Raw genomic sequence first — 72,089 nt, 5'->3', positions numbered from 1 at the left:
CCATAACTCCTAGTGGCTCTGCTTCCCTGATTACACCTGGACGAGCACATTTGTAGACTTAACATCCTCACAGGTATAACTTGCATGCAAAGGCAAAATAGCCCTCCTGCTATCCCAGTGTGGAATGGAGACTCTAAAGACAGCCCAGATGAGGTAGAACAAATGGAATCCAGGCTCCAGAGCCATGGGTTTCTGGAATAAAATCCCAGTTCTGCCTACTCATAGCTACCTTGGCCAAGTTGATAGCTTTTGTCCAGCCTTCATTTTCTCCTCTGTTATTTCTCTTGCTCTGCAACACCCAGCTATACCACAAAGCAAACACAGAATGAACTTGGACTGCTCCCCTTCTCCCCACTCTCACCTTCATGAATCTCCACATTGGCCACAAACTTCACATCCAAGGGGTGGCAGCTGGAGAAGGGAGAATTACCAAAGCGTAACCAACAAGGGAGGAGCAAGGAAGGAGGGCAGAGGGAGCTTCTGCAGGAAGAGGCTGTCCTCACATGGCCTCCCCAGGCTGCCTAGCCAGGAAGCTTTCAAGGATGGATTTCAGAGCAGGGTGTCACTTTTCAAGATGTCCATCTCTGTGCTGGTCCACAGCCCAAGCCCGACCTGCCCTGCTCCTTCAGCTCTGCTGAAAGATGAGTAGCCATGTTGGCTCAGATGTCACATCCTCCCCCTAGCCCAAGCCTGTGCTTCAAATCACTGCATCACTTTTTTCAGCCTCAGCGTGAACTGCACCCAGCACTATGCTAAACAGGGACAGAGGCCACATCTGCCTCCTAAGATTTCGTGATGGAAATGAGACCCACGGGTAGCTGACTCAGCCACCTTGTCAAGCCATTGGGCCCCCTGTTCAGGAGCTGGCAGATTGGATTCAGAGCAGATGCTTTGAACCTGGTCCTTCACTGCAGGTGGTGATGAGGAAGCAGCACCTCCATTCATTCTGAGGAGTGGGGGTGGCAGGTGGAGATGAGGAGAAGGTGTCCAAAGGCAGAAAGCCCCCCTGGAGTAGAGTTGGGGAGCCAATATTGGAGTCCCTTGGTCTGTCTAGTAGACAGTCCTTCTATCTGATGACCCAACATCTGCAATGTGGACTCTCCCCATGGGTTCACTGGGCAGGTCATATGCACTCACAGAACCCAGATTGCAAGAGCATACGACCATCTGCCCACAAACCAGGCTTTGTGAGCTCTCTGCCCAGATTCTGTTATTTGGGTTCTGAGACTGATCTGGAGCCGACTCTCACGTAAATCAATATGTGCAATTTTCTTCCAGCCCACTCTGAATCCTAAGAGATCTATACTCCAGAACAACTTGGTATCTGGCAATCTGAGTCTTTGAATCTCTGCTTAGAACTCAGCATCTCAGAGCTTTCTCACCCATATCTATCTTTCATCTGCCTAGCCTGGAGCCAATCAGTCCTCCACTTCAGCCCTGGTGGCCTTCCCAGAGAGGTTCCCAGTTCCAGGCTTGGTCAAGATCAGTGGTTTCCAAAATGTGACTCCCAGACCTATTAATGGCATCAGCATCACCTGGGAATTTGTTAGAAATGCAAAATATTGGGCCAGGCACAGTGGCTCATGTCTGTAATTCCAGCACTTTGGGAGGCTGAGGCGGGTGAATCATAAGGTCAAGAGATGGAGACCATCCTGGCCAACATGGTGAAACCCGTCTCTATTAAAAATACAAAAATTAGCTGGGCATGGTGGTGCACGCCTGTAGTCCCAGCTACTTGGGAGACCGAGGGAGGAGAATCACTTGAACCTGGGAGGCAGAAGTTGCAGTGAGATGAGATCATGCCACTGCACTCCAGCCTGGCGACAGAGCAAGACTCCATCTCAAAAAAAGAAATGCAAAATATTGGCCTCTAGACCCGAGACCTACTGCATCAGAAATTCTTAAGATAGGGCCCAACACTGTGTTTTCCCAAGCTCCCCAGGTTTAAGAACCACAGATCTGGACTCCCTCCCTCCCTCCATGAGAACTGGAATAGGATGGCAGGTGCTGGGGGTGAGAGGGCCAAGCACAGAGAGCCCCAGGAACCTGCACACAGTAGGGCAATGGCTGAAGGGAAGGAGAAGGTCTGCTTGCCCTCTGCTGAGTTACTAGGGAGCCTGGCTTTCCCCAGGCAGCAAAAGTCCAGGTATCTGTCCCTTTATGAGCCTAATCTGTCCCCAGAAGAGCCTGACCATATGTCCCTGCAAACAACATAGCTTGCTCTACCGCAGAGCAGATGTTCCTGAGAGCTGAGCCCTTTTAATAGTCAATGGGCAGCCATAAATCATCAGCTGGAGCCATGCAGAGGCTGCAGGGGAAGTGAGGCCACTTGGCCTGAGCCCCGGCATGAGAACTAGGTGTGAGCTCTGTTTGAGCCAGCACACAGGCATCAACCCAGATGGGGAAGGATGGGCAGGGCTCCTCCCAAGGCCAGCTCAGAGCTCAGACTGCAGCCAACTTTCAAGACCAGACATCCTGAGCTGGGGGCCATGGGAACCAGACAGGATCCCATTCACCTGCTTCTGTGGGCAGTCTGGAAAAAGAGCTCCATGCCCAAATCCTTCCTACCCACCTGCCCTCTTCTCCCCTCACAGTCCACACTGAGGTTCTTCCCCAGGCACAAGGTGGGGACAGAAAATTCGCCCAAAAACTCCAGGTCACTTGGGGAAGCCCAGGAAGCCAGCTGTCTGGAGAAGAACCTTCTCCAATGTCACCCCCTCTGATCTCCCAAGTGCAGCCTTCCCCATTTCCGACCTGGACCAGACACCGGATATCTAGCCATCCTCTGTGTGGAGGTTCTGGCGACGTCCTCTCTAAACTGAGTGTCCACCTGTGACACCCCCTGCTGAGTCTGGAGTTCAGCACAGAGAACTCCACAAACCCCAGAATCCTTTGGGGCCAGTTCTCCGAAGTTTTAGGAAACAAGGTAAGCGTCAGAGAGGGGCTATGGGGTAACCATACCCTGGCCATTTGTCAGAAGGGCAAAGAGGGAAGAAATCAACGAGGACTTGACAGGGAGGGGGAATGTAACTAAAATTTTAAGAGAATTTAAATGCTGGGCCTATTAAATGTATAAAAAGATACCAAAATAAAAGTTTCAGCAGAAGAGCCTACAAAATAAAAGTTGGGACCACTGTGAGCATGAGACCAGTCCCAATGTGCGGACCTCAAACAGGAGTGTTCCAGAATAAACTGCACCACCCTGGAACCTTTGGGCAGATTAGTAACACAGGAAGGTAAGAGTGTTGTGGGGAAGGGTTCAGGATTTCTGTGGAGAGAGCTGTAGATGAGCTGTGATCTCACCACTCTCCCATGTGGGGTTACCTACTTACCCCAAGTCTGGTGAGAAGGGGCTGCCGGGCATTCCTCAGAAGACTGCGCTGTGGCTCTTGCCTGAAGCCAATTGGGAAGACAGGAACCCAGTGCATAAGTCACTCTCAAGAAAATAGAGATGCACGTGGCCTGGTGGAGGTGGCTGCATGGAAATCAGGCAAGGGGCGCGTCGTGTCTCCCAGGGACCGAGATATTAGCCCTGGAGAGAGAGGCACAGTGGGGATGACTTGCAAATGCTGTCAAAGGAGTTTGCCTAAGGAGCTGAGGGGGCCCACCCACAAGAGGACAGGGGTGATACAGGACCACCAAGGACTGTGCAAGGAGCTGCAAGCAGCCACGTACAGGGCCTGAGTCTGTGGACACAAGCAGAGATATGACAGATATTGCCTTGCCATCCACAACATGCTCAGTGGCATTGCATGGTAATTTCCACGTGCTGCCCCTCATGTGCAGTGCACAGGCCAGGGTGCCACGCAAAATGTCAGTGAGGGTGCTTTGTTAACACAGTGTTCCCATTTCCGTTCATCCCCTGATGCTGATGCTTTGCCTTGGATTATTCGTGCTTTTGATTTTAACTGAAGAAACCAGCACTTTGACCATACCCAGAACAAAGTACTCAGAAGGATTAGATGATTTTTTAAAAAAGGAATTAAGATGGCCTGGGCCGGCCGGGCACAGTGGCTCACGCCTGTAATCCCAGCACTTTGGGAGGCCAAGGCAGGTAGATCATGAGGCCAGGAGATCCTGGCTAACACGGTGAAACCCCGTCTCTACTAAAAATACAAAAAATGAGCCGGGTGCGGTGGCGGGCACCTGTAGTCCCAGTTACTCGGGAGACTGAGGCAGAAGAATGGCGTGAACCCGGGAGGCAGAGCTTGCAATGCACCGAGATCATGCCACTGCACTCTAGCCTGGGCGACAAGGCGAAACTCTGTCTCAAAAAAAAAAAAAAAAGATTGCCTGGGCCTAGGTTTCCTTTCCATGGTCCCTGTGCACTAAAAACAGCCTCTGGGTCAAGGGATCTGCAGAAGGGAGCATGCTGGGAATCTCTGAAGAACTCACAGTGCCTGAGAGAAGAGAGTGCCCTGCACACCCAGAGGGCAGAAAGTCACTTGGGACCTTTCCCAATTCCTCTTCTCCTCCCTTCTTCTCATCCCTCCCCCCGCCTCCCTCCCACTGCCAGCTCAGGGCCATCTCACCTAAGGCTCACCTGAACCAAGGGAGGAGAGGAGACTGAACATTAAACCTAGTTCCAAATGTTTATTAATACCTTGCACTGGACATTGCCATTTCTGAACTGAGATGAGGGACTTAAAGTGTTGGCAGGATGTACCTCATGTTTCCTTCTAGGGTGGGCAGGCAATAGTGCACCCACTGAATAATTTTAAAGGGACAATGAGACACAAGAGGTATAAAATTGCATTTTGATCATGCCATGAGTTGTATGCACTCAAAGTTATCTAGTATAGAGGCTGTGGTGATTAATGTTATGTGTCACCATGACTGGGCTAAGGAATACCCAGATAGCTGGTGAAACATTATTTCTGGATGCATCTGTGAGGGTGTTTCTGAAAGAAATTAGCAGTTGAAGCAGTAGACTGGGTAAATAGGATACGCCCTCACCAATGTGGGCAGGTGGCATTCCATTGTAGAACCAAAAAGAACAAAAAGGCCTGAGGAAGGCCAACTTTTCTCTCTCTGTTCTTGAGTTCGGTTATCCCACTTCTCCTGTCTTTGAGCATAATCTCCCCTGGTTCTCAGGCCTTCCAATTCAGACAGAATTGCACACCTGCATCTCTGGGTCTCCAGCTTGCATATATAGACACAAATATAGAAATCGATATCTATAGATATAGCTATAGATAGATAGATAGATGGATAGATAGATAGATAGATAGATAGATAGATAGATAGGATATCTATTTATCTATAGATATAACTATGGCTAGATATATCTGTAATATATTATGGCTATAGCTGTCTATCTATCTATAGATATAGCTGTCTTAGCTATTGTAGCTATATTTGCAGACAGATAGCAATAGATAGATAGATAGATAGATAGATAGATAGATAGATAGATAGATAGATATTTTTCATGGATAGATAGATATATAGGATAGGTATATATATACATAGGATATAGATCTATAGATAGATATATAGGATATGGATAGATAGATATCTCCTATATTTATCTATAGATAGATATCCTATATATATACATCTATCCATGAATAGCTGTATCTGTAGATATCTATGAATAGCAATCTCCTGTGGGTTCTGTTTTTCTGGAGAACCCTGACTAACACAGAGGCTGCGTACTGAGCACTCATTATGTACCAAGCATTTCCACTGAGGTCAATTATTGTTATCCTCACTTCACAGCTGAGGAAGCTGAAAAGGTTAAAAAACCCTCCAGGTGACCCAAAATTACAACTGGAGAGGCTGAGGTTGAACTAGCACGTCTCTAATCCAAAGTCCTTGTTCTTCATCTCCTCAAGTTCAACACAATTCTTTCTGCCCGTAGGTTCATCCCAGAATTCTAGAACACGGGGGTGGGAATCAGGGAGCACTCCCTGATTTGTTCACAAACAGCTAAATTTCCTAGGGACTTATAAAATCTACATGTCATGTCTGCAGCACTAGTACAAGCCCCAGGTGTGGCCCAAGGAGAACAATCGGGCCCTGGACTCCCCCCAGCCCAAGCCGCTTCCCCAGCAGGAGTAGACTTCACAGAGGCAACAGTATGCAAGGGGGCGTCAGCCCCAGCAGCCACAGAGATGTGAAGTAGGAAGGGTTCTCCTTTTCCGTCTTTACCACATGCTTTGCAGTCACGACTGCACTTTAAAGTCAGTATCAGACTGGTGGAGCTGGTCAAGGTCCAAGACAAATGTGTGATGTTTGTTTTTAAACCAGGCCTCCTGAGCTGAAAACCTTGCAAGGGAAACACCTCCTTTTACAGGCATTCAAGGGCACAGCCAGAGAGCTCCACTACATGAAGGAAGATTTTTCTTTTCTAGAAACTTTTCAGAGACTCAGGGATACAAACTAAGTCAAGTACAAGTTTGAGTGGCCTGGTCAAAACAAGTCTAATTTCCTGTGAGGCAGGCAAATAGGACAGACCTCATCCACAGCAAATGACTCGCATTGGTTTGGAGACCGGAAACAGGGTACAGATGGCCCTCAGATCCTGGGCACAACCTGATGCCCTAAGAATCGTGTCCAAGTATCTTCCTGGGACAGTGGCATCCTGACAGGTGCCAAAGATCACAGCAAGGAAGATTCTGGCCAAACCATGTAACTACTTCAATCAACAACCCATCAGTGAGCCAGCGGCCAGCCAGGCCTCCCCCACAGAAAACACAGGGATGAGAATCTTGGACTTTGAATCAGGTGCAGGTTCAGCGCCCAGCCCTGTCCTCACCAATCATGGGACCCTTGGTAACCTTCTTTCCAAGACTCAGTTTCCTGATGTGTAAATTCAGGGAAACAGCAATGCCCCAGAGGCTGATTGTGAGGATGCAATAAGACGACATTGGTAAAGCAGCCTGCACAGTTCCTGGCTATTAAATCTGAATATTAAGTGTTAAATACATGTGTACTTAATAAAGTATAAAAATCATTATGCTGTTTTATGATAGTCTTGGGGAAAAAATTAAATTAAAAAAATTATAAAGCTTCCCTTCCCCCAGGATTCCAAGCCCTAATTTAGATCATTGTGATAACTTTTGTGAAGATTCAAAAGCAGTGCCGAATTTCCACTTTATGGAAGATATAGTAGTCATACTTTTTCCTATGCCTCCCACTAAGTACAACTAAAAGCCCTGTATACTCTACATAAAACAAACATAAGAGAACTCTGAAAGCTGGAGAGAAAAAAGCAGATCAGCTAGGAAATCTTGGGACTCGAGGACAACAGTGGTGAGCAACCTGGGCTTTCTTTTGCCCTCAACTATACCACAGTTGGACCTGAAGAATACAGCCAACAGAAAAGAGGACAGGCAAGCCCCCCACAAAGGCCTGCTCTCTGTAGCCCAAGGAAAGGAGCAGCCTACCAAGACCAAACTCTTTTAGAAAATAACTCCTCTACTCCAGCCAAACATCACAGAAAAAAAACTGTGACCCCACTCACACCCACACCAGCAAAGGCCAGAGGGGAGCTACTCTTCACCATCCTCACCAGGCTGAACTCAGGCACCACCAAGACTCCCCAGAGGGTGCAGTCACAGAAAGCCAAGAAAGAATCTGGGACTTTTATTCTCATTGGATGGTTAGAAGACAACCTCCCTCAGAGTGTAGGTGGAGACCAAAAAGGGACCTAGAATTCGCATGCATGTAGCAATAATGAGACACCCCTCCCCTAGTGTGCAGATTTTATGTCACAGCAGGCAACATGGAAAGCAGCAACAAGGCATTCCTACCCCTCCCAGATAAAAGGTATCAGTGGAGGCCTAGTGAGGAGCTGGAAATCCCACCCCTTCTCAGCCATAATGAGGATCCCTCTGGATTAGTCCATTCTCACATTGCTATGAGGAAATATCTGAGACTGGATAATTTATAAAGGAGAGAGGTTTAATTCACTCACAGTTCCGCATTGCTGGGGAGGTCCCAGGAAACTTACAATCATGGCAGAAGGCAAAGAAGCAGGCACCTTCTTCACAGGGTGGCAGGACAGAGGGTGTGCAAGCAGGGGAAATTCCAGGTGCTTATAAAACCATCAGATCTCATGAGAATCACTCACTATCATGAGAAAAGCTTGGGGGAACCTGCCTCCATGATCCATTTACCTCCATTTGGTTCTGCCTGTGACACGTGAGGATTATGAGGATTACAATTCAAGATGAGATTTTTGGGTGGGGACACAGCCAAACCGTATCTCCCTTTCTCAGGTGTCCTGAGAGGTCAAGTGGGCAGCCGAGGCTTCTGCTTCCACATGGCAATAACTAAGTGCCCTTCTTCTGCTGGAATGGTGTTTAAGAAGTGTATTAGTGGAATAGGAACAGCTCCAGGCTACAGCTTCCAGCGTGAGTGACACAGAAGACGGGTGATTTCTGCATTTCCAACTGAGGTACTGGGTTCATCTCACTGGGGCGTGTCAGACAGTGGGTGCAGCCCACCGAGCGAGAGCCGAAGCAGGGCGAGGCATCACCTCACCTGGGAAGTGCAAGGGGTAAGGGAATTCCCTTTCCTAGCCAAGGGAAACTGTGACACACAGCACCTGGAAAATCGTGTCATTCCCAACCTAATACTGCGCTTTTCCAAGGGTCTTAGCAAATTCAGCATTAACTCAAAAGTCCAAGTCCAAAGTCTTATCTGAGACAAGGCAAGTCCCTTCCACCTATGAGCCTGTAAAATCAAAAACAAATTAGCTAGTTCCAAGATACAAAGGGTGTACAGGCATTGGGTAAATGCTCCCATTCCAAAAGGGAGAAATTGGCCAAAACAAAGGGGCTACAGGCTCCATGCAAGTCCAAAACCCAGTAGGGCAGTCAATAAATCTTTTTTTTTTTTCCAGTCATTAAATCTTGAATCTTGAAGCTCCAAAATAATCTCCTTTGACTCCATGTCTCACATCCAGGCCACACTGACACAAGGGGTGGGCTCCCAAGGACTTGGGCAGCTCTGCACCTCTGGTTCTGTAGGGTACAGCTCCCATGGCTGTTTTCATGGGCTGGCATTGAGTGCCTGAAGCTTTTCCAGGCGCACAGTGCAAGCTGTCAGTGGATCTACCATTCTAGGGTCTGGAAGACAGTGGCCCTTTTCTCACAGCTCCACTATGCAGTGCCCCAGTGGGTACTCTGTGTGGGGGCTCCAACCCTACATTTCCCCTCTGCACTGCCCTAGTAAAGGTTCTTCATGAGGGCTCCAATCCTGCAGCAGACTTCTGCCTAGACATCCAGGCATTTCCATACATCCTCTGAAATCTAGCAGAGGCTCCCAAACCTCAACTCTTGCCTTCTGTGCACCTGCAGGCCCAACACCACATGGAAGCTGCTAAGGCATAGGGCTTGCACCCTCTGAAGCAATGGCCTAAACTGTTCCTTGGCCCCTATTAGCCACAGCTAGAGCTGGAGCAGCTGGGACACAGGATGTCATGACCTGAGGCAGCACACAGCAGTGGAGCCCTGGGCCTGGCCCACAAAACCATGTTTCCCTCTTAGGCCTTCAGGCCTGTGATGAGAGGGGCTGCTGTGGAGGCCTCTGAAATGCCCTGGAGGCATTTTCCTCATTGTCTTGGCTGTTAATATTCAGCTCTTCTTTACTTATACAAATTTCTGTAACCTTGAATTCCTCCCAGAAAAAAATGGGTTTTTCTTTTCCACTACATGGTCAGGCTGCAAATTTTCCAAACTTTTATGCTCTTTTTCCCTTTGAAATGTAAGTTCTCTTTGCTTATGCAAATTAGCATAGGCTTTTAGAAGAATCCAGGCCACATCACGAATGCTTTGCTGCTTAGAAATTTCTACTACCAGATACCCTAATTCATTTCTCTCAAGTTCAAAGTTCCACATATCTCTAGAGCAGGGGCAGAATGCCACCAGTCTCTTTGCTAAAGCATAGAAAGAGTGACTGTTGCTCCAGTTCCCAGTAAGTTCCTCATCTCCACCGAAGACCACCTCAGCCTGGCCTTCATTGTCCATATCACTATCAGCATTTTGGTCAAAACCATTCAACAAGTCTCTAGGAAGTTCCAAACTTTCCCTCATATTCCTGTCTTCTTCTGAGCCCTCCAAACTATTCCAGCTTCTGCCTGTTACCCAGTTCCAAAGTCACCTCCACATTTTCAAGTATCTTTATAGCAATGGCCTACTTCTCTGGTACCAATTTTCTGTATTAGTCCATTCTCACACTGTTATAAAGAACTACCTGAGACTGGATAGTTTATGAAGAAAAGAGGTTTAATTGACTCACAGTTCCACAGGCTATACAAGAGGCATAGCAGGAGAGGCCTCAAGAAACTTACAATTATGGCAGAAGGGTGAAAGAGAAGCAAGCATGTCTTCACATAGTGGCAGAATAGAAAGAAAGTGAAGGTGGAAGTGCTACCCACTTTCAAACAACCAGGTCTCATGAGAACTCACTCACTATTAGAACAGCAAAGGGGAAACAGCCTCCATGAACTAATCGCCTCACATCAGGCCCTTCCCCCAACACTGAGGATTACAATTCTACATGAGATTTGGGTGGGGACACACAGCCAAACCATATCAAGGGAGAAAAGCTGAAATAGAAGATTTAAATAACATTCAGCGTCTCCAAATATAATATTCAAAATGTACAAGTTTCAATTAAAAATCACTCATCCTGCAAGAAATTGGAAAACAAGTTGAATGAAAATGACAATCTGTAGACCAATACCAACATAATAAAGACGTTAGAATTGTCTGACAAAGGTTTTAAAACAGCCATCATAAAAGTACTTTAATGAACAATTCATGAGCAGGCTTCAGACAAATGAAAAAAAAAAGGCAAGTGTAAGTAAAGAAATAGAAAGTTAAAGGAAAGAAATGGAATAAATTTCTATATATTTCTAGAAGATATAGAGCCAAATGGAAGTTTCTAGAAGATAAAGAGCCAAATGGAAATTTTAGAACAGAAAAATACAATAACTCACTTGATGGATTCAACAGCGTAATAGAGGGGACAGAGAAAAGAATCAGTGAACCTTAAGATAGAACAATATAAAATATTCAATATTAACAACAGAGAGAAAATAGACTGAAAAAAATGGACAGGGGCTTAAGGACATGTAGATTTGTAACATACACCAAAAAAAGTCTAACATTCATATCATCAGAGTCCTGAACGGAGAAGAGAAAGAGGGCAGGACTGAAAAAAAACTTGAAGAAATAGTGGCTAAAAACGTTCAAATTTAGCAAAAGACAGCAACATGCAGACTCAAGAACCTGAGGAAACTCAAAAAGGATAAACACAAAGCAATCTACACCAAACACATTAGAAAAATACTTCAGAAAACTAAAACAAAGAAAATAACCCATGAGAGAAAAATTACACTTTTCGTAGAGAAGAAAAACAATTTGAATGATGGTGTATTTCTCACCAGATACCAAGGAGGCCATGAGGAAATGGCATAACATTTTTCAAGTGCTGAAAGAAAAGAATTGTCAAACAAAAATCTATATCCAACAAAAATATCCTTCTGAAATGAGGGGGAAAAGAATACATCTCAGATGAAAACTAACATGCCTTGTCACCAACAGGCCTACTATAAAAGAGTGGCTAAAGGAAGTTCCCCAGGCAGAAAGGAAATGACAAAAGAAGGAATCTTGTAACATCAACATGGAAAAACAATGAAAAGAATAAAAATAGGGGTAAATACAATATATTTCTCCATATATAAATAATGTTTGACAGATGAAGCAAAAATTCTAACACTGTCTGATATGATTCTAAATGTATGTAGACAAAATATTTAATACAAATATAATATAAATGAGGAGGAGCTAACAAATATAAAAGGAGATTTCTACATGCCACTTAGACTGATAAAATGATGACATCATCAGACTCTTATAAGTTATTTATATATTATTATATTATATTATATTATACTGTGTGTATATGCACACAATATAATACCCCAAGTGACCACTAAGAATGCTATATAAAGAATCATATTCAAAATACTGTCGATATATCAAAATGGAATTCTAGACAAAAATGTTTGGGTAACCCACAAGAAGGCAGACAAAAGAAAACAGAGAGACTAAAAACTGAGGGAACAAAACAAAAAATAAAATGGCTGAGTTAAGCCTGAATATATCAATAATTACATTAAATGTAAATGGCCTAAATATACCAATTAAACATGACTCAACTATATGTTGTTTACAATGTACTTCAAGTATAACAATATAGGCAGATTTAAAGTAGAAAAATGAAAAACATGTATCATGCAAACAATAATCAAAGAAAGCATAGCTGGCTATATTGATATCAAATAAAGTCAACTTCAGAGCAAAGAAAATTACCTGAGACAGAGAGGGACATTATATAATAATAAAAGTGTTAATTACCTAATAGACATAGTAGTTCTAAATGTGTATGCAGGCCAGGTGTGGTGGCTCACACCTGTAATCCCAACACTATAGGAGTCTGAGGCTGGAAGACAGCTCAAACTCAGGAATTCAAGACCAGCCTGGGCAACATACCAAGATCTTGTCTCTACGGAAAGTTTAAGAATTAGCTGAGCATGGTGGCACACACCTGTAGTCCCAGCCACCCAAGAGGCTGAGTTGGGAAGACCGCTTGAGCCCAGGAGTTCAAGGCTGCAGTGAGCTATGATTGCACCACTGTACTCCAGGCTGGGCAAAAGAGTGAGACCAGAGTGTCTCTAGAAATAAATAAATGAATAAATGTGCATGCACCAAACAACAGAGCTGCAAAATATATGAAGAAAAAGCTGATAGAACTGAAGGGAGAAATAAACAAATTCACAATTACAGTTGGGGACTTTAACACCCTCTCTCAACAACTAACAGAAAAACTAGACAGAAAGTCAGCAAAAATATAGAAGAATTCAACACCACCATAACCAAATGGTACCTAATTGTCATTTATTTATAAGACGCTCCACCCAACAAAAGCAGAATGTACATTATTTTCAAGTGCTTACAGAATATACTTCAAGATAAATCATATCCTGGGAAAACAAATCTTGACAAATTGTTTTTAATTTAAATCATACAGACTCTATTCTCCACCTACAGTAAAAATCAAACTAGAAACCAATACCAGAAAAATAATAGGAGAATAAACAACTCATTTCTAAATAATCTAGAGGTCAAAAAGGAAGTCTCAGGAAATAGTTTAAAAGACATTGAACTGAATGAGAATGCAACATATCAAAATTTGGGGGACACAAAGCAGTGCTTTGAGGAAAATTTATAGAACTAAATGATACACTAGAAAAAAAAAAGTATTGAATCAATAATCTAAGCTCCCACCTCAAAAAAAGCCTAGTGAAAAAAAGAGCAAAATAAACCCAAAGCAAGTGGAAGGAAGGAAATAATAAAGGGAAGAGCAGAAATTAATGAAAAAAAAGCAAAAAAAGATTAAGAATTAATAAAACCAAAAAAGAGCTTATTTGAAAAGATCAATGAAATTGACAAATCTTTAAGAAGACTGAAAAAGAAAAAGGAAAGAAAATACAAATTAATAATACAAGGAATGAAACACAGGACATCATTAACGGCTCACAGATATCAAGAGAATAATGCAGGAATACTACAATCAACTCTCCTTACATAATTTTTTTTTCTTTTTTTTTGAGATGTAGTCTCGCTCTGTTGCCCAGGCTGGAGTACAATGGCATGATCTTGGCTTACTGCAATCTGTGGCTCCCAGTTTCAAGAGATTCTCCTGCCCCAGTCTCCCAAGTAGCTGGGATTACAGGTGCTCACCACCATGCCTGGCTAATTTTTGTATTTTTAGTAAAGACAGGGTTTTACCAGGTTGGTCAGGCTGGTCTCAAACTCCCAACCTCGTGATCTGCCCGCATCAGCCTCCCAAAGTGCTGGGATTACCGGCATGAGCCCTGCACCCAGCCATAAATTTAACTTAGAAGAAATAAATCAATTTTTTGAAAGACACGAACTTATAACTCACCCAGTATGAAATACGTAATTTGAATAGTCCTACAACTATTAACAAAATTAAATTTGTAACTTTAAAATTCCAAAAAAGAAATCTCCAGGCCCAGATGGTTTCACTAGAGCATTCTACTGAACATGTAAAGAAAAATTAACACCAATTCTATACTATCTCTTACAAACAACATAAAAGTAGAAAACACTTCCCAATTCATTTAAAGAAGTTAGAATTACACTGATACCAAAACCCGGTAAAGATGGTACAGAAAAAAAGAAAACTACACACCAATATTCTTCATGAATATAAATGCCAATATCCTTAACCAAATATAATCAAACAGAATTCAGCCATACATAAAAGAACTAAACACATGACCAAGTAGGGTTTATTCCAGATATGCAAGGCTGATTCAATTCACAGTCAATGTCATCCACCATATTAACAGGCCAAAGAAAAAAGTATTCATAATCATAATATTAGCCAACAAGGAAAAAGCATTTGACAAAATTCAACACTAGAAATATAGGTAATCTTCCTCAATCTGTTAACAAGTATCTACAAAAAGCCTACAGCTAACATTATACTTAATGGTGAAGAATTAATGCTATCTACCCTCCCCTCGTCAAGTTCAGGAACAAGATAAGAATTGCCTACTCTCACTGAGCACTCGATACAGTCCTGAAGGTTCTAGCCAGTGTGAAGGAAAGGAAAAGAAATAAAAGGCATATAGATCCAAATGAAACTGTCTCTATTTGTAGATGACATTATATATGTTGAAAATTCCAACTAACCTATTTTTTCCAAAAAAAAAAAAATTCTAGAATTAATGAATGAGTTCAGCAAGCTTGTGGAACAGAAGACTTTTTTTTTTTTTTTTTTTTTTTGAGACAGGGTCTCACTCTGTCACCCAGGTTGAAGCACAGTGGTGTAATCATGGCTGACTGCAGCCTCAAATTCCCGAGCTCAAGTGATGCTCACACCTCAGCCTCCCAAGCATCTGGGAATACAGGTGCAGACCACCATACCCAGCCAATTTTTAAATTTTTTTGTAGAAACAGAGCCTCATCATCTTGCTCAGGTTGGTCTCTCTCCAACTCCTGGGTTCAAGTAATCCTCCCACCTTGTCCTCCCAAAGTGCTGGGATTACAGGCATTAGCCACTACACCCAGCCAAGACAAATATTTTAAGAGTTAATTATATTTCTATATATGAGCAATGAACATATAGACACTAAAAATAAAAATATAATATTGCTTACAATAGCTAAAAAAGAATTAAATACTTGGGTATAAATTTAACACGTATAGAGCTTCTATGCTAAAATTTACAAAATGCTGATCTAAGAAAACAAATATCTAGATAAATGGCAATAAATACCTTGCTATGGATTAGAAGATTCTCCTCAAATTTATATACAGATTTAACACATTCTTATTAAAATGCTATCAAGGATTTTTGTAGATATAGAGAAAATCATTTTAAAATTTATATGAAAATCCAAAGGACTAAAATAGCTAAAGAAATTTTTTAACAGAAGAATAATTAAGACGAAATCATCTACCCAATTTTAAGACTTATTATGTAGCTTATTATAAGTTAATTATGTAGCATTAACTTATTATGTTAATAAGTACTGTGTGGTATTGGCAGAGGGAAAAATACACAAATCGATGAAACATAACAGAAAATCCCGAAACGAACCTACATAAATATGCCAAACTGATTATTAATAAAAGAGTAAAAGCAATTTATGAAGGATAGATAGCCTTTTCAACAAATGGCACTGGAACTGTTGGATACTCAGAGGTAATAAAATGGACCTCAATCCAAATCTCACATCTTATAAAAAGAAAAAATTCACTCAAAAGGGATCATGGATGTAAACATAAAGCGTAAAACTATAAAACTTCTTTTAAACGAGAAAATCTTTATGATCCAGAACTAGGCAAAGAGTTCCTGGGTGATACCAAAATCACAGTCCCAAAAGGGACAAATGGTAAGTGGGACTTCTTCAAAATCAAAAACTTCTGCTCTGCAGAAAACTCTATCAAGAGGTCTACAGACTAGGAGAAAGTATTTGCACATTTCCAACAAAGGACTAGCCTCTAGAATCTATAAAGAATGCTCAAAACAAAAATAAGTCAACAAGCCAATTAGAGAGTGGGCAAACGGCATGGAGACATTTTATCCAAGAAGATATAAAATAAAAAATAAGCACATGGAAAGATGTTCACATCATTAACCATTAGAGAAATGCAAAGTAAAACCACAAGATATCCCTATGCACGTATCAATACGGCTAAAATGTAAAATAACAACAATACTAACTGCTGGCAAGAATGTGGAGAAACAAGGTCACTCATTGTTGGTAAGAATATAAAATGGTATAACCACTCTGGAGAAGTTCAGCAGTATCTTATAAAACTTAACATGCAACTCCTAAACATTTTTATACAAAAACCTATAAATGAATATTTATTTCACCTTTTTTTTAAATTAAAGCCAAAAACGTGAAACATCCTTCAGTGGGTGAATGGTTTAAAAAATGTGGCACATCTATACTATAGAATACTACTCAGAAATGGAAAGAAACAAACTATTGATACACACAACAATCTAGATGAATCACCAGAGAATTGCGCTGATGGCAAAAGCCAAGCCAACTTCTAATTTCCAGTCCAGCATGTAAGGAGCTTAGAAATCACTATTCTGTCTAACAAGTTTTAAAAGCTGAACAAAAAAACAAAAACAACAACAAAAAACAACAACAAAAAAAAAACCCTGAAAATTCACAACTCTTCTTAGATCCATCAGAGAAGTAAGGTCACAGGGCAAACTACCATCCCCAAAAAGGCAGGTTAACACAGAGAATCACAACTTACCAGAGCAGAAACCCACAATCAGAAACCTTTGTGGAAGGTATTGGAGTAGGAAAACCTAAACTGTAATTAACAAATTGCCAGAGGCTCAGTGTGGGCATGTCTCAGGGTTAAAAACTTCAGGGGCACCCAGTCATGGGGGGAACCATGCACACACACTTTTGTGAGTTTTGCCTCCACGTTCTCACAGTGAATATTAATTTAAAAGTGTGGGCCAGGAGCAGTGGCTCATGCCTGTAATCCCAGCACTTTGACAGGACAAGGGAGGAGAACTGCTTGAGCCCACAGGTTCAAGTCTAGTCTGGGCAACATAGCAAGACCAAATCTCTAAAAAAAATAAATAAATAAAATTAGATGGGCATGGTAGCATGCACCTGTGGTCCCAACTACTTAGGAGGCTGAGGGGAGGATTGCTTAAGCCCAGGAGTTTGAGATCAGCCTAGGCAACATAGTGAGACCCTGTCTGTACTGTGCACCTGCAGTCCCAGTCACTCAGGAGGCTGAGGTGGGAAGATTTCTTGAACCTGGGAAATCAAGGCTGCAGTGAGCCATGATCGTGCCATTGCACTCCAACCTGTGTGACACAGTAAGACCCTGTTTCAAAAAACAAATCAAAAAAATCCCCTTCTGCTTCCAGGAGAGGAAGGGAGAAACGAAACATTTTGAAATTTGTAGCTAAAGCAGGTGGGTAGATATAATACCCAATGGTGGGCAGAGGTCCCAGCCTTGATTAAGGTCACTAGGGGAGCTCTCTGTTCTCCTCAGCAAGGCCTTCCTTCAAAAGCAAACTATTTTATCAGAATCTAAATTATGAATGTTTTTCCTTAGTCTAACTGACCTGGGCAAAGCAAGTACCCAGTTCCAGACACTCCTACCCATCATGTACAACCTAAGGGGGTTGGAAAAAAAAGACTGAGAAGCATTAGTGAAGTTCGTGGTCCAATGTTAATAGACTGAGACCTAATCACAGCACTATAGGACACTCCCCTTGTCCCTCCCACAACTTACCACCACATTACTACAGGCCTCTTTACTGCACTTTCTTTCACCCAGTACCTCATGTCTGACTATCCAGAAAAAATTACAAGGCATACCAAAAGACAATAAAAATAGTTTGAAGAGACAGAGGAAGCATCAGAATAGATTTAGATTATGGCAAGGATGATGGAATTATCAGACCAGGAATATGAAGGGGCTTCCAAAAGCTCATTAAGGCTGGGCATGGTGGATTATGCCTGTAATCCCAGGACTTTGAGAGGCTGAGGTGGGTGGATCACTTGAGCCAGGAGTTTGAGACCAGCCTAGGCAACATGGTGAAACCCTATCTCTACAAAAAAAAAATACAAGAAAATTAGCTGGGCGTGGTGGCATGCACCTGCAGTCCCAGCTACTCAGGGGTGGAGAGCTGAGGTGGGAGAATCAATTGAGCCCAGGGGGCAGAGGTTGCAGTAAGCCAAGATCGTGCCACTGAACTCCAACCTGGGCAACAGAGTGAGACCTCGTTAAAAAAAAAAAAAAAAAAAAAATTCATGAAAAATACATATTAAGAAAAAATCATGAATTAATTTCAAATTTGTCTGCACCAAAATAAATCTGTACTAACTTGTAATAACAAGTCTGAACAGGACCTAGTTTGAGGCACTAAAAAGGATAAGACGTTAGTTTGAAAACAGCCCCTATCACAGCAACACGAATTCTACTAAAATTGAAGCAAGGACAAACATCACATTACAGTGGAGTTTAGGTGAAAACATGATGAAATCATTGAGCCTTTATAAAAAGTTTGTAGGGACAACTCCTCAAATAAATCAGCAGTTTACAAATGGATAACCTGATGAAGAATGAGATTATGTTGAAGATGAAGCCCACAGCAGCAGAGCATTTGCATCATTGGTGAGGAAAAAAATGTATCTTGTTTGTGCCCTAACTGAAGAGGACTGACAATTCAGTACAAATAATAGCCAACACCACAGGCATCTCAATTGATTTAGCCTACACAATTCTGACTGAAAAATTAAGGTTGAGCAAGCGTTCTACTCAACAGGTGACAAAACCATTGCACCCAGATCAGCTGCAGACAAGAGCAGAACTTTCAATGGAATTTTTAAACAAGTGGGATTAAGATCCCAGGGCCAGGCATGGTGGCTCATACCTGTAATCCCAACACTTTGAGAGGCCAAGAAGGGTGGATCACCTGAAGTCAGGAGTTCAAGACCAGCTGGCCAACATGGTGAAACCCCATCGCTACTAAAAATATACAATTAGCTGGGTGTGGTGATGCATGCCTGTAATCCCATCTACTCGGGAGGCTGAGGCAGGAGAATTGCTTGAACCGGGGAGGTGGAGGTGGTAATGAGCCAAGATGGCACCACTGCATTCCAGTCTAGGCAACAAGAGTGAAACTCTGTCTCAAAAACAAACAAACAAAAAGATCCCAAAACATTTCTTCAAACAATTGTAACAGGATGTGTAGCATGGCTTTACCAGTATGATCCTGAAGACAAAACACAATCAAACCAATGGCTACCAAGAGATGGAAATGCTCCAGTCAAAGCAAAAGCAGACCAGTTAAGGGCAAAAGTCATGGCAACCATTTTTGGGGATGCTGAAGGCATTTTTCTTGTTGACTTTCTTTTTGGCCAAAGAACAATAAGATCTGCTTATGATGAGAGTATTTTGAGTTAGGCAAAGCTTTAAGCTGAAAAAGGCACAGGAAAGCTTCAGCAGAGAGTCATTCTCCACCACAGCAAAGCTCCTGCTCATTCCTCTCATCAGACAAGGAAAACTTTGTGAGAGTTTCAGTGGAAAATTATTAGGTACCCATCTTACTGTTCTGAACTTGGTTCCTTCTGACTTCTTTTTGTTTTCTAAACTTAAAAAGTCTTTAGGCCAGGTGCGGTGGCTCATGCCTGTAATCCCAGCACTTTCGGAGGCCGAGGCGGGCGGATCACGAGGTCAGGAGATCGAGACCATCCTGGCTAACACAGTGAAACCCTGTGTCTACTAAAAATACAAAAAAATTAGCCAGACATAGTGACAGACACCTGTAGTCCCAGCTACTCGAGAAGCTGAGGCAGGAGAATCGCATGAACCTGGGAGGCGGCACTTGTAGTGAGCCAAGATCTTGCCACTGCACTCCAGTCCGGGCGACAGACCGAGACTCCGTCTCAACAAAAAACATAAAACAAACAAAAAAAAGCCTTTAAAAGGCACCCATTTTTCTTCAGTTAATGTAAAAAAGACTGCATTGATCTGGTTAAATACTCAAGATGCTCAGTTCTTTAGGGATGGAATAAATGGCTAGTATCATTAGTTACAAAAGTGTCTTGAACTTGATCAATATTGAGAAATAAAGTCTATATTTTTATTTTTGTCTTTTAATTCCATTTTCCACAAACTTTTAAAAGTCTCCTCATACACTAAAGACTCTCATGGATAAAGTAAATAGTATGTCAGAACAGATGGGTAGTACTAGCAGAGAGACAGAAATTCTAAGAAAGAATCAAAAATGCTAAAAATCAAAAATGCCATAACAGAAGGGAAGAATACCTTTGATGAGCTCATTAGTAGACTAGACACAGTGAAGAAAGAATCTCTGAGCTTGAGGATATCTCAATACAAATTTCCAAAACAGAAAAACAAACAGAAAAAAGACTGAAAAGCAAAACACTACAGAATATCCAAGAAGTGTGGGACTACAAAAGGCATAGCATATGTGGGGTAGAACGCCAGAAGGAGAATGAAGAAAGGAAAGAATAGATGAAATATTTGAAGTGATAATGACTTAGAATTACCCCCAAGTTAATGACACCAAAACCCAGGTCTAGGAAGCTCAGAGAATACCATCAGGATAAATGACAAAAACTACGCCTAGCATATCATATCCAAACTGCAGAAAATCAAAGATAAGGACAAAATCTTGAAAGAAACCAGAGAGAAAAACACCTTACCTATGTAGAGAAGCAAAGGTAACTCCTCAGAATAGAATGTACTGAAATATTTAAAGTGTTGAGAGAAAAAAACACAAACAAACACCAACCTAGAATTCTGTACTCTGTGAAATTATCCTTCAATAGTGAAGGAAAAATGTAGACTTTCTCAAACAAACAAAAATTGAAAGAATTTGTTGTCAGTAGACCTCCCCTGCAAAAAAAAAAAAAATGTTTTAAAATTTTTTTCAGAAAGAAGGAAAATTATATAGGTCAGAAACTCAGATTTACATAAAGAAAGGAAAATCATCATAGGACAAATAGGTGAAGGTAAAGTAAAAACTTTCATTTTTCTTATTCTTATTGGTCTTACAGATAACAGTTTGTTCCAAATGATAATAGCAATAATATATTTGATTATGTATGCTTACGTGTGTACATTTTAATATATATTATATGTTACATTTATAATACGTGTTTATTTATAAGTGAAGTGAATGACAGGAATGATACAACAAATAAGAGGAAAGAATTTTTCTTATTACAAGGTACTTGTCTTACCTGTGAAGTAGTATAGTGTTATTTTAAAGTGAACTTGGATTCGTTGTAGATGTATATTACAAACTCTAGGGTCATCACTAAAAAAACATTTAAGCGTAACCTTATGCTAAGAATTGAGAGTAGGTGGAATTATATGAAATGCTCAATTAAAACCACATAAGACAGAGTGGAAGGCAAAAATAGGATCAAAGTACAAGGGCAATAAATAGAAAATAGTTGCAAATAGGGCAGGTATTAACCCAAGTACATCAATAATTACTTAAAACATAAATGGCCTAAATGTACCAATTAAAAGGCAGAGATTGGAGATTGTCAAAGTGGATGAAGAAACAAAACATAACTATATTTTTTGTTGTCTATATAAAGTTGTCTACAAGAGACCTGCTTTAAATATAAAGACATATACATTAAAAGTTAAAGGATTGAGAAAGATGTATCATATTAACACTAATCAAAATAAAGCAAGAGTGGCTATATTAATTTCAAGCAGAGCAGACTTCAGAGTAAGGAAATTCATGGGGGCTAGAGGCACACTACATGATAAAGGGATCAATTCTCCAAGAAGACATAACAATCTTTAATGTGTGTGTATGTAACAACAGAGTATCAAAATACATGAAGCAAAATCTGAGAGACCACAAGAAGAAACAGACAAATCCACCATTATAGTTGGAGACCTCAACACCCTTGTATCAGAAATGGACACATCCAGAAGACAAAATCAGTAAGTCTAAGGCTATAGTTGAACTCAACAGCACCATCAATCAACTGGACATCTATGACATTTATTGACGTCTATGGACTACTTCATTACACAACAGCAAAATACACACTCTTCTCAAACTAAGAAGAGCATTCACCAAGATAGATCAAATTCTGGGCTGTAAACAAAGTTTAACAAATTTAAAAATGAAATCAGACACTGCATGCTTTCAGTCTGCAATGAAATTAAACTAAAAATCAGTAACAAAATGATAGCTGAAAAATCCCAAAATACTTGGAGGTTAAACAACACATTTCTTTGTTGTTGTTGTTGTTGCCCAGGCTGGAGTGCAATGGTACCATCTCAGCTCACTGCAACCTCCACCTCCCAGGTTCAAGTGATTCTCCTGCCTCAGCCTCCCTAGTAGCTGGGATTACAGGTGTGTGCCACCATGTCCAGCTAATTTTTGTATTTATAGTAGAGATGGGGCTTCACCATGTTGGCCAGGCTGGTCTTGAACTCCTGACCTCAGGTGATCCATCCACCTCAGTCTCCCAAAATGCTGGGATTACAGGCTTGAGCCACCGCGCCTAGCCTACAACACACTTCTTATCAAAATTTGTGGAATGCAGTGAAAATAGTGCTTAGATGAAAGTTTATGGCATTGAATGCGTATATTTAAAAAGAAAAAATATAAAAATAAATTATCTAAGATATCACCTTAGGAAACTGGGAAAGGAAGATCAAATTAAATCCAAAGTAAGCAGAAGAAAATAAATAATAAAACATTAGAGTAGAAATATATGGAATTGAAAGCATAAAATCAATTTTTAAAAATCAACAAAACCAAAACCTGGTTTTTTGAAAAGATCAATAAAATAAATAAGCCACTAGTCAGAAAAGAAAAGAGAGAGGACACAAGTTACTAATATAAAAAATGAGAAAGGGAAGAGCACTACAGATAACATGGACATTAAAAGGATAATAAAGAAATGCTATGAACAACTTTATGCCCACAAGTTTGCTAACCTAGATGAAATGGACCAATATCTTTAAAAACTGCAATCTGCCAAAACCTTCACCAGAAGAAATAAACATTTTGAATAGACATATTTATTAAAGGAATTGAATTAATAATAAATATCCTTGCAAAACAGAAAGAACCAGGTCCACCTGGGTTTGCTGTTGAATTCGCCTAAACATTTAAGGAAAAAAAAATATCAGTTCTCTGCAATTTCTTCCAGAAGATAGAAGCAGAGGGAATAATTCATTCCTAATTCATTCTATGAGGCCATCACTACACTAACACACAAAAAAAGAAAAAGGTATTAAAAGAAAAGAAAACTACAGCCCAACATCTCTTATAAACACAAATACAAAAATTCTCAACAAAATACTAGCAAATCAAATCCAACAATGCATAAAAAGAAATATACACCAGGTGGGATTCATCCCAAGTAGGCAAGGGTGTTTCAATATCTGAAACTCAATTAACATAATCTGTCACATTGACAAGATAAAAATGAAAAATCATGTAATCACATCAATAGATGCAGAAAACGCATTTTACAAAATCCAACACTGATTTGTGATAAAGACTCTCAGCAAACTAGAAATAGAGGGGAACTTCCTCAGCTTGATTTTTTTTAAAATGCCAGTGAAAAAACTACAGATAACAACATACTTAATGAGGAGAAACTCGAAACTTTTCCACTAAGATCAGGAACAAGGCAAGTATGTCCCTTCTCCCCACTCCTTTTCAACATTGTACTGGAAGACGTAGCTAATCCAATGAGACAAAAAAAGGAAACAAAATGTACACTGATTAGGAAGGAAGAAATAAAACTTTGTTCGCAGGTAACATGATTGTCTATGTAGAAAATCCAAAAGAGTTGACCAGAAAAACCCACCTAAGTGATTAAGCAAGATTGTAGGATATGAGGTTAATATACAAAAGTCAATCACTTTTCTATATACTAGCAATGAAAAAGAGGAATTTGAAATTTAAAACACAATGCCATTTACATTGGCACCCAAAATAATGAAATACTTAGGTATAAACCTAACAAAATATGTGCAAGAGCCATGTGAAAATAAAGACCTACAAAGTTCTAATGAGGGAAGTCAAAGAAGAACTAAACAGATACAGAGATATTCCACATTCATGGATAGGAAGATCCAATATTGTCAAGACATCAATTCTTCCTAACTTGATCTATAGATCCAGTGCAATCCCAATCAAAACCCCAGCATGTTATTTTGTGAATATCAACAGGCTGATTCTAAAGTTTATATGGAGAAGCAAGAGACCAGCATAGTCAACACAACATTGAAAGAGAATAAAGTCAGAGGACTGACACTACCCAATTCCGAAGCTTGCTATAAAGCTTCAGTAATCAGAATACTGTGATATTGATGGCAAACAGACAAATAAATTAATGAAATGGGACACAGAGCCCAGAAATGGAGCTTCATAAAAATGGTCAACTGATCTTTGACAAAGGAGGACAGGCAGTAGAATGGAGCCAACACATTCCTTTTAACAAATAAAGTTGGAACAACTGGACATCCACATGAAAAGAAAAAGGAATCTAGATACAGACTTTAAACTCTTCACAAAAATTCACTCAAAATGGATCTTAGACTTAAATGTAAAATGCAAAATCACAAAATTCCTAGAATTATATAAAAGAAAATCTAAATGACCTTGGGTATGGTAGCGCCTTTTTAGATATTATATCAAGGGCATGATCCATGAAAGAAATAATTGATAAGCTAGACTTCATTAAAATTCAAAACTGCTCCACAAAATACACCCTTGAGAGAAAGAGAAGAGAAGCCACGGATGGGGAAAAATATCTGCAGAAGATACATCTGATAAAGGACTATCATGTAAAATATGTGAAGAACTCTTAAAACTCAACAATTTAAAAAATGAACAACTCGATTAAAAATGGGTCAAAGACCTGAAAGAACATCTCAGCACCAAAATTATACAGATAGAAAATGAGATATGAAAAGATGCCTCACGTCATATGTCATCAGAGAAATGTAAATTAAAACAACAATGAGATACCACTACACACCTACTAGAAAGACCAAAATTCAGAACGCTGATAACACCAAATGCTGGCAAGCCTCAGTTGGCTCTTCAACCCTGCCTTAAATTATCTGAGGTACTTCAGAGGCCTCCATGAATTTCCTCCATTTTACCCTAAGTTAGCTCAAGACAATTATTGTCCCTTGCAAGTAAAAAAGTACTGCCCCAAATACCAAGACGTGGACTCTGTCAGTTTAGATACCATTAAGTACAGTCATGAGTTGCTTAATGACAAAGATACATTCTGAGAAGTACGTTATTATTCATCATTGTGCAAACATCCTAGAGTGTACTTACACAAACCTACACGCCTAGACTATAGGGTAAAGCCTATTGCTTCTAGGCTATAAACCTGTACAGGATGGTGCTGTGCTGAGTACTGTAGGCAACTGTAACATACCGGTAAGTATTTACATATCTAAACATATCTAAACATGGAAAAAGTACAGTAAAAATACAGTATAAAAGATGTTTTTAATGGTATACCTGCATAGTACACTTCATGGTACACTTACCATGAATGAAGCTTGCAGGACTGGAAGTTACTCTGGGTGAGTCAGTGAGTGAGTAAATGTGAAAGCCGAGAATATTGCTGTATATACTGTAGGCTTTATAAACACTGTACACTTGGACTACACTGGATTTACTTTTAAATTTTTCTTTCTTCAACAAAAAATTTAACTTGGCTTATTATAATGTTTTTACTTTATAAACTTTTTTATTTTTATTAACTTTCCCATTCTGTTGTAATAACACTTAGCTTAAAACACAAAAACATTGTTCAGCTGTACCAAAATGTTTTTCCTTTATATCCTTATTCTATAAGCTATTTGTATTAATTACTTTTTTACTTTTTAAATTTTTTTGTTAAAAATTAAGACAAGAACACACAATAGCCTAGGCCTATACAGGGTCGGGATCATCATTATCACTGTCTTCCACTCCTACAGCTCATCCTGCAGCACGTCTTCAGGGACAGTAACAGGCATGGAGCTGTCGTCTCCTATGACAGCAATGTCTTCTTCTGGATACCTCCTGAAGGACCTGCTTGCCTGACACTGATTTACAGTAAACTCTTTTTTATAAGTAGAAGGAGTACACTCTAACGATAAAAAGTATAGTATAGTAAATTTGTAAGCCAGCAACATAGTCGTTTCTCATGATTACTAATCACTGTTTACTGTACTGTATTGTATGTGCTAGATTTTTACACCACTGGCAGTGCAGTAGGTTTGTTTACACAAACATCATCACAAACACATGAGTAGTGCTTTGCGCTGCAACGTTCAGAGGGCTACGTTACAAGACAATAGGAATTTGTCAGCTCCTTTACAATCTTATGGGACCACCATTGAACATGTGGACTGTCATTCACTGAAAACCTGTTATGCGGTGCAGGACTATAGTTGTCACCTAAAAACAAATATACTCCAGCCTTCGTTTGTCCTAAAGCCTTTGATGGTGGGGGGAGGCAGAAGGGATGAGTAAAACTGTAAAAATGTCCAACTGGGTAAGCAGAGAAAGTCTTCCTCACTCTGTCTTGATTTCATCCTCTGTAAAGCGGAGACAATAGTAAGAATAAAAGAGCTCTATGTCTATCATTCCCTCTCCTAGAATCAGTGTAAATGTCAACCATCTTCACAATCTGTCCTCGTTCCTTATCTTCAAATAACTCCTTCCTCTCCTCAACTTCAATAAATTTTATCTAAGACATTCCCATACTTTTTATCTTGTGTTTTAATTAGATGAGCACTCTGATATTCCCTGTTAAACTGTAAATTCCATAAAGGCAAAAGTGTGTGTTTTATCTTTATTGGTCCGTAGTGCCTAGTATATTACAAATAAAGTAAGAAGTGAGTATTTGTTGAAAGAATAAATCAAGAATAAATTAAGATGAGATATGAGGAAGCCCTTTTAAAAGTATAAAGCATGGATTATAAAGCGTCCACGCACTGCATATATGTAAGGTTTGATTCTCATCACTGATGGTGTGATCTTGGAGTACTTTAACCCCTTTGGGTTTCTCATGAACAAGGCTCTACGGACACGGATGACAGGGAAGGTGCAGTTGCAGTCTATTTGCTTTTGCTTTTAATTTCCCACTCTTAAGCTTAAAGAAATGAAAGTGAAGGGTGGGTACAATAAAACCTCCATGCCCATAAAGATAACAGGGAGAAATTAGAAATTATAAAGGAAATGGGGGAGATAAGTTAACCGAAATCACAGGTGAAACAGTCACTTAGTTGAGCCCTAAATTCAGCACTAAGCTTCCTGGTAGCCAAGGCAAAAAGCAAAACACAATCGTGTTCATAGTTCTTATTGTTAGAAAAAGAGATTATACCAGTTATCAAAAAACACACATCCTACCCCGGAGCTGCCTTCCAGAAGGCATTATGGTGTCACTACTGCAGAAAAGCCAGTGAATGTCCCTTTGGGCAACATCCCCTGCTGCACCATCGCAGAATCAGCGAGGCTTGAAGAGTTTCTCCTTTAGGGGAGCCCTGCTTCTGGCAGAGGGTCCGAGAGGACTTGCAGTAAAGAGCCAGGCCCCAGCCAACACCTGGCACAGAGCAGCTGCAGAAACTGGCCAGTCACATCATTATTTAATGTTGGCTGATTAGATGTAGGAACATGCCTGCCTAAAACAACGACTTTCAATCTGGCATGAAGTGGGGCTGTTCTGCGAAGACTTTGCCATTGGACTGAGGTCTTTCCTAAAACAGATCACGACTCCTGAGGGCAAAGCATAGGCCATGATAAAACGTAACAGCCTAGGTTTACTGTTTACTGTGGCAGAGGGGCATGTGACACATTCACCTAAAAGGTCATCGACTGTCTGCAAGTTAAAAAAGGAGAGCATTACGCAGGGAAGGGGGCATGATGTTGAGGAAACAGCAACAGCAACAGCAGTAAGTGGGATGATGAGTGTCTGGGCCTTGGTTGTTCAATTCTCTCCGTTTTGCATCTTTGAGTGTCATCGTAAAAATGTTTTAAAACATTTCTCCTGCAGGCTTCTGAGGAAAGTGATTTCGGCCCTGTGAAGCATGAGCCAGGGGTTACTGACTGCTCATGGCTGCCAGTGAGACTCCATGAGGCCCCACATGGCTTTCCTGAGTTCACACATAGGCCTCGTCCTCCAGTCCTGGCTGAGGGCACCCGTTGTTCCCATTCCAGTGGCTGGGCTTAGCTCCCTCCATGCCTGCAACAAGAAACCTTGACCCTCAGTGGAGGTGGGAGTTAGAGGGAGGTCAGGGGCTCTGGCCCTCCCTGGAGTTGGGGAGGCAGAATGGGGTGCTGGCCCTAGGGACTGGTGGGTCTGGAATGGGAAGAAGGAAAGAGAAGGAGCAGGAACAGGAGGAAAGGAGGAAACGAGAGGCCTAGGGAAGCCAAGACCTCTCGCCTGCAGACAGGCAAGTCAGCTTTGCAGAGGGAGCTGTGGACGCTGTGGCATGAAGAGGTAGCCCAGCCAGAAGGAGCCTGCAGCTGCAGAGTCTGGGGTGGAGAAGGGGTTTCAGCGTGCTGGAGATGAAGGGTTGTGACCTGGGAGTGAGGGAGTCATGGGGCGGGCCGGGGGTGAACTCTCCCCCAAGATGCTGCCGGCTGCAGAGCCCTGAACTTGAGTATGCTTAATTCCATAGAGACTGGCCCAAGAAAGGGGTATGCCGGGATCAGAGGCTAAAGAGAGAGCGCAGACCTGACCCTGAGCTAGGCAGCCCCTGCCCCGAGGCAGCAGCCGGCTTTGCTCTTTCCTGCCTTGGAAGAAAGCAGAAAGAGAACATGCTTTGATTGTCCTCAAACAAACACTGTGTTGAGTAAAGAGATAAGCCCAGCGTGGGTTGGCTCAGGCGTCCCCAGGCAAGGGAAGTCACACTTCATATTTCCAACATGAAAGTCCCAGATGGGCCGGGCCTCCAACCTGGCAGAAGCTGAGAGGCTGGGGCCTGTGCCCTGCAGGGAGAGGCCCAGCACGCAAGGGGTGATCTGCTGTGACCCGTGACAGCTGCAACTGAGGCCCTTTTCTCTGCCAGCTGGGCCTACAGGTCCAGAGCATATAAGATCCAACCCAGAAAGAGCCAGGTACCCTCCGAAGGGACATTGGTGGCTGATGCTCAAGGAGGTGCCACCTCCCTAGCCAGGGGCATTGGAAAAGTGACCTTGCTGGAAGGAACATTGTCCTCTAAGAAGCTGCCTGAGTAACACAAGACATGAGAGGCAGGAAGGGAAAAGGCTTGGGAAGCACAGGAGGACCTCCTTTCCCATGCCCACATGCCCTGTCTGCTGCTGCCCTCACCTGCACTGCACGCCTGGGTGACAAGGACACCGGGAACTTGGTGCTCTGCACATCCTCCGCAAGCCTGCCAGCCAGGTACTGCTATTACCTCCCTTTGCAGATAAGGAGGCCAAAGCACCAGCAGGAGTGACTGTCAGTGGAGGTCACGCATAGTTCACAGAGCCTGGAACTGGGGTTTGGACCCGGATCCTTGAGCTGATTCTCTGCACCTCAAACTCTCTTCCCAGATGCCCACCACCCCCCGACCACACACCCCTGCAAGTGGGACGCTGCCCTCGAGGCTCTCCCTGCGCTTGTTTTTCCCCCAGTGGTGGGGTCCACCCCAGACCCGGGAGCCCCTCTCTCAGTCCCTACTCCTCGTGGCCCTTCTTGTAACCCTTTCCCCAGACTCCTCCCACCTCCCCACCTCTGGCACAAAGCCTGCAAGTATATATTCCTCTCTCCTCATCTCTCTCACTGAGAAAGTCAATCCCACAAGATATCCCCCAAAGGAAAGAATGAAAAGAAGAAATAAAATAGTCCCTCACGTCTAGCCCAAATATTCTTTTTAATTTTTTGTCAAGTTGGGCTTGCCAAGTCAGTTTCTTTCGATGAAGCAGAGGACTCGGGTGCAGCCACGGCCCACACAGGCTCTGAGGTGCAAGCCGCGAGCAGATGCCATCAGGGTGGACATGCACCATGGACACACAGACAGGGACCTGGCCCAGGCATGAGACCAAGAGTACAGAGCCCAGAACAGGCCAGCACTGTCACTACTCATGTAGTGGCCACAGTGTCACTGACCAAGTGTCAACGTGGGTTACCAGGGACCCACAAAGAAAACTGTATTGCAAGACCCAGGGAAAAGGGACAAGAATCTACAGGTGCCTTTCAAAAATAATCCATGCCACAGGGAAGCAAGTGCCAAAAAGAAGCCAATCTCTTGGGTGGGGACAATAACCTAAGAAGCTGTCACTTGTCTCTGTGGCGAAGCTATAAAGAAGCTCTTGGTCACCAAAAGGGAATAGTGAGGACGAAACCTGTCAGATTCCCACCTGGTGTTGCAGACAACACCCAGCCATGACAGGCATTCCTGCCTGCTTCTAGAGACGTCTAGAATGAGCCAGTCTCTGCATGACTTGATGACACTTCCCTTAAGTCATTCTTCCTATATCTGTAGTTCCTGAGCTGCCTTCCAAATTTAATTTTCCAGGTAGGTTCTATTACAAAAGAGAGGCGAATATAACAACAAAACATTGCTGTGTGTTGAATTCTTACCAATATCTGCTTTACAGACATTTCTTCAATAAGCAGTCGCAACAGCCCTCTGAGTTAGGGTTATTTTATAGACGAAGCTGTATCTGCCTATTGTTAAGTTATTTACAAGTAAATGTTGGTCTAACTACTTTTATTCCTCATTCCTCTCTGCACGTTTCAGTGCAGTGCCTTGCATAAACGGTGGACTCTCAATTATTCGTTCAATTAAATTGATCAAGATCTAACAATACACTCTAGGATTAAGAACACCATACTTCTTAACATAAATTGCATATAAGAGCTTTTTTCCTTTTCTATTACCTTTCCATGGTAATAAAAATAGCTAATATTCATCGGTCTTACTAGGTGCCAAGCACTGTGCCAGTGAATGCATTCCATTCATTTTCTGATCTATCATAAAAATCTTATTATTTTCTCCATTATTAATGCAGAAACAGAGATCTAGAGAAGCTGTTACAAAGCAGCAAAGTCAGGATCTGAGCCTGTGCTCAAATTTAGAGTCAAACAATCTGACTCTAGGTGTGTGCTCTTCATCACTAAGCTAATACCAAAAACAAAGCATAAAACAAAAGAAATTCATACAATAAAGAAATGGAGGGAAATCACCAGAGTTCATTCCCATACCGCCACATCCCTATCACCAGCATGGCCCCCACTTTCTCAAAATTTTCCCTGTTAAACATTTAGCATACAGCTTTCCACATGTTTTTTGGTATACCTATATACATATAGGTTACATATATACTCTTTGTTTTCAAAATGGTATCATACTTATTATACTGATCTGCAATTTATTTATCTCTAAAAATTCTAGGCATCTTTCCACATGAGTATATTTAGCTTGTTATGAGCTTAATTGTGATCTCCCCAAAATTCATATGTTGAAGTTCTAACCCCCAACACCTTAGAATGTAACTGTATTGAGAGACAGGCTTGAAAGAGTTAATTAAGTTAAAATGAGATCATTACGGCGGACCCTAATCCAATATGACTGGTGTCCTTATAAGAAAAAGTGACTAAGACACAGACACACACAGAGGGAAGACCATGTGAAAACACAGGGGAATACAGCCATCTACAAGCTAAGGAGAGGCCTCAAGAGAAACCAACCCTGCCGACACCTTGATCTTAGACTTCCAGCCTGCGGAATTGAGAAAATCCATTTCTGCTATGTGAGACCTCCAGTCTGTGACACTTGTTATGGCAGTCCTGGCCAACTAGTACATAGCTCTGCCACGTTTCTTTTTAACTGCCGCAGAGAATTCTATTTTATAAATGTACTATAACTGATTTAAATAGCTCTCCTTTTGGTAGCTTCCTAAATCCTTTCTCTCGTTCCTTCTCTCTTCCTTTCTTTCTACCTTCCTCTTTTCCTTCCTCCCTTTAGTTTTTCTTTCTTCTCTCATCCTTTTCCATTAGAAACCATGCTGGGCTGAACATTCCTATAGGTTTAATCTTGCATATTTATGAATGAGTGTTTTCAGAGGTTAGATTCATCATAGAGCTCTCATGTCAAATATGAAGCGTATCTTCTAAGTCAGTATAAGTCATGTTGCCTAGGAGCTTTGAGTTTTCCAAGCTACAGTTTGTTAAATAATTCATCATGGTTCTTTCCCTGTACTAAACTGGCTTCCTGCTTTCCCTTCTATGTTTCCTGTTTTGTTTTGTTTTTTTTTTATTATTGAAGTTGACATTTTTCATAGCAAAAAAAAAGAAGAAGAAGAAGAAAGAGTCATTCACATAGTTGACTCTAGAAAATGACATAACTCTCAACTCCAGAGAAGTCAAGGATCGTGTTTTGTCTCTACTTTCAGTTTAGGACTCATTATCTCTTGAGTTCCCTGATTCCTTAAACTTGTAGAGACCAACCTAGGAAGTCACATGGCTGTCGTTGCTCCATATGTCATTGTTGTCATTGCTAAATCCCTCTAAGAATAGTTCTGGGTGGAGACGGGCAGTGGCATGGCAGTGTTGCAGAGTTCACCATAGTTAGCTTCAAAGAGCTCAACCCATTAATGCAGAGACGTGTTTCTGGCACTCGCGTATAAATCTATATTCCTCTCTCCTCTCCTCATTTCTCTTACCTAAAAAAACTCAATACCACAGAATTTCAGAATACTATTCCCTTGTTTAGAAACCAAACTCTCCATTGCCAAGGCTTAACATGAAGCCCCAACTTTCTGGGCAGAACTCAAGCTCCCTCACCAGTCTGGTTCCACACCCTCTCCCCCACCACACCTCTCAGGCACAGTGCCGCTGCTCCAAGCCGGCTTCTTCCTCCCCTGCAGAGAGGCTTCAGTTGTCCCTGCCAAGTGCCTTTGTTCAGATCAGCCGTACCATGTCAACATGAGACTGTGACCTCTCAGAGTGCACATCCTTTGTCTCATATTCCATAATTTCTGGAATATACTGAGAAAATAATAATAAAATATCAAAAAGAAAGAAGGAAGAGAAAAAGAACAGGGAAAGACAGCCTTGCATCAAGGGGAGGCCTCCCCTGAGTTTCTCTGTACCATCTCATGGCTCTCTTCTCCAGCCTCCAACTCTGACCTGTGCTTTCCTTGCCTGTGTCAACTCCTCATCTTTCATAACTCCTCCTCTTTTTGGACTACTCCATACTCTTTATTTACCTCCCAAGTGCATGCACAGTCCCCTGACCTGGACTATAGGCCCTTCGAGGATATGGCCAATGCTTTGGGTTTCTTTCTTAGTACTCCAAGCACACACTGCAATCAGTAATTATTGGACCAAACTGAAAATACCATCCACCACCCAACCCGCTCTTCTCTGACGGTTGAGATAGAAACTTGGCTATTGAGAATCTCTGTGAGATCAGAGGCCCAGGAGTAACCATTCTTACCGTTTCTAGCACTAAACCTATCAAGCCACTTGTCAAGTACCAACCTCTATAAACATCAGTTTTCTAATCTGCAAAATAGGGATAATAATAGAATGTACTTCATCAAGTTCCTTTGAGGACACATAACTTATGTAAACACTTACAACCTATAAACACATATGACATACACAACATACCATCCCTTAAGAGTGCCTGACTATTGAGAACTCTCCCTTGGCAACAGCCAGCCTTCTTTTTATCCCACCTTCCACTAGGAAGTAAGGTCTCTTTCCCTAAGACCAAGTACAAAGAAAATGCAGTGAATAGAGCTACCCACTGGGCAGCAGTGCAGAGTTCAAAACGGATTTTATTTGCTAGGTATGGGCATGACAAGTACAGGGAAGAAATAGAAATATTTAAGTATAAGTGTCCTGGTCGCTGACATCTAAAACTACTTTAAAAGTCAAGAGGAGCTAAGGAAACTTCAGAAGCTAATCTATATACTGAGATTTTGCAAACGTTTATTCCCGTTTGGAGGGCTCCCTACCAAGGGAAGAGCAGGTAGACACGCCCTGGGTGAGCAACTTCCAAATATGAGGGGAGAAGCATGGAAATGTTTGAAGTATACAGCCAAAAGATACCTCTCCTTTTGCTTCACATGAAGTGGCAGACAAATTTTTTTTAATCCCCTTGGAGCTGAGGTTTTCAATTTATGGAATCGATGTGTCTTATAGCTTGAAAGGGAATGTGTAATTTACAATCAAGTTCAATGCCTCATCTAACAAACAGGGAAATGAACACCCAGAGGATGACCTTGTGCAAATGGCCCAGTGCTAGCAGAGTCTAGACAGATGCTTGGTTCTCCTGTCTCCCCGAGCTGTGGTTGTCCAGGGCACCAGGGCCATGTCTAAATAGGTGACTTTTCAAGAAATAAGACTAAAGTGAACTTACCAAGACATAGTGCCCTGGACTTATGGGAACTAGGAAAAACTTTCCCATCCAGCAGTTAGGTATTTATCTAATCATCTCAAAGGCAATCTATATGTGCAAACTTGCCTAGGATGTTAGGGAAAAAAATAGCAGTGGCCTAAACCATTCCAATCTCCATTTCTGATAGAGATTAGGCAACAAGGAGATTTAGCCAGATTGCTTCAGGAAGGTTTTTTTGCCCAGATATAATACGTAAAATAAACCTCTCATTCAGAAGATCTTCAATTTTTGTCAACCTAAGTCCAATCCACTTGCCAATCCAGTCCACAGTGTGTTACACGTTAAAGCCACAGGCTTCCTTATGGGTAACATATGTTGCTGAGACATGTGGAGCCATAATATCTCGTAACCCAGTGATACTGTCCCTAGAGTTAATATAACTCCACTAACATATGTTTCTGCTATTCCCATCCTGAGATACCAGTATTGAAATATATTATGCACAATGTACAGTTAATTGAAAGATACAGGGGGTATATTAAAAAATAAATCTGTTTCTACGACCTCTGCTAAAGTACATTTGAAATACCATATCGTTACTTTCACACTAGTGTATGTGAACTATCTCTGTTGTTTCTTCTGGTCTCTATTTTTTCCTTTCACTCGCCCATGTCTTCTTGGTGCCATGCTAACCACACAACACTAAGGCCAGAGGTTGGGGGATGTGATGCCAGGAACTAAGGCAGTGAGTAAGGAGGCGTGGTTGGAAGTGAGAGCAACAGGAGAACTCATCTGTCATCTCATCCCTCTGAATCCTGGCAGTACCATATTTTAGAAACTTAATTCCAAGAGGAAGTCAAGTATATCCGTCTTTCCCCTGCCCTTGTTGCATAGTCATATCCATGTGTCAAGGAATGGCCTAATTGTATACTCCTTTTGTAAAGCAGGAAGTCGTTGAGATGAAAAACATTAATCTGCATTTCCTCTGACACTTCTTTTATTGTCATACCCTGCACACAGTTAGCGCTTAAGACCAGCTCATACTTCTCCTAGATATTTCTAGAATTTATGTCATCCTCTCCAATCCACTTACACTGCTAGGCTTTCATGGTCTTAAATCTGGATTATTGCAGGAGCCTCTTACTTGGTCTTCCTGCCAACAGTCTTTTCCTATCCCAGTCCATACTTACTACCAGCTCACTGGAGTGGTGAGCTAATTACAGCCTGATTTAAAATATTTCCATGGCTCTCTGCTGCCTGTCAAACAAAGCAAAAACTCCCTAATGCAACATAGAAGGCCCTCCACGATCAGACCCCAGCCCAGTCCAGGCTTCAACTCACCACTCTCTCCCATGCATTCTACAGTCCAGCCATACCAAGTTGTTTTCATTCCTGACCTCCGTGCCATTGTACGTGCTGGCCACACTTCCAAGAATCTCCTTATCTGCCCAACAAATTCTCTTCATTCCTCAAAACCCAGCTCAAGAGCATCATTTCCTCTGACTCCTTCCCAGGTCCACTCAAAGTGATTCCTGCAATTGCTTCTTGTATAATTCCCATAGATGTATAAGCATACTTCTGTCAGAGCACTTCTCATGCTCCATCATAATCATTTTCTCACGTCCATCTCCCCCCAAAAACATGTGTCTCGAGGAGTAGACTAAGTGGTTCATTCTGCAACTTATTCAGTAAATACAGGGCTCAGAATCCTGATGCCGCCATTTACAAGTTGGAGGAAACATCTAAAGGTCCCTAACATCTTTGATCCTCAGCTTCCTGATACACAAGGAGGGTCAGTGATAGAATATAATTCATAATGTTGTTATGAACAATAAATACAGTAAGAGAAGTAAAGCCCTTAACATAATGCTCATATATATGCTGGGTGATGGCTATTATCATTATATGATTACTGTGTGCCAAGCACTTAGTGCAAAGACAATTAAAGTCCGCCTTTGAGGTCTTTAGGGTATAGGTAAAGAGACAGACAAGCAATAAGCTCAATGTCAGAAGACGCAGAGGGTGCCATGAGAGCTCAAGATGGGGCACCTGTTGTCGCTAAATGTCACACCTGCTGGAAAGATTGAAAGCAGAAGAATCTGAAACAAAGGAAAACAGGTGCAGACTATGGACACACTCCAGTGAGACATGATGCTGGCCTGCACTACAGCAGCAGCAGTGGGCAGGAAGAAAGGAACCGAGTTTGAAGATATCCTGGAGGCGGATCCAGTCATGTGACTGGATGAATAATGAGACATTTGGGGTGGTCCGTGTGGGGTGGGTGGGGAGTCTGGGTGAACACAGGTGGGTGGGAGGGTTATGTATGCAGACACAGGATCCATTGATGTGTTGGTTTTAACCGAGCAGTGAGAGAGCATGTGATCCCCAAGGAAAGCGTATGAAATGCACGAGCCGAGCAGAGGGCTGCAAGGTGCAGCAGCACTCGGGAGGTGGTGAGGATCAAACAGGACCGTGTACACAGACAGACGGTGCCCGCACTGAGAAGTGTCCCCATAGTTCCACCAAAGACAGGGTCCTTCATCCCTCTTGGTTTGGTGCATGTTCCCAAGGAAGCCTCTGCATCACAAATACTCATTGACCACTGACCGTGTCGTCCCAAGCCCTGGGCTCTAGGTGCTGTGTGTAACTGCAGCTACGGAACCAGGTTCCCACGCACTGCAGACTCAGCCCAGGGAGGGTTCTTAGAGAGGTCATGTCATCCTCCTAAACACATTTCCAGAGCACTCGCAAAGGCTCTTTTCTCAAAATCCTCAACGACAACGAAACCACGTCAGGAGTATCTGTTCAATTCCCCAGGGCAGAGGCCGGGGGTGCTCCCTGCTGAGGCCAGAATCCCAGTCCCCTGAGGTCATCTGAACTGCTGGTCAGAAGTCTGGGACAGCAGTGGCTTAAGCCCCCGGACACTGTCTGGGACTGTGGCCAGGTACAGGAACAGGGAATGATATGAAGGCGATTGCTTCTAACAGCCTAGGAGTGCAGCTAAAATCTCATCAAATTCCAGCCATTCCCCACGACAATATTTTCACCCTTTTCCCAAATCCAGTTTTTCACGAGGAGATTTCCTCCTCTCTCCATCTCCCTCTATCCTACCCTTTCTGCCAAAATTGTTCTCCTTTGGAAACAAACAGTTCTGTTTCTTCTTTGGAATGCCTCGGGAGGTCGGGAACTCTTATCTCCTCCTTCACAACATTCTGGTCACTGCTTGGAATGTGACTTACGTTACTGACCACAGTTCAGGAGAGCAAAACAAAGGCAGGGCTGCCCAGCTGAGCACGAACGGGTAGGCCTGGAGGGAGGGGAAGGTGAGGGCTGAGTTTCTGGCTACCCAGTTTCCTGCTTTGGAGCAGCAAACATTTCATTGTAGCCTTCTCACAGCGGCCAGGGGCTGAGGGTGACACCGTGGCGGTGATGTCTGAAGAGCCTGAAGGGGGATGTTCTGCTTCTCTGGGATTTGTTGCTGGGATTGCAGGCTTCAGCGCTGACTCACCCACGAGGGCTGGACACAAGCCAAGGAGCAAAGGAACGACGCTTGGGTCACACGCGCTGCCCTTGGCCACGCCAGCTCAGCCTGCTGGGGGCTGGCCAGGGTTCACTGGGCAGGCTGAGCACGACCCAGGGGTCGACACCTTTTTGCAATTATCAAGGTTTATTTCTCACTGGGGCAAGAACACATTCCTCTCCAGAGGATGGATTACAAAGCAAATCGTTCCTGCCTCTCTTCAAGGGCCAGCATAGGAAACTGCTCCTTCCTTCTCCAGAAACTTTAAAATGCAGGCAGCTTTGTTGCCCTCCACACACCCCATTGCCTTACCTGGAGCTCTCCTGAACCTCCAGACCCCGCTGTAGTTGGGACCCAGCCTCCTCTGCTTCCTCTTTCATTGGCTGATCCCCAAAGCAGCCCAGAGGACCTTTTCCTTAGAAAGGTTTTACTGGCAATTGCTTCAATGGAAAACAAAAAGGATTACAAAAATAACCCCAGGAATATGACATTTTGAGCAATTTTAGAAAGGTCTTACAATTGCTGACTTCCAGCTTAGACATTAACCCAGACCCCTGCGGGTCCCTTCTGGGCTTTCTGCTAGCTCCTAGACTGATGCAGGACCTTCTGGCTAGTTCTTCCTTCTTCCAGAAACTTCTATCAAGTGCTGAAACTTTGTTCAACCTCCCCACAACCCTCACCCACATGCCTGAAGGGGCAGCTCTCCCAGTTCATGAGGAAGTCATTCCCTATGGCCTTGCCCTACTGGAAAGTCAACAGGAGAAACTCCTTCATCTCTGAACCCCAAACTGAACACAAACCATCAGCTAGCAAAATCTGAACCATAACCGGCCTATACGCCCAGACTGCTAAAGCTGGAAGTGCCCTCACAGAACACTGGATCTACCCTTCTCACTTTGCAGGTAGGAAATGAGGATTCCAAGAGAGGATCTCAGACCTGCGACCAACACGAGTTTCTAGATGTTCTTTACGGTGCGTCACACCTCTCCCATGCCTGCGTATTTGCCAGCATTTCCAGACCAAAACAAAACTAGGAAGAGACACATTCTCCAAAGAGAATGAACCTTTCCCTCGAGACACTCGGGGTTTCCTCCTGAGGCAGGAGACTGGAAGCCCACAGGACGGGGCCCCTCTGGCCTCTCCCGTGCCTTGCGCCTCACCCACGCGCAGCCCCAGAGCTTCTCTCAAGCCCTCCTCACACCCTGCCCCAGCGGCCCCCAGAACTGGGCCTTCTGCTTGTCTGCTACAAGGCCCCTGTCCGCTTTTAACAGGGCTGCTGTCTCATCCTTCAATCTTGTTTCATTGTCCCTTCCTCTTAGGGGCTTTCCCTGATCACTCTCCCACACCCAAGCTCTTTTTTCTTCCTTTCTTGATTTGGCTTCTTCTCTCTGAAAAAAGGTCAAATCCAATTAAACACCCACACCCAAGCTCCCACTCTCAGCATCAGTTGGTGTCTCCTTCACTTGTAGGATGATCTGTCACAACTCTGTGCTTGCTGACTTGAGCTCTGCCTCCTCAGCGAACCTGGGAGCTGCGCAGGACCAGGACTATGCCTGTCAAGGTTACTGCTGTCTCCATAGCTCCTAGCACCGTGGCTGGGCGTTCCATGGATGTGAGGAATGCACACATGAATGAGAAGCAATCACAGAGGCAGGACACAGGTTTTAAATACTTACAGCTTTATTAGGAGAAGGCTGTGGTCACCTCAGCAGCCAGCTCCCCTGTATACACAGTATACACAGCCCAGCCAGCACCCAGGTCCTTCCATCCTTCTGCAGTACATGGAATGCAAAAGAACCAAACAGAATGGCGGGGAGGGAGGGTCTACCAGTGAGTGTCAGTGTCTAGTGCTTCCGGGAGGCAACTGCCAGGCCAGGGACACTCAAGTCCCTCAAACTGTCATCAGCTCCTGCCAGACCCCACTCCAGCATGACGAGGTCCATATGAGAGTGTTTGGGCCAGACTCCTCCAATCAGTGCATGCAATGGGCAGAGGAGGCTAGGGAATCCTGGGCCCAAAGCCATACTGGTCCACCCCCCTGAAGAAGTTGTTGGAGCTTTCAGAACGTTCCTCTTCTTGGGTAGACATGAGATGCCGCTGTAACTTTACTCCATCACCAGAAACCTGTGCCTTGAGTCTAGTCTCCGCTCAGCCCTCGAGGGCATGGTTGGATTAAGGAAATAGTCAAAGGCAAGCAAGACAAACTCCCTAGGTTGTCTTGGTCATGCGTCTTTTAAAAGGGGAAAGAAGAAAAAAGAAAAAAACACCACAACAGATAAAAGCACTGAGGCCTGGCTTGTGTCAGGAGCCAGAGTGGTTGTCCTTCCTTGAAATGGTTTGTAAAGTACTGATGACAAAAGCTGCTCTGCCCTACCGGAGGCCAGCCTCCTACCGATGGCACCTCTCTTCCCACCCACCCACTCCCCCTGCCATCCCGCACAGCCCCCATGCCACCCTCTCCTCCTCAAGGAGGGAGTGCACCAAGCACAGGGCGCAGTGCTGTCGTCAGCTAGCGAGGATCTGCTTCTGCCTGGTACCTTGGTCCCTTTTGTCCCTGTAGCCCACAGTGGCCACTGGCACAGAGGGGGTTCCTCTTCACTTAGTCCTTCAGGGGTGACTGCAGCCCTGCCTCAGAGACTGGCACCCCCTCTGCCCCTGCATGAACTCCGTCCAAGGGCTCCAGCCCAGCGCTAGACCCGGCTGAGAACATCATCGCAGAGGCTTGGCTGGGAGTTGGCTTGTGGATCCTGACTATTAGGGAAACCCACAGAAAAGAACTGAACTCTTCCAGGAAGACACATGCTTTGATCTTAGCTCAATACAATATTCCACCGAGGCCCTGGATTCATCACCTACACTCAGAAGCAGAACATCCCGTGTGCACAGGCGCATCCGAACCTTCAAGAGACACCCTGCTTAGCCAAAGAAGCTCTAACCCCAAAATAGCTCCCCACTTGGAGCTATAGAAAATGCCTGTTTCTATTTTCCTGGCCTGTCTAGAAGACAGACAGGTCTCCAGCAGTTCATACTCGTGGCTGCCAGGCCCCCTGGGTCCGTCATCGATTCTTGGTGCCTCCTGAAACCTACTCCCAAGGAGTCTGAAGAAGAGGTCTTTGGCTTTGGAGCCCAGCAGGGGGCTGGGCTGTGGGGAGCAGGAAGCCACACACCACACCCTCATTTCTGTGGCTGGAAGCTCAGTCTCCAAAGACTGAGCGTGGTGGAAGGACCAGGTCACCACTGTCCTGGGGGTGGGGATACGGCTGGGTTCCTAGAGGGCATAATCTGAGGTAGCAAACAGTGGAGAAGCTCAGGCCTGGGATACAACGTGACGTACCCAGGGCAGACAGCAGTAGCTGTTGGAATGAAGACGAGTTTCTAGGCACACAGATGTTCAGCACCTAGCCCTCATAGGCACGCCCCACCCCCTCACAATGGGTGCAGGCCTGTGGCCACTGTCAGGGCTGTCTGAGGTGACACAGACCCTCCGATGTCAGCCTGCATATATGTGCCTCTCTGGAGGAGGAAGCCATCAGAACTGCAGCCTCCTCCTCCCTATCCCAGGGTGACATCCCCCAAAGCCAGGCCCAGAGCTCAGCACCAACCCCAGAGCTCAGCACCAACCCCAGTCCAGTGACAGCAGAACCCTCCAGAACTTTCCGAAAACTCCCTGCATCAGCCGCAGACTCCATCGCCCCTCGCTAATGTCAACGTCTTTCTGTGATGGCCGGCTCCATCTTGAAGAAGACAGCAGGCTCCCTACTGACTTCCCCCTCCCTGCAGAGCCTCGGAGAACGCTCCGGTGGCAGCCCCCCCACCAGCCCTACACCCTGCACACCAGAGGAAGGAAAGGCTGCTTCTTTAAGGGAGGGCCCAGAGTGCAGGACGAGAAACCTCAGGACTCCCTGTTTACATCCACGTTTACATTCCACGGTGAAGTGCCAGACTCCAGGGACCCTAATCTCATTCTCCCCGTGGCTTCTGCCCAGCCCCAGCCAGCTTTTATTGCTTAGTCCATGTCAGTTCACAAAAGAAGGTGGGCTAAAAGCACCGTGAAAACCCTGCCCCATTCAGACACGGCTCAGAGCCCATGGGGCCACCTGAGGGTGCCAAGCTGCTGAGACTGGCTCTTCCAGCAGCCTGTGGCCTCCCTTCCGGGGGCCGGGGTCCCTGAAGTTCTGCCTGGAAGGTGCCCATCCTCCAGGTCCCTTGGAAACTGGGCCTCAGCACCTTCTGCCCTGCACCTCAAAGCCTCTTCCCGCAACCGGCCCGAGGAGCGGGGCCTGAGGTAGACTGTGCGGGAGTTTCTGGGCTTCCCTCTGCCCAGTCCAGGGAGGAGGAGGGAACCTCTCACCCCAGCCCATGGTCCTTGTCCCTGGATGTGGGTGACATCGTGGCGTGAGCCCCTGGCCACCGTCCTCTGCCCACTACTCCAGCTGGCAGAATGCTGGCACATCAGTGGGGTGGAGAGTGAGGGGGAGAAAGGGATGACCCCACTCAGCACGGCCTCAAGACACAGAAGTCCAGCTCCTGGGGCTTGCGGCGCAGGTTGCACTGGTCCCGGGCCAGCAGCCGGCCTCCGTGGCCCACGCACTTGAGCGGGCGCCTCTTAAATCCCCGGCCGCAGCTCTTGGAGCAGGGTGACCAGGCGCTGAGCTCCCAGGTGGGGCAGGGCTCCCCACAGGCTTGTGTCTCCACGGGCCGATGGGCTGCATCACAGGCAGGGACCGTGCGCTGCCCCGGGGAGCCCCGGCAGTCCACCGCCCGCTTCTGCAGGCCGCTGCCGCAGCTCACAGAGCAAGGCCCCCAGCTGCCTGCCACCCAGCGTGCAGGGGGCCTGTCGTCCGGCTGCTCCACCTGGTTGGAGAGGCTGAGGACGCTGTTGTGCAGGACAGAAGGGCCCCGGGGGTCCTTGGGATGGGAGGACTTGTCCTCCCGAGGCTCTTTGGGCAGATAGAAGGAGTAGCGGACCCGGGGCGGTGTCATCTTCCCCACGGAGAGGACCTCCACGGTCAGCGGCTCCAGGATGGGCCGGGAGGCCTGCAGGCTCTCCACCGCTGTGCCAGTGCCGCTGTACCGCAACAGGCTGCCCTTCACCACCAGGTCCCGCTCCACTGCGGACACCACGAAGTGCCCGTTGAGCAGGTACTTGCCTTGGCTGTTCTTCAGAGCCAGGTAGTTGTCATCCCCAATCAGCCCCTTGTAGCCGCGCTGGCGGATGTCGATGCTTGAGGCGCCTGCGGGGATGGCCACCACGAAATTGTAGCCATGCCTGGGGTGGGAAAGGGGGGTTGTGCATTAGACAGAAGCCTGGGCCTGAGGACCTCACCGCTCCAGGATCTGTTTCCTCAGTAAACCTAGCTTTTGGTGAATTCTGGCATGGGAGGGAAAGCACAGGTTTGGGAGTCAGAGAGGTCCCTGCCCCTTGGCGATTGGTGCTGGGTAAGGTGCTGAGCTTCTCCAAGCCTCCATGTCCTCACCTGTAAAGTGGAGCTCAGAATTCCACACACCTCATTGAACTGCAGGGAGGACTGAGTCCACCAAAGCACATAAAGCATGTAGCATGGTGCCTGGCACACAGCAAGCATGTGTAGACATCTGCCGTGAGGACGAGGACGAGGAGGATTACCAGGGGTGAGGCGGAGGGATAAGTCCACCATCCTGGAGCCTGAGGCTAGGAGCTCAACGCGGTGAGAGGACACTGGCCCTGGAGGCAGGGACGCAGATCCAGCCTGGCTCACGCGCCAACTCCTGGCAATTTTAAGCAAGCCAGTGTCTCTGGGTTCTGGTGTTCTCATCTGCATAATGAGTGGGTTAAGCTAAATGATTTCTAAGGCTCCTTCCAGCTCCAACAGGCTGTGAAAAGAACATCTGCCATTTAACCAGTGAGGCGAGCCTGGGGTATGTACCTCCTACTCCCCATGTGGCCTCCCCACCACAGGTCCCTGCGAAGCACAGCCTGGAATGCCATCTGTCCCTGGTGCCGAGCTCCCAGAGACGGGGTTGGGCATCCTCCCTGCGCATCACCACCCAAGGGCTCAGGAGAGGGTGTTGTGTCCAGGAGCACAGTCAAGGCTCCAGGACAGCCACGTAGGCCTTTCCATCACCAGCACCTGGACTCCCAAATTTTCCGGGCCAACCATAGCCCCCACTCCCAGCTGGGACCTCAGGTGCCCTGCCACCCCCTCTTCCTCCAGCACGTGGATCGGGGCTTTCCAAGGAGCATGTGTTTGACCTCAGGAAGCTCAAGCTGGAGGCCCAGATTCTGCAGCTAGGACTAGATGCCCAGGGATTGTCCAAGACGTGAGGCCTCCTTCAGTCCCAGCCACTCACTCGCTGTCTCTTGGCAGTTCATTGCCATTCTCATCTCAGTCTGATCCCCAAGGTCAGGGCCTCAAGTCCAGGGAGAGCCTGGCAGCTGTCACGTTCAGCCTCATCAAGGTGAAGGAGTATTGGGCATTTATTATGCACCAGGTATGATGCTAACTATGTTACTTGGACTAACTCCCTTATTCCTCACACATGAAATATATTAGTATTATACCCACTTTACAAGTAGGGACATCTAGAGACCTGGAGATTAAGTTCCTTTGCCCAGGTCATCCAGAAAATGGGTAACTGCGATCTGAATCAGGTCGGTCTTACTCTAGAACATTATACAGACCCTAACAACTCTGCCCACCTTCCTGAAGTGGGTCTTCCCCTTTTAAGTGGGTCTTCCCCAGCATTCGTCTTTGTTTGTTGAAAGAATGAATGAATGAGTGAGTGAAGGACGAGCAGCCCTAGATGGGGGGCCTCTGCAGCAAGGGTACTGGCTGGATCTGACATTTACCCCAATCTAACCCAAGCTTCCAATGCCCTGGGAAATTCCACCTCCCTCCCTTTGCTCCCTGGCAGCACCTTCCAGGACCCCAACTCACATGGGCTTGGTGAAGAGTCCTGTCACCTTCTTGCAGCTCTTATTGTCTCCCCCACACACCCCACACTTGTCGAACCTCTTCTTGGAGCCCAGGTTCCCATCACAGCCAGCCTTGATGCACTTGCCTTGGACACAGACGGAGGTGGAGTCGGGAGAGCACAGCGTGCCGTCCACCACCTGCAGTGCCCCAGAAGGGGAAAAAGAAGGAAGAGCAGCGCAGCTCAGCCAATGCTCCTCCAAAGACCTGGTCCCTGCTTTGTTCTCAGGCCCCAGGTTCACTCACCTTGGGTGCCAGCACATAGAAGTAGCCGGTGCCATTGGCTCGGCAGATGAGCTTGCACTTGTCCCGAGGAGACACGCCTGAGTACTTGGGCACCCATGCCACGGCCAGAGTGAGCCGGTTGGTGCTGTGGTTGTAGCCATTGAAAGCCTCACACTGCTCCTCCCGGAAGCTCTTTCCAGAGGCTAGGGAGGGAGAAGCATAAGAAAGAAGTTGAAGGGAAGGGCTGAGGCCAGTGCAAAGGGCAAGCCTCTCGCCCAGCCTGCCATGGCTCTCTTAGCCCTTCCCACCCTTGTCACCAAAGCTGCAACCTCCTCTACATCTCACAGCACTAAAGCAAGCTGGGCCCAAAAGGACCCAGGGTGCAGATGAAAACACATCCCCTGAGCTATGCACCACCTTCTCCAGTAACCCAGCCTCAAACTCCCTCTAGGTTGCAAACTATTTTCAGAATAACGTAACTCAGTGCATAAAGTAAATTACACAGATTAACGACAACACCAGTTACATCTGCTACACAACTATCAATATATTTTGAAACAAGTCTGTGATATATGTGCTTTTTTGTTAATGCATTAAATATGATTCAGGGCCGAGCACAGTGGCTCATGCCTGTAATCCCAGCACTTTGGGAGGCCGAGGCGGGCAGATCTCCAGAGGTCAGGGGTTCAAGACCAGCCTCACGAACATGGTGGAACCCCATCTGTACTAAAAATACAAAAATTAGCCAAGCATGTTGGCAGGCGCCTGCAATCCCAGCTGCTCAAGAGGCTGAGGCGGGAGAATCGCTTGAACCTGGGAGGTGGAGGTTGCAGTGAGCCGAGATCACGCCACTGCACTCCAGCCTGAGCAACAGAGTGAGTGAGACTCTGTCTCAAAAAAGTAAATATACATATATATGATTCAGTAATGAACCTGATAACTACTATAATTTTGAAGTAAGGATGAGCTTAAACAGCATTTTGAAAATTCTGCAACAACCAAAATGTCATGTCATCAAATATCCATGATTCCTATTGATGACAAAGTCACAGGTACTTCTACTACTATTGTAGTTTTGTTGTCTAACTGAAAGAAATACTAAATTTCAGATAGAAAGGTAGTTTAAAAAAATACTAATTTCTCTCTGAAAGAAATACTAAATGTTAGATTGAGACATTAATAAAAATATAGATGTCATTTTTTTCCCCACCAAGTTATTGGGCTCTGGACTCCTGCTTACAAAGATGGGCTGGGCAGGCCTCAGCTAAGAGGACTTCTAGTGTCTCATTCCCATGATCCATTTGGTCTCCCAGGCTAAGCATCCAGAAGGAAACACCCTTGCCAAAGGTGAGTGGAAAGAGGAATGATCCCAAGAAGAATCTGCACCTCTCCACTTCCAGGCTTTGTCCTGAAGGTTAGAATCTTGACTGCAGTCCCTTCGTCATCAATAGGAATCCATGACAGAAATACCAGCCTACCTGAATTACCTGTATACCCAATTACCTGGAGGCCTTGCATTACATGGAGTAGGGGTGGGGTAGGGGTGACCTCCAGCCTTGCCTCCCCTGGGCCCAGGCCACCGCTGCTCTCCCCGCCTCACCTGAGCTGGGGCAGGGTTCCAGGTTGCAGGATCGGTATTTCACCCTCACTCCCTCGCAGTACTTGCCCCCGTTGGCAGGAGTGGGGTTGGTGCACTGCCTCCTGGCCAGCTGCACGCCCCCGCCACATGTGCGCGAGCAGGGGCCATAGGGCTCCCATTTGGCCCAGGAACCGTCCACCTGTGAGGAAGAGCCTGTTATACTCCTCGGCGGACCCAAGTGCCACACCCAGCCCCTTAGCCCATAGAAAAGCTGCACTGTACAGCCTTCAAGTTCTCATCCCACCTTCCCGGAATAAAATTCATGTTGTATAATGAAGAAAAAAACAATAAGCAAATGGCCAGTGTACACCGAGCCCACCCAACGTTCCAACCAACTAACTAGCAAACAGCAGCTGCTCCCAGATGCAAAGGAGTTCGTGCAAAAGAGAGGCCTCACTGGGCGGTGGAGTGATACAGGCGTGTTTCTTTTTTTTTTTTCTTTTGGTTTTTTTTTGAGGCGGAGTCTCCCTCTTTTGCCCAGGCTGGAGTGCAATGGTGCAATATTGGCTCACTGCAACCTCCACCTCCCAGGTTCAAGTGATTCTCCAGCCTCAGCCTCCCAAGTAGCTGGGATTACAGCTGCCTGCTACCATGCCCAGCTAATTATTCTGTATTTTTAATAGAGACGGGGTTTCCCCATGTTGGCCAGGCTGGTCTCAAACTCCTGACCTCAAGTGATTCGCCCATCTCAGCCTCCCAAAGTGCTGGGATGACAGGCGTGAGCTACCGCGCCCAGCCAGACGTGTTTTCAATGGACTCCGCCCATACCACGCCACCCTAGTGGGCTTGAGCAATGGCAAATCCTCCTTAGCCTTCCAGGGCTTCACTTGCAAAAATGGGGTGGATAATACTAATAATACTCGGGCCTGATATCAGGTGGATGATAGAAGTGGCCTAACGGTCATGAAAATTCCCAGTACCCCGCTGGCCCCGGCAGAAGTTCAGAGATTCCTCGAATCCCACAGCTTGCCGGGAATAAAAGAAAAAACAAAAGACGTTCCCTTTATTTGTTGTCAGTGCATTCACAGGCATCTCTAAGGCATGGCCAGCCCCCAGCCTTGCGGATAAAAAATGTCACCATAGATATGTGAATGTTTTTATTCCTTAGTGTTCGATAATTCAGACTCGACGCCAGACCAAACTGATCTTAACCTCGATCGGGGGCTGTATTTGAGAAACTTTCACCATGAACCATTCGAATGTTTCTTTTAAGAAGAGATAAAGATAAGACACTATTAAGCAATCCTAAAACTCTATTTGGCTTCGGGGTGAATTGTGCAGTGTTTTGGAGGGCTTTTTTTTTTCTAGTTTTTTTTTTAACAGGGTAGAAAGAGAATAAAATTTACGGTATCACTGATGTTTTCCTTAGAATGACAGTGAAACGAGTGTGGATCCTCTGAACACACATCAGTTGAGCAACAGAGGAAGCAGCCCAGCTGCTGTACTCGCCTGGAATTACAACTCTGCCACCGACCGTCCACACAGTGCCTAACTCACATGGAACTAAGCAGGAACTGGCTGCATGTCATAGAAACACTTTAACCTGTGTACATATCCAGCATATGTATTCAATCTACCCTTTTGTCAGATAGTTCTTGTTTCGTTGCGTCCACATCTGTTTGATCCTATAAAAAACAACCACCAGCACCCTCCTTCAACCCTGCTTTGGCCTCCAACTACTCAAACTAGTGCCTCACCTCATTCCATCCTTTCACTCCCTAAGAGCGTCACCCACATTGGCTCTTTCCTCATACTCACTCCCCAGAGCCTGGCACTGTGGGTTTTGTCCCCATCACACCCCGGAAGCTGCCCTCTCAAAAGCCACAACGGCCATGTGAAGACTAAAAGAGTGTGCCTAGGCCTCGTGATCTCCAATTCTTCTTCAGCGTGTAGCACTGTTCCTGCAGCTTCTGAGACAAGGCTACCTGGTTTTTATTTGGTATCACTGCTTACCGTTCGTACAAAAAACATTCACTCTGCTCCCGCCCTATGCCATTCACTCATTCCTTCACCAAACACTCGTGCAAGTCCCTGCCCTCAGGGCAATTACTCCCTAGTGGGGAGACAGACAATAAAAATGAATCTGTGAGCACAGAGTGGAGGCTGGGCTTCCAAGCAGGGGGGAGGGAGGAGTTGGGAAGGGCTGCTCTGGATTACGGGGAACTCTCTTGTGCCTGAAGGATGTACAGGTGGCATAAGCCATGCAGACATCAGAGAAAGGGCATTCCAAGCAGAGGGAGCAAGTGCACCGGCCCTGAGGGGCGGGGGATGAGCCTGAAGTGCGCCACTGTCACTAGGGCCAACAAGGCAGCGAGAAATGGGATCGCTCATTCTGAGCCATGGCAAAGCCCCTAAAGGGTGCGGAGCAGAGAAGCGGCATAACCTAAGGTGCATTTCAACAGAGCTGCCACGGCGGGAATCATCTGTAAGGAGTAAGAGCAGAAGCAGGGAGACCAGTTAGAGGTAACTGCATTAATCCAGGGGACGGGGGGTGGTGGCTGGGGCCAGGGTGAGAGCAGATGAAGTGCTGAGAAATGATCCTGGATCTGCCTTGAAGATAGCCCCACAGGGACGTGGAGATACAGGCTGTGAAGCATATGAGAGAAACAGAGTTTCAGCTTGAGCAACCGGAACGTGGAGTTGCCAGCGCAGCTTCAAGGGGGATGACCAGGAGCTCAGTCTCACCGACACATGCATAAGATACTAAGCAGGTGTCCAATGGACACGTCCAGATTCCCTTACAGATGCAAGTCTGCAGGTCAGGAGCGAGGCCTGGGCTGAAGATGCAAATTTGGGAGTCTTCAAGCTCTAGATGGTATTGAAAGCCATGGTCTAGATGAATCAGCGAAGAGACTGAGTGTGGATGGTGAAGAGGGAAAGGACTGAGTGCCGAAGCACTCCACACTTTAGAAAATGAGAGTACAGGCCGGGCGCGGTGGCTCACGCCTGTAATCCGAACATTTGGGGAGGCTGAGGCGGGCAGGTCACCTGAGGTCAGGAGTTCGAGACCAGCCTGACCAACATGGTGAAACTCCATCTCTACTAAAAATACAAAAATTAGCCTGGCATGGTGGCAGCCACCTGTAATCCTACCTACTCAGGCGGCTGAGGCAGGAGAATCGCTTGAACCCGGTAAGTAGAGGTTGCAGTAAGCCGAGATCAAGCCACCGTACTCCAGCCTAGGCAACAAGAGCAGAACTCCATCTCAAAAAAAGAAAAGAAAAGAAAATGAGAGCATAAGGAAGAAGCAGTAAAGGTAATGAGAAGGGGAGGAAGGCAACCGAGGGGCAGCAGAGACCCCGTTCCAGGGGCCAGAGCTCTGGCTTGCCACAAATGCTGCTGGCCTGCTGGGCGATGGGAGGAAAGGGAACAGTCACTGACCTTCGTGGTGTGCAGGCCATTTGGTAGCCTTAATAAGAGTTGTTTTGGAGAAATGGTGGTAGTCCAAGCCTATCTGGAATGGGCAGCAGAGAAAAGTGGGGAGATGGAATTGGAGACAGCAAGCTTGTACAACTCCTTCCGGGAACTTGCTGTGAAGGCAGTCAGAGAAACAGACCACCAAGGAAGTGGGATCGTAAGAAGTTTTGCTTCAGATGGGAGAAATTACAACAGATTTGTATTCTAAAAGGCATGATTCAGCTCAAGATTGGGAAATACTGGCACAGCAGGAGACAGAGAATTGATCAGCAATGTCCTTAACAAGCGAGAGGGGATGGGGTTCCTGTGCAAAGCACACAGCGCGGCCTCAGATCACAGCAGGGACAATTCAGCCACGGTGAAGGGGACAGTGGAGAACACGCGCAGAAGCAGGTCGGGGGTGGGTGGAAGTTCCCTTCTGATTACTTGATTTTTTTTTTCCCTTTGGGAAATGAGAAGAAAGGTCATCGGTGAAAGTTGAAAAGGAGGAAGAAAGAGTTGGTAATGGGAGGAAAGAGGTGATGGTGGGTGTGAACTAATGGTTCAGGAGGTTGGGAGAGTAACCAACTGGGGAAATGAAATAATGTGACTCCTGGACAGCATTATGGGCCCACCTAAACTTCAGGGTCATCAATTTATTTTACTTTTTTCTTACTTTTTCTCTTTCTTTTTTCTTTTTTCTTTTTTTTTCCTTGAGATGGGATCTCACTCTGTCACCCAGGTTGGAGTGCAGTGGCGTGATCATGGCTCAATGCAACCTCTGCCTCCCATGTTCAAGTGATCCTTCTGCCTCAGCCTCCTGAGTAGCTGCAAGGACAAGCATCTGCCACTACGTCCCACTAATTTTTGTATTTTTTGTAGAGAGGGGGTTTTGCCATGTTGCCCAGGCTAGTCTCAAATTCCAGGGCTCAAGGGATCCTCCTGCCTCAGCCTCCCAAAGTGCTGAGATTATAAGTGTGAGCCACTGTGCCCAGCTCAGATCACGAATTTAAACTGAGACCAGTGAGCACAATTGCATGTTTTTCTCGAACCATAGTCACCTGTGTAAGCACAATTGAATGGGTGAGTGAGTTGGAGTCACCCCAGATGGTGGCTTATCCAAGTGAGTTTGATGCAAACAGACAGGGGCAAGGGAGTCAAGAGTGTATGCGAGGCAGTGATTTCAAAAAAGGACTGTGGAATTTCAGCTCACGAAGGAGGAGGTGAGGGCACAAGAAGGGTGAGGCATGATGGAAAGGTTGTAGCAATGGATTGTAGGTCCAGATGGGATTGAGGAATTGTTGGAATCCAAATCCCAGAGGGAGTAATCTGGGAAGACAGGGCCTTGGTGGTCAGAATGGGATTCCTGAAACAGATCTGCGGGAGCTGCAGTGATTTGTAAGACATACTTTACGATCTGACCTCGGCCAATGAGGGCAGTGACTTCCATGAAGGTTTCCTGGAAAGTTTCAGTTAAAACAGGGTGACCAAGGGATTTTAAGAGGTGGAGGAGGTAGATCTTGCCTAATCATAGACTGAGAATTCCAGGAAGTGTGGAAAGATGGTACTTCTCAGACCACATTTTCTCTATCCAATATTATCTCAACTTGTCTCTGCATCCTCCAGCCTCATCTTCCCAGGAGGAGGTACTGACCACATACTGCCTGTCCTCAGGACCTTCTAGCGCCTGGCAATCAAGATGGCTGCCGTCTGGCCCCAAACAACCTTCCCGAAGGCAGTTCCCACAGAGCCTTCATCTACGCAGCCCTGCAGCTCACTCCGACTCGCCCAGGACCTCCCTGCCTTGCTCTGTTTCTGCCTACAGGGATCCTACTTATCCCTCAGGCTCTCTTCAAATCTAACCTCCTCCTCCAAGTTTTCTCAGTCCCCTCTCATCATCATTAATCTCTTGACCCCTGTTCTCCTGTGACATATTTTCATTCTTCTGTCCTTCTGCATAACACGTGCCTCTCTGCATCTTGTATCACAGCCACATTTCGAGCTTCCCCACTTGACTATGAGCTCTCTGAGGCACGGCCTGTGTTTTATTTCTTTTTCTGACCACCACAGTATCTTACCTAGTTCCCTGAACACAGTGGGTTGTTGCCTAGCAAACGGTTAAGGTTTAATTAGATATGTATCCCCAGAACACAGAAAAATATTTTAAATAATTCTGTGCCATACTCAACTCAGGGCAATTGATAATGTGCTTGGTGGATGCTTTTTTGTGACGTTGACTCTGTGCCCAGAGGCAAGTCCTCCCCGAGCTGAGAACAGGGATGGGAAGGGACAGTCAGCTCCAGGATCCAGGAGAACGACAGACCTCTTCTTCCTGCCCAGAAAAGTACAAATTCCTCTCCTACCCCCAAAACGAGACCTGAGGAAGATAGAGTTATTACATTCAGAGAATATTTGGGATTCTTGATGTGTTCGTGTTTGGCTGCTATTTCTGTTTATCAGGAGGGAAAACAAGTATTGTTCAACTATGTTTCTGCTACAGAAAAACAGCAATTGCAACAGAAATGGACGCTTGGTTCAGAATGCAGCCAGTTCCTGAAGCTCGCCCAGGGCTTTGCTTCCCTGCAATTCTAAGGCCTGTTCCTGCGCATGGTCCCCAGCTCCCTGGGTGTGCAACACGCTGGGAAAGAGTGGATGTGGGAAGGAAGGGAGGAGCCAGCGAGTGAGCCGCTTCTAACACTAGGTGTTCAGCTTTGAGCCCAGAGCTCCTCCCCAGGTAGGACGAGGCCTGGAGCTCAGGGCTGAGACCCCACCTCCCGTTGAAGGCTTTTCTCCATGTGTCTGAGGCCTCTCCAAGTCCTCTGACCTGCCACAGCTTCTCTCTCCAGTCTTAGAGTCAAGAAGGGGACAGGACCATATAGAGGGCAGTGAAGGCACAGCTCAGCAATGCAACAGTGATGGTCCCGTGGCCAATCTGTGCTAGGCAGCTTCCTGGTGAAGACCAAGAGCAGGGGAGGCCCCCAGGTCTCCGTCCCTCCTCCCAGCAGTCCCAAGCACAGCTCCAGAATTCACTCACCCTGTGCTTGTTGAGGTTGTGTCTCTCCACGCAGGCCCCTTTGAGGCAGAACTTGCCCTCGCCACAGCTGGTGCCATCGGCCCAGGGGAAGTGGCGGGTCTGGCACACCATCTGTCCCTTGGCCTTCCCAGTGCACCACAGCTTGGTGCAGTACTGCATGTAAGGACAGGGCTTGGAGCCCACACCAAAGGCCAGCTCGCACTGCTGGCTCAGGGTGTAGCTGGCACCGGGCAGATCCTCGGGCAGGGAGATGGGCTTGCTGGGTTGGTCCAGGAGGCAGTCACCTGCAGAGAGCCGAGGGCGTTCGTTAGGATGAGCTGGGAAGATGAGGTTTGGCTAGCCCAGGGCAACAGGAATGCACTCATGTCAGAGCCCAGCTCCGAGGGGGCACACACACCTAAGGTACAGAGGACGGAGAAGTGGGCACCTCCACCAGGGGCAGCAGCAAAGCCTCCTCCGAGGCGGCCTCACTGCCCTCCCGTCGTCCCGGCTTACCGTGCCCACTGTCCAGGAAGTCAGTGATGATGGCAGCACTGCAGGCTGACCAGGGGTTGGCGCGGTCGATCTGGATGAGGGTCGGGGACATCATGTGGTTGGCTCGGAGCTTCCCAAACACCTCCTCACAGACTTTCACATTGTCATGGGGCATGTTGAACACGTGGCCTGTCGGGTGAGGCAAGAGGACTGAGAGGGCAGGAGGAAGGACATGGGGGTTGGAGGGAGGAATGGGGCAGGGGAACTAGAAAGCATATGTCAGCGGTTTTCAGGCTGGTCATTGCCACCTATCAATAGACTGCTTTCAAATGTCCTCAAGATCATGTTCTTGTGTTTTCTGTCCCCTGCATCAGGCTGTGGGCTCCCTGACAACAGAATGTACCTCCGTGTCGTTAACATGGTGTCCCCACAGTGCCTAAGTGCTGAGACACTCTACTGAGGGGCTGAAACCACATCACCGGCCAGTGGGGCTGCAGCAATCGGAAAAAGTACAACAAAGCTGCTGCTAAGGCTCACTGTGCCCTGAGAAGGGGTCCTGAGGCTTCAGAACACGAGGGGCAAAGACACGTGTCTCCCACCCTCCAGGGCGTCCCAGGCAAACCCAGAAGACCCCAAGAGGAGCTTATCCAGCCTTACCCAGCTCGTGGGCAGTGGTGAAGGCGGATGGAAGCCCATCGTCCTCAATGACAGAGCAGCTTCTCTTGGGGTCACACATGGTGCCCACATCGGCCATGCCCAGGGTGTCACAGGTGGTGGCTCCACACAGGTCCTGCCGGGTGGGGGAGAAGCAGACGCCAGCCCAAAGTTAGAGACAATGACAGAAAGGACCTGAAGGGAAGAAAGGGCATCCTATGGGACATTCCAGCTCGTCTCATTCCAACCTCACCAGGCCCAGCACCTTCCAGCCGGGCCCTTCTTCCTAGGAGGTTGTGGGGCTGTTCACAGAACGAACCCAGGCTGAGGGAGGAAACTTAGGAAGGGCTCTGTGGCTCACCAAAAGACTTTGCCTAAACCCTATGCAGGGAGGTCCTCTGGGAGGAAGTTGGGAGGCACCAAATTAAACGACAAGGGCCACTGCTTTAGGGAGAGACAGCCTCCAGACCAGAAAAGCAGTGACTGCCATAGCCAGGGGAGGCTCGCTGAGGCAACAGGGAGGAAGCCAGTCCCATTCCCACCCACAGGCAGCTTCGAGCAGCCTCGGTCTTTGCTGGGCTGCCTTTTGGCCAACCATGAATTAAGTCCAGATTCTCAGCCAGAAGGCTGCCGGCCAAGGACCCACCCATGCCAGCAATTTGGCTGCCGTAGACTGGGAGGAAGCAGTGAGGTGAACCCAAGTCCCCATCCAGACACAGTTTCATTGGCTACAGAAGCACAAGGGGACACAGGCTCAGTGGCTGCTAGGAAGAAAGATACATGAAATAGAGGGATGGCCACCTAAGCAGGAAGGTCCCTCGTTTTGTACTGAAGCTTAACTTGGCTGCAGAACCTAGGGCCTCCAGCAGCAAACCCTGACAGGACGTATTCCCAGGGGACACAGAAAGGCAGGATAGGGCTTCCGGGGTGGATATCTCAAAGAACTTACTGAGTGTCGTTGGCCAGAAACACTGCCAGATACCTTAAAAGCCCAAGAGTTGGAAATAGGATGAGACCCTTGTGTACATTCTGCTCCTCTTAAGAAGACGTGTGTTGGGTCAGGCACAGTGGCCCACACCTGTAACCCCAGCACTTTGGGAGGCCGAGGCAGGTGAATCACCTGAAGTCAGAAGTTCGAGACCAGCCTGGCCAACATGGCGAAACCCTGTCTCTACTAAAAATACAAAAATTAGCCAAGCATGGTGACGGGTGCCTGTAATAACAGCTACTAGGGAGTCTGGGGCAGGAGAATCGCTTGAACCTGGAAGGCAGAGGTTGCAGTGTGCCAAGATCGCACCATTGCACTCCAGCCTGGGCGACAAGAGCAAAACTCCAACTCAAATAAAAAAAAGAAGACGACGACGACGTGTGTTGAATCAGTGATGCTGGTTCTCTCTTCATTACATCGCTGCCTTCAATGCATAAGGCATTCTGCATTTCACAGGAAGCTACAACGTGCGTCACCCCATTTAATCCTCACAATAGGCTTATGATGCAGATATATTATTATATCTATTTGTCAGAGGTGGGAACTAGGTGCATGCCCATAGTTCATCATGGCCATGATGTATTAAATGCTGACACTGTGCATGCACTTTGCACGAATGGCCCTATTTAATCCTCACAACATCCCACTGAAATAACGACTATTACTACCACCTTCCACAGGCAAAGAAGCACATGTCCGCATGCATGGGCACGTATATGTGAGGCCGCATGTACATCTGTGTACATGCTGGCAAGGGGCGAAGGTGGGCAGCAGCACAGCACAGGGAGCCAGGAGCCATGGGGCATGGGAGGAAAAGCGGTCAGAGTACAGAAAATCAGCAAAATTTAATCCAAAGCACTCAGAGGTTTACCATCTGAGCAGTCAAACTTGGCTTCCCACGGTCAGGTGATAGTCACACCTCCTAATGAGTGAACAGTTATTTCGAGGGTGACCAGCCTGAACCCGGGTGCACCAGAGGCAATGACGTGTGCCCTGCACACCCAGCCAGGTCTGCCGCCTGTGCTTGCTGGAAGCATTTCTTCCACTTCTAGGAGCCTCATGGAGGACTTCAAATGCCCTTCTCTTCCCATATTCTTTCATCTTCAAAGACTCACTCTCCCAGAAAGTTTTCCTTCCCAAGAGCTCTGAAACCTAGAAAACAACCACTGTCAAAACTTGGGAGGGGCCTGGGCACAGTGGCTCACGCCTGTAATCCCAGCACTTTGGGAGGCCAAGGAGGCAGATCGCTTGAGTCCAGGAGTTCAAGCCCAGCCTGGGAAACATAGTGAGACTCCATCTCTACAAAATATAAACAAAATTAGCCAGGCATGATGGTGCATACCTGTAATCCCAGCTACTCAGGAGGCTGACGTGGGAGGATCACTTGAGCCTGGGAGGGTAATGCTACAGTGACCCGTGATCACGCCACTGCATTCCAATCTGGGTGACAGAGCAAGACTCTGTCTCAAAAAACAAAGAACAAAACAAAATAAAACTTGGGAAGGGACCTTCACCTGACCAGCAGTTTAGGGAATGTGACAGCTGAGGAACATGGATCAGCGTGTAAACTATGGGGAAAGGAGCCAAGATGAGGGCAGGGATGAAGGCTCTTGCAAGGGCATAGTGAAGGATGTAGGTGTAGGATTGGTGTAGTATAAGACCCAGCAAGGCTGGGGCTCTGGACATTCTAGCCCAGCAGTTGCAGCCTGTGGGGGTGCCTCTGGGCTGCCCTGCACGCTCACTGCTCCCTGTGTAAGAGGGAGAGGGTGCGGAAATAAGAATCTGGAAGTCTAGATTCTGGTCCTGGCCCCATCACTAAGTATATGTGTGACTTTATCCAAGTCCTCTCTCTCTTTGGGGCCTTGGTTTCCTGCTCCGGGGAAGGGCCAACTTTCAACTAGGGCCTGAATCAATCAGTGCTTTCAGCCTCTGCTCCTTCCCCGGTCCCAGAGCATGCAGCCCCTTCTGGCCCTGTAGGTTATGAAAGGAACCCACAGAATGACATGTTTTCAGAACCCCAAGGAACATCTTGTCTACTGACCCAAGTCATGTAGTTGACAGCACTCACTCTCAGAAGAGTGGAAGTCACCCACGCAGAGATTCAGAGTCCTGTTCCCCAGCCCCGCTCTTCACAAATGCCTAGACCGGGCAGGACACAGTGGCTCGGGCCTGTAATCCTAGCACTCTGGGAGGCCAAGGCGGGAGGATGACTTGAGGCCAGGAGGTCAAGACCAGCCTGGGCAGCATAACAAGACCCCATCTCTACAAAAATTAAAACGTTAACAAGAAAGAAAGAAACTGCTAGACCAGATTGAATGCTCAGACTGGGATCTAGAGGGCGTCTGGAACTCAGCCACCCTGCAGCCGCCTCTGTGGCTGGGAAGTCCTTACGGCCAAAAGCCTCCTTCCTCCTAGGGAGGGTGGATTTTCTCTGGAGCAAAGACATGCAGCTGCAGCCCCTGCTTGGCCAGGAGCAACCTGTTCTTTCCATCAAGAAGTCCCGGTTTCCCTGGATCAAACAAGAGGAACAAGGAAAGAGCCGGCAAATTTCCTGAGGGTGAGAGTGGCTCTGGAAGCAGCCGTCTTGCAGTAACCAGCGTCTTCACTGTGGGAAGACACAGCTGTGTGGGGTCAGAAGCTCTGCCTGTCCTCCTGCCACCCCTGCAGGGACTCAGTGAGGAACCGCTGGGCCTTTGCACTTTGAACGCCTACAAGTGCTTATACAGGGGCCCAGCAGTGCCTCATCTGTGGCATCAAAAATCTCCACCCTTCTGGAATGAACTCAGAGGCACTAAAACTGCCTTAACCTCTTCAGCTCAAGTGCTTGCCTCCAAAAAACAGAAGCTGTTCTACCTTCTTCCTCCTAGAAGGTGTAAGTATTCCTAACCCAGACCCTACCTGACTTACGATTCCCAGCAATTGGCCATTTCTCTTTGTAGCTGCAGCTGCTTTTCCAGATGATCCTGGAATCATCTTGGCCAGGAACCTAATCCTCCTGGACTGTTATTTTCTAACTGTCCCTTCTTATAAAATAATTTAGGATTGGAGCCACAACTTAAAAAAATAAACAAGGATAACACCTGGCAGTGGCTTGTTTACCAATGTCACTCCATACACGCCTCCAGCACGATTCCCACCAGCTGCCCTCCCTGAGAACCTCCTTCCTACCTCCTCTCATTTCCCAGGCATGTACCAAGATGCTCAATGTTTTCCAGCAATACAAAGAGAGAGGGATACACAAAAATCAAGCACATTAACATTTTTTTTTTGAGACTGGGTCTCGCTCTATTGCCCAGGCTGGAGTACAGTCGTGTGATCTCGACTCACTGCAACCTCCGCCTCCTGGGTTCAAGCATCTCGTGCCTCAGCCTCCCAAGCAGCTGGGATTACAGGCATGCACCACCACACCTGGCTAATTTTTGCATTTTTAGTAGAGACTGGGTTTCACCATGTTGGCCAGGCTGGTCTCGAACTCCTGGTCTCAAGTGATCCACCTGCCCCAGCCTCCCAAAGTGCTGGGATTACAGGTGCGAGCTACTGCACCTGGCCGCACATTAACATTTTTAATGTGGCAGAAGACTTATGCATTCTCATGTAGCCAACTGCCTACTTCCATTGAAGTTCTAGGCAGGAGAGCCAGAGCTCATCTTCATGGCTGCATCACAGCATCCAAGTATTACACTCACAGGACTTTAGGGCTGTCCTCTCATGTTGCAGATGAGGAAGCTGAGGCTCAGTGACTTGAGATTACGCACCCCAGTCCCTGTGGCTATTGAGCGAAGAATGAGATCCCAAATCCAAAGCTAAGTTCTTTGGTCTAAATCATGCGGCACTGCTTAGGAGACCATAATTACTAGTGAAAAGCACCCTGCGCTAGTATTACTACTGTGCCTTTAACTTGTTTCCCATCTGAATCTCTGCCATGCGTCACTGTATTTCCTTGTCCAGCCCAAAATCCATGTCTGTTTGTAATCCCCAAGGATGGGAGGGCCTTGCTTTGCTAGAAGAAATAAAATCTAGCAATTCAGTGCCTTGGCAATGTGATGAAGAATGTTAGTTACTTCTACTGGCAGATTCTATTTCACTGGCATATAAATCCCTCCAGATGTACAAAATGGTATTATTGCAAGAGAGTGAGGTAACCAAAACAACAATAATTACCTCAATGAAGAAGAGGAACCCCAAGCTTGCAAGAAGACTAAATCTTCTATTTAAAAAAAAATCACCCCTGCAAGAGAGGGTGCCTACAAATACAGTGATAATAGCTAACATTTACTGATTGGCTACTATGTGCCAGACTGTCGCGAGAGCTTTACCTGCCTTCATTCATTCAATCCTCACAGCTTTAGGAAGAAGACGCCATTTTCAGCCTCCATCGCACAGAAGAGAACCAGAGAAGGTAAGTACCTAGCCCAGGGTCACACAGTAAGCCCGAGGTTAGACAGAGAGGAAGGAGGCAGAGTGAGGATTGAAGTCCAGGCAGCGCAGCAGCAGGGTTGAGCTCTCACCATGACTTCCTGCTGCCTCTGGTGCATATCACCCCAAGAATGGAAGGCCCCACCCTGTATCTCAAGCAAGTGCTGATTGACACTGAGTGGGAAGAGTTCTGGGGAGAGGGAGAGGCAGGATTAAGTGCTAAGAGTTCTCTGAGAGCACTGTCTGCACCACCTCGCTGGCTGAGCAAGCCCCTGGCTCCTTGCCCCACACCTGCATTGACACACTGACCCCATCCCTGCCCTGTCATGCACCCTGTCTGCTGACTCCAAGGTGGATTAAACACACACCTCGCTGGAGCCCCTCCTTTCTTCAGGGCAAAACCTCATGGCAAAGAGCCAAGGTGAAATGCCAGAAGAATCGAAGACTCCCTCTCCCAACCCTGCAGCCTGACAGCCTCAAAAGCTGGATGAATGACCCCAGGAAGGGAGGTGAGCGACCTACGCACCCAGAACTACAGGCAGCCCCTGCACTTCCGTCTGCACCTTCCTTCCAAAATCACCTACTGAACAGCCGACTTGCAGGGATCCAGGGATCCACGCAGGGGCCTATAAAGACTAAAGAGGTTCCTGCCTAAAAGGAGTTTACAGATCAGTGAGATTAGCAGATGCTGATGTCCGTAGCTTCCATACAAAAACAGGAACAAGTGTTAAGCATACTCGCAAGGGCAATGGGGCAGAATGCTTTAAATCAGGGCTATCCCAAACTTGAGTCTGGCAAGGGATCCACAGCTAGTTATTCAACAAGGAGCATGTACTAAGTGACTACTAAGGTAGTGATGATAATAACTACCATAACTGGGGGCCTATTCTGGACCACTCAGTAACACTCATCTTTGCAACAGCCCCGTAAGTGAGGTATCATGTCATCATCATTATCCTCATTCTAAGAATGAGGAAAGCAAAGTGCACATAGCTGACTCATGCAATGTCCATTGCTAGAGAGTTCAAGCCCCCTGATTCATACTCAGCTCTGCCTGACTCCAAACCTGTATTCTTTCCATCATGCCACGTGATCAAGTCAAGGTGTCAAGGAAAGGTTGGGGGGAAATTCCAGGGGTAAGAGGGGACGCAAACAACTACAGAGAAGTTCAAAGACAGAAGGAGAGTGAGACCTAAAGAAAGAGAAAAACTCACTTGCCTTTCTGACTAGACCAGCAGTTAAAAATAAAAGAAAAAGATTCCCTCCAACCTTCCTCCCCCATCTGCTGACATTAATATCAGGCGAACTCATTTGATGTAACTAAAGAGAGAGAGCACTCATCCTGCAAGACAGGGAACCAACATATTCCACTCCTCCCTCTCTCTTCCCACTCCTTCCCTCCTCCCTCCCAGAAGGCATGGTGTTGCGTTTCCAGTTAGTGGCCAAGAATAACAAATTATTAAATACTAAATCTACCAATGACCTCTGTCTCCTAATATCTTCCAAAGTCCAACTTCAAGAAAGATCCTAATGAAATCATGATCCTTTTCTATTGTATAGGGAGATATGTGTAACATACGTATTATCACTTCATTATTAACTATTTTTATCTGAACAGTAAATATCACTGCCCTATGACAAGTGCTTTATCACCAAAAGAACTGGCGTCTGTTTCACATGAGGTTCTAGAATGCTGTTCCGCTCTGCGCAGTGTAGGGTATCCCCAGTGAAACACAGTACTGCTCAAGGTCAAAACAAGAAGATAGCACCAAGCTCGGGGTTGTGAGCGGGGAAAAGTCAGAGCACAAATGAAGAGAATAAGGGGGAAGAGAAAGACTGTAAAGATCCTGCCTGGATAGTCCCAAAAGAGGAAGGTGAGAGCATGGAAGAAGAGCCAGAGGAGAGGGAACAGAGGTGGCGTCAAATGATACGAAGAAGCAACAGGAAAAAAACAAACAAAATAGACCAGGCGCAGTGGCTCAGGCCTGTAATCTCAGCACTTTGGGAGGCCAAGGCGAGCAAATTGCTTGAGCCCAGGAGTTTGAGACCAGCCCGGGCAACATAGCAAGACCTCGTCTCCAAAAAAGATGTTTTTTTAATTTAGTCAGGCATAGTGGCACATGCCTGTAGTCCCAGCTACAGGCTGGGTGAGACTGAGAGACTGAGGTGGGAAACATAGTAGACAATATTATAAGCAACTCTTTGTCAATGAATTCACAACTCAAATGATATGGAAAAATTTCTTGAAAAATATAAATGACCAAAGTTCACTCAAGAAAAACAACTTGAATATATATGTTTTAAAAATGAAATTTGTAGTTAAAAGTCTTCTCACAAAGAATATTACAGAGCCCAGACATGATGGCTCACACCTGTAATCCTAAAACATTGGGAGGCTGAGGCAAGAGGATCTCTTGAGGCCAGGAGTTCAGGATCAGCCTGGTTAACATAGTGAGACCCTGTCTCTACAAAAATAAATTAGCTGGTCACGGCAGTGCAGGCCTGTAGTCCAGCTACTCGGGAAGCTGAGGTGGGAGGATTGCTTGAGCCCAGGAGTTAAAGGCTGTAGTGAGTTGACGGCACCACTGCACCCCAGCCTGGGTGACATGAGACCCTGTCTCTAAAAAATAAAGAAATAAATGAAGAAGCAGACAGAATAACCATAAAATACAAGTCCTAAAAAAAAGAGAAATAAATGAAGAAGCAGACAGAATAACCATAAAATACAAGTCCTAAAAAAAAAAGAAAGAAATCAAGAAACAGACAGTAAAACCATAAACTACAAGTCCTTAAAAAAAAAAAAAAAATCAGTCCAGAAGAGAAAAGGTCACAGATAGCAAAGCAGGCAGTGGAATGGAGGAGAGGGCATCTGATGACACAGAAAACAAGCTCCCCTCCCCAGCCCCCTCTCCGCAGCCAGTATACCCTTTCTGCTCCCATCCCTTGGAGCGCTTCCTTAGCTCCAGCATTCAGGAGAACGCCCCTCCTCCCCAGCGGGGCTGGTCTGGCACTTAGCACATTCTGTTGAAATTAGCTCTTGTCTTGTAAGCTCCTCATCACATTGTGAATTCCTGGGGACCTGAGACCACTTTTTTTTTTTTTTTTTTTGGCACAGAGCGTCACTCTGTCGCCAGGCTGGAGTGCAGTGGCACAATCTCGGCTCACTGCAACCTCTGCCTCCCGGGTTCAAGTGATTCTCCTGCCTCAGCCTCCTGAGTAGCTGGGACTATAGGCGCCCGCCACCACGCCCGGCTAATTTTTGTATATTTAGTAGAGGTGGGGTTTCACCATGTTTGCCAGGATGGTCTTGATCTCTTGACCTCATGATCCGCCCGTCTTGGCCTCCCAAGAGGTGAGCCACCGCGCCCGGCCAAGACCACATTTTATTACTATTTGTAGCTCCACAGCCCAGGGTAATACCTAGAAATAATAATAAATAATGCTCAACAAGTATTAAAAGAGTGTATGAATAAATGAATGAAAGCCATTCTACCACAAAGGGTTACCCAAACAGCAGCGTTATTGGACCTAAAGGCAGAGAAGTCTCAGGGAATAAGGGCCTACAAAGTCTCAGCATTAAATACCTGGCTCCTGCCGCCCAGTGCAACAGGAAGCCAAAGAAACTTCTCTCCTCACAGAAATAAATGAGCAACACTCTGGCTCTGGTTCTTTGCAGATCCTGGTTCCAGTCCTGTGCTGACCTCACCCTGCTGTTATGAGCCTGGAGACCGATCACTTTGCAAAATCAAATGTGCACTTTTCTCCATGAACTGACTCTGAATCTTTAAGTAAACTCCTCAAATTGTCAAAATACTTGTTGTACAACCACTATATTCTCGTTTCCGGGCGATGAAGGTTCCTGGAGACCGCGTCTGCCTTAATCTTAGAAAGGGCAGCTACTCGCTCCTGTTCTCACTGAAGACTGTACCTTCCCCCGGAGAGATCAGCAGTGAGAAGATCCTGAGACTCTCAGAATGCAGAAGGCCCTGAAGTCCGAGCTGGTGAGGAGGTGGGGGAGAGGTGCTTACTCTGAAGCATAAATGTACATACCTTGATGGCAGCCCTGACAACACAGAAGCCCGACTCCCTGGCTTTGCTCTCTAGGCACCTAAGGGGAAGGCAGCTTCTAAAAGTCACATCCTGCACGTCACTGCTTCTGAGCCAGTGGTCATGCATCTTGTACCCATTATGCATGGACAACACAGCCCCCAGGGGGTTGAACACACACTACTGAGAAATGGAAGCTGTCATGCTGTTTGATTGCTTCTTCTTCAAAAGGCGGCCTCCTTCTGACGGCAGGGTCCTATGCCCAGCAGGAGTTCTCTTCCTAGGGCTGACTCCAGAAGCCAGCCTTCACCACCAGGCTGCAGAGGCTGAGGGCTTTTATTTTGGAGCCAGTGAGTGACCTTCAATGGGGCAGCCCAGGTAGTAAATGGGGCAACAGCTGCTTTGCCCATTAAGATATCCTGTTCTTGGCCTTTGCTTTTTTTCAAGCCCCAGCAATCTAACTGCCAAGCTGGTCTGTGTGCAGAGGTCAAAGCCACCTCCTTTACAGCTTCCCCATGACTCAGGCAGTGCTTGCAGAGGCTGGGCAGTGGCAGCTCAACAGACCTCAGTTGGAAGAATGAGCACAAGGAAACAGACTCAGGCCAAAGACCTCCCTAGAGAAACCAGGTGGTGGGAGGAGAAGAAGGCTGGAAAGGAGGAAGTTCGACTCTAGGAAGGGACTAGCTGTGCCAAATGGGTTACTGTGGAAGACTCCAGCTCCAGCCTGGTGTGCTCCAGTCCAACTTTGAGTGACCATTTGGAAACAGTGGAGAGTTAGAGCCCCAGAGGTAACCAAGGATTCCATGCCCTCCCCAGAATGCTGTGGTTATGATAATAACAAAAATAGAGCATGGCACAGATTCAAGTCACCGTCCCCCAAATCGGAAGCAGGAGCTCACTTGGATGGCTCTTTTCCTCCCAGCCTCCTGTATCTGAGAAATTTCAAGAATCCAAATACTCCACAGTGCCCAATCACTCCAACACCTGTGAATCTAAATGTTCACAGATTCATAGCTTCTTTGACATAGAATATCAGGTAAGGCCTTGCAAAAGGCAGGGCTGCTTCCTGGGCTGGGTCCATCTTTCTAATCCCAATACTCAGTTTCCTTCTAACTCTACGGCTGGAATCTCCAAATACTCTTGACTAAGCTCACACCACTTCAACCCCAGCAAGGGCAGAAGCTAGAGCCCTGAAGTCAAGTGTAGTCATAGGAATTATAGTGACTTGGGAGCAGGAGCAAGCGTGCCAGCTCTGCTCTGTAGTATACATCTGGGCAAACGGGTCACCCTCTGACAGCAAGGATACAGGAAAATTGGAAAAGATTTTCCCAACTCAGCTCCAAGTGAAACTCCACTTGAAACTCCAAGTGAAACAGTCTCAGCTCCAAACAGGTGCCCTAACTACACTGCCTGCTCAGAATGGTCTAGAAGCCCCTTGGACCATGCCCAGCAGAGGCTGTAGGAGAAGCGGCGGTGAAGGAGGGATGCTCGCAGTACTTGAGTCTGGCCTGTCACTGCAAACTCACAAAATCTCTCAATGGTTCCCTCCACCCAAATCCAGGCTTTCCAGGCCCAGTACAGAGAGGGGACAACATGTTACCCGAGAGAAATGTAGCAGGCGCTGACCTTGGATCACCTTCAGTTCTACAACCCTCGAAAGGAGACCTCAGGAGGTGTCCGAGAAGTCTCAGCCGCCCATACAATAGGGGCGGGCCGTTCCCGCCCAATCCAACACCATCCTCATAGCGTCTCCTATCGGTCTTGGACACAAACTGCGGCTCCGGGGCGGCAACTTCCTGGGTTCCGGCCCCTCGGCGCCCGATCCAGGAGGCGCTGATTGGCCGCGCCAGGCCAACACCTTCGGAAAGCGCAGGCTCTCCTCCAATGGCCCAGATGCACGTGAGCCGCCGCTCCTCCGAGCCTAGGAGAGGGGCTCTCCGGAAAACTACAGTTGGAGTCGGAAGAAGTTAACGAAGTTTAAACTCGGAGGCATTGCACGATACAAAGGGGATTTGGAGCGCTAGGGGAGGTGACCCTAAAGAACGGGACTCTATGGGTGCAAAATGACAGCAGATCAACTCACCTGCCTGGTGAAGAGGATGGCGGTGTCCCAGTACTCGGGGTGCTTGTCACTCACTTTGTTCAGCTTCTTCTGCCAGGCACAGAAGTTGCGCAGGGTCAGGGCCGCGTTGCCGGTGACCTTGGGCCCGGAGTCACGATCTCTAAGAAGCAGCACCTTGACCACAACGATGTTGATGGGGTTGAGGATGCTGGGATGGCGGTAGAGTCGCGCCGCCGTTGCCAGCAACGTCAGCAGATAATGCTCCAGGTCCGCGCCGTGGAACTTGACCATTGACTCGTCCGCGACCACCAGCGTCTCCACGTACCGCGGGATAGACACGAAACGCTTGGCGCGCCCAGACCTGCGCCGGCTGCGACTCTCCCCCAAGCCCGCCCGCCGCGGCCTGTAAGGGTCCAGGGCCCGCAGGATGGCGGGGTTCCAGCCCGAGGCCACCCCGCAGCGAGAGGTGGGGTCTCCGGAAGGCCCGCCCGGCACACCCCGGCGCTGGAGAAGGTGTGCGCCCTGGCTGTTGCGCTGCGCGGCCGGCGCGCTGGCGTTGGGCAACGGGCTAATGACGTACTCGGCGCCTCGATAGCCAAAGGCTCCGCGGAGCCCCCCGCACAAGCTCACAGCCGCGAACGAGTCCGGCTCGGCGTTCACGTCCCCAGAGTAGAAGCAGCGTCGCAGGTCTGAAGAGCTGCCGGTGAACCCCTGGAGGGGGACGCCCAGATGCTCAGTGGCGAAGGCGGGCGCCAAGAACTGAGCATCCGGCGTCAGGTGTAGGTAAAAGTCTTCCTGAAATGCTGTGATCTGAAAAATGAGTCCCTGATCCCCGGAGTCCTCGGGACCCCGCCAGTAGTAGCGGCGGCCGTTGATGTCCGGGTCCAGTCGGATGGGAACGACCACCTCCCGCTCTGGCTCAGAGCCTCCAGCGGTTCGCCCGGCGAAAGCCAGGGTTAAGATGCCCAGCAGAAGCATGGCGCCCGGCAGGCACCGCCGCGCTCTGGGAAGGCGCTGGGCCGGGCTCTCCGGCCGCGGACGCGGTCTCCGTGCAGCCCGCACTCTGGTACCGCCAACGCTCCGGGACAGCCGGCAGCTCCCAGAAAGGAGAGCCAAGGGAGGGAGACTCCTCCCAGAGCAGCGAGCGTGCACCCGGCAGCCGGCGCTTCCTACCTGTGCCTTTCCAAGCAAAGCGCGCCCTGGGAGCTTAAGTACAATCGCTGTCAAGTGCGAGGACGAAGATTTGCAGCCGAGAACTAGCGGAAGGTGCCGGGCGGCTTCTCGCAACCGCAGCCACTCGCAGCGCAGCAAGCCGGGCGCTGGGCGAGCCTATTAAAGGCCCCCTCCTCTTTGGACTGCCCAGTCAGCGCCCCTCCCCTCACTCCGCTCCCAGCCTCCCAGAGCTCGCAGCCCGAGCCTCCAGGGGCCACCGGAGAACTCGGTCCCGCCTCCAGAGCAGAGAGCCACTTGGCGGGGAGGGAGTGGCGTTGGGCTGAGGCGGGAGGCGTGGGCTGGCCCGAGAAACCGGCGCTGAAGTCTCGGTTCACGTTTTGCTCTCGGTTATGCCCCACTGTCCCGACGCCTCAGTCGCTTCTGCCCCTGTGGACATCGTCCAGTCTCTGGGTCTTAGCCTTTATCTCAAGGCAGACCAGGTCAGCAGCTGGGAATGAAGGCCCTTCACTGACCCCTCCTCAGGCCCACCTCATCCCTGCTGTTGCAACATCTCTGCTGTTTCTTAATCACAGAGTCCCCTAAAAGACCCAGAATCAAGATCTCCCCCCTGTAAATGTCCTGTTGCCAGAAGAGCAGTAGGACAGCGGCATGGGAGCCCTCTGGAGCCCAGGACCGCCTAGCCCCAAGGTCTGCCCTGAGCCCATGGTGTGCTGGATGGGCTGGGGCAAAACTCTTCAGTACTCAGGAATCTTGCCAGCCAGCTGTTAATCACAGACATTATTAAAAATTAAACTAAACACACTTGCAATTAAACAAATTGTGTGTATATATATATTTTTTTTCCTTTTTTTTTGAAACGGAGTTTTGCTCTTGTTGTCCAGGCTGGAGTGCAATGGCGCAATCTCGGCTCACTGCAACCTCCGCCTTCCAGGTTCAAGCCATTCTCCTGCCTCAGCCTCCCAAGTGCTGGAATTACAGGCATGCACCACCACGCCTGGCTAATTTTGTATTTTTAGTAAAGACAGGGTTTCTCCATGTTGGTCAGGCTGGTCTCGAACTGCCGACCTCAGGTGATCCTCCTACCTGGGTCTCCTACCTCCAACCTTAGTCCCCTGAGAAACTGCGACCACAGACACACGACACCACGCCAGGACAATTTTGTGTGTGTGTGTGTGTGTGTGTATTTTTGGTAGAGACTGGCTTGCGCCATGTTGCCCAGGCTGGTCTTGAACTCCTGAGCTCAAGCAATCTACCCACCTCACCCTCCCTGTGCTGGGACTACAGGCGTGAGCCACCATGCCTAGCCACAAAGTACATTTTTAAAAGGTAATAAATACTCAAAACCCATCGCTTCCTAAGTATTTGATAATTACCTATGGTCTTGAGCCACCAGAACCACCAACCCTCTGCCAGCAATTCCCAGAAAAGAGAGCAGAGTGGGGTGGAAATGTGAGGGAAATATTAAATGGCATGCTGCCCTGCGTCTCCCCAGTCAGGGGAAATCACAATGGCTCGGAATAGGTCCTGGGTCCTGGTAGAAGTATTTACATCACCTGAATAAGCAAATCAGAGCTGGGGTTGGGGGCAGGGAGATGAGCCCTTGTTACACAGCTACCTGCCTGGCGCGGATGTGGAGATCAGGTGCTGGGGCTGCAGGTACAAGAGGAAGAGGCTGTACTTCCAGCAGACAGTAGAAAACTTGGGCCAGGCTTCCTCCATGAAATTATCTCATTTGACCCTTGACCAAACCCTGGACCGGGGACAGGCATAGGAGGCCGAGTCAGTATCAGGTGGAGAAGATACAATCACACCTTATGTTACCATCTAGTTTGGAGAACAGCCCCAGGAGCCTTTCAGGCTCTAGACCTCAAGATCCTTCTTACCTCTCCGCAGAATCGACTTCTTTCTCTGACAAGGAAGAAAGGCAAGGGGGAGGAGGGAGGCTTTGCTAGTCTCTCCTGATACCTAGAAAATCTTTCTGGAGCCAAAGGGCTCTGAGTTGAGTTTGCAAGAGGGGAGGACAAAGAAGGGAGTGTGTGATGACTTCAAGCATAAAGGGGATGATGTGGGAGAATTTTGGAATTTTTTTAGGGAAGTGGCTGTTCAAGTAAACAACTCTATTGTCCAAGGAGAGAAAAGGCCGGGACTAGTCCATGAGTGAAGAGCACTTTTTGCCCATTATCTTCTGCCCATAAAGGATCCACTCTTGGAAGCGCCCCCTGGGGCCTTGGAACATGAAGATGGCTCAGATGCCCATAATTCTAGTGAGGCCTCTCCTTGATTGGGACGCAAGGAGCTGAAATTCATTATGTGAATGAGTGAGAGATGGGTGTTTATACTCTGTAAATGAAAGGGAGTGTATGTGTATGGGAGGAATGTGTGTGAGAGAGGGAGTTCAAGTTTACAAAGGCCCTGTGTGTTTGAGCGTTCAAAGAGGGCCTATAATTAAAGAGAAACGCAGACAACCAACAGCAAGGATAAGTCATTTATTTGGGGCAGGCAATTGTTTTACTACACCCAGCAGTTTTAATGGTGGATTGCAAGGTTTCCAACGACATTTTACTTTCATTCTGACCCATGGATTTTGGCAAGGGCTGCAGCATGTCAGTCAAGATGGCAGGCCTGGAGAGAGGAAGCCCCTCCCCACCTATTGCTCCCCCTGTCCCAATCATAGCCCGGCTGTTTTCACCCCTGAGCACAGAAACTGGCCATGTGGATTTGTTCAAAGGGATGAGCATGTATTGCAGGCTTAGTATGTGCTAAACATTGCATCAAGAGTTATATGTGCATTCTCGTATTTAATGCTTGACTGTCCCCTCTTAGAAGTCTGTGGTTCCATCCAGTCACTTTTGCCAGGGAATTGAGGATCTAGGGATATGTTGAGCACTTGAGTAGAGGTGAGACTCAGGATTGGCACTCCACTTCTACCACTGATCTGATTCTCTGACTCGTCTGTCAAAAGAGAAGGGGTTATCCTAGCTCAGAGGTCTTCAGCCAGAGGACTGCATCCGAAATCTGTGGTCTAGATAATACCTAAGATAACAACCCGGTCAAATATTACATGACTGATTGAGGCCTGTGGAAGGGAACATAGCACAGTGATTAAGAGCCCATGGTCAGAGGGCCTTGTGTGCATGCCTCCACCAGATCTTAGCTGTGCAATCTTGGGTAAATTGCTGTACCTCCCTAAGCCTCACTTTTCTCATTATTAAAATGGGGATACGAATTCTACCCACCTCCTGGACCAAATGAGTTAATATTATACTTCCAAAGTGTTTGGCAATGCTTGGTATATTTTAAAAGTGCCTTAAATATTATCTAATAGTACTGCTAATTCTTTTTTTTTTTTTTTTTTGAGACGGAGTCTCGCTCTGCCGCCCAGGCTGGAGTGCAATGGCCGGATCTCAGCTCACTGCAAGCTCCGCCTCCCGGGTTCACGCCATTCTCCTGCCTCAGCCTCCCGAGTAGTTGGTACTACAGGCGCCCGCCACCTCGCCCGGCTAATTTTTTGTATTTTTAGTAGAGACGGGGTTTCACCGTGTTAGCCAGGATGGTCTCGATCTCCTGACCTCGTGATCCGCCCGTCTCGGCCTCCCAAAGTGCTGGGATTACAGGCTTGAGCCACCACGCCTGGCCTAGTACTGCTAATATTCTTATGTGCTATTATTATTACTACTCCTAGCGCTACCAGTCTCTACTAGGCCCTCCAAGCTGATTGCTGTCATCATCTTCTGAAGTTTTCTGGGGCATGTCCTCTCCCGGTTCTGCTCGGGAATTTCCACATTGGCTCCAAGTCCCACTTCCATAGTAGGACTCCACAACTGCCATGGAGTTCTCACTTCTCCTGCCCTCTGTGATCTTAAGATCCTCGGGAAATAAAAAAGCAACTGCCTGTCAAGGTATGAAAATGAAAAGAAAAAAAAAAAAGCAGCTCTTCCCCCAGAGAACGACTGGGGGCCTGGCCCGTCTGTCAGATCTAAGACCCCCAACTTGGCCTTTCTGTCCGTCACCAACTAGGCTGGCCTCTTCACAGCCTCTAGATATCAGCCCAAGTACAGCCCCCTTCTTCATCTGAAAGCCTTCATCTGAAAGCCTGGCCCTAGCTAAATTCATTAGCTTGAGTGCTCCTGATCAGAAGCTGTTCTTCCAGCATGCATATTTATGTGAGCCTTTCCTCCCTACAGAATGCCCTCTCAGCCTCATCCATGCCTGTCTATATAACCCTCACCTCCAATAGGAAGCCCCTTGATTTAACTCACACAGCTCTGGTTGCTCTTTTGTTGTTAGTTCCTCTGGCATATATGCATTCCATTTCCAGCACAGGCAGAGTCCATTTGAACTTGCTTGCCCTTTGCTAATCGTGTGTTCATCCCTTTTCCCGAGACTGGGCTGCAGCCACACTTGCCTGGAAACTCATCAAAAGCAGGGCTTCCTTTCCTATTATACCAGTCTCCATGACAGTCCCCAGAGGAGGTGTTAACTTCCTGGTCGAGCCAGTTGGATGCAGCAGGTTCCAGGAAGAAGATCAGCCCAAAAAGGTAACTCACTGAGGCCAGAAGGAGGCAGCTACAAGGATGAGGTTTGGATTTCACTTCTTTTTTTTTTTTTTTTTTTTTTTTGAGATGGAGTCTTGCTCTGTCACCCAGGCTAGAGTGCAGTGGCATGATCTCGGCTCACTGCAACCTCCGCCTCCCAGGTTCAAGCGATTCTTCTGCCTCAGCCTCTCACGTAGCTGGGATTACAGGTGCCCATCACCACGCCCAGCTAATTTTTGTATTTTTAGTAGAGACGGGGTTTTACCATCTTGGCCAGGCAGGTCTCGAACTCCTAACCTTGTGATCCACCCACCTTGGCCTCCCAAAGTGCTGGGATTACAGGCGTGAGCCATCACGCCCAGCGGATTTCACTTCTTCCAGATCCTGATTATCCACCATCATCTGGACCAAGGATCACTTCTGCCTACCTGTGAAATTGGGCATCCTGGAGGATCTCTTCAAAACAGGTGAAAATAATTAAGGAGAAAAACGGGGTGGAGGGACAAGCACTATGATCTGGGCAAGATTTTACTG

At 46.7% G+C, this 72,089-nt stretch overlaps 1 protein-coding gene across 1 annotated transcript; it reads right to left on the bottom strand.

Moving 5' to 3' along the window:
* Positions 1–39,619: 39,619 nt before the first annotated feature.
* ADAMTS15 (ADAM metallopeptidase with thrombospondin type 1 motif 15) lies at positions 39,620–67,831 on the bottom strand. Its single transcript, XM_001113698.5, has 8 exons — positions 65,869–67,831; positions 54,338–54,470; positions 53,702–53,869; positions 53,207–53,490; positions 46,738–46,915; positions 45,159–45,340; positions 44,877–45,052; positions 39,620–43,228 (listed from the first exon to the last, which is right to left on the bottom strand). Exons 1-8 carry the CDS (start codon positions 66,823–66,825, stop codon positions 42,454–42,456), a joined length of 2,853 nt encoding a protein of 950 aa, XP_001113698.1. The 5' UTR covers positions 66,826–67,831; the 3' UTR covers positions 39,620–42,453.
* Between the last annotated feature and the right edge of the window lie 4,258 nt (positions 67,832–72,089).

This window comes from Macaca mulatta, chromosome 14 (assembly GCF_049350105.2).
Source record: "Macaca mulatta isolate MMU2019108-1 chromosome 14, T2T-MMU8v2.0, whole genome shotgun sequence".
Classification (NCBI taxonomy): Eukaryota; Metazoa; Chordata; class Mammalia; order Primates; family Cercopithecidae; genus Macaca; species Macaca mulatta.
This window is presented reverse-complemented; position numbering and strand designations above follow the sequence as displayed.

Coding starts and splice junctions, on each gene's coding strand:
- ADAMTS15 (XM_001113698.5), bottom strand. CDS start 66,825: ATGCTTCTGCTGGGCATCTTAACCCTGGCTTTCGCCGGGCGAACCGCT. Junction 53,870..54,337: donor CACCACTGCCCACGAGCTGG/GTAAGGCTGGAT, acceptor CTCACCCGACAG/GCCACGTGTTCAACATGCCC. Junction 45,053..45,158: donor TCTATGTGCTGGCACCCAAG/GTGAGTGAACCT, acceptor GGGGCACTGCAG/GTGGTGGACGGCACGCTGTG.